A 71440-nucleotide genomic window follows, 5' to 3' on the forward strand; every position below is an offset into this window, starting at 1 on the left:
GAGAGGGAGGGAGAGGGAGGGGGACCCACCCCTCGGCCCTTCTAGTGCAGCATCCTGACTGTGATTGGTGTGACCCCACTATAGACTCTCCTGGGGAGCCTGCTGGAGATGCAGATTCCAGGCCTCCCCTTGACCAGTGGATTAGACTGGGGATGGAGCCGGCACCTGAACTTGGATGTGCTGAGAACCACTGTTAGGACCCTGGACCCAGGACCCCCAGCCAAGTGCGACTTCTTGCTTCTGAAGAAGCTCCTTCCACCAGGAGCCTGACCAGAAGCATCTGCCCGTCTCCCCGACTCCAGTTCCAGCTGCCCCAGCATGCACCCTCTCTGTACCCGTCTCCAGGCATTTCTTTGTCTCTCTGTCTCTCTCCATGTCTGTCTTCCCCTGTCTCTCTGATTCCCTGTGTCTCTCTAGTTCCTCCTTGTCTCTGTCTCTATCCCCTGCCCCCTTCTCCGCCCCACCACCCTCCCCCCAAGTCCCTCCATCACTCTCTTGGTTCCTCTGTTCCTATTGTTCTCTTTCTGTGTCTCTTTGTCTCTCTCTCTGTCCTATTTCTCTTCCCTAGTCTCTGTATCTGTCCTCCATTTCTCTCGTCCTCTGTCTGCCTCTTTCTCTCAGAGTACCTTCCCTCTTAAGTGTCTCTCTGCCTTTCTGTGGCTCCTTCCTCTCTCTGTCGCTTTGTCTCTGAGTGTCTCTTTGTCTCTCTTTGTTTCTGTGTCTCTCAGTGTTTCTCTCTGTCTCTGTCCCTCTGTCTCTGTCTCTTTGTCTCTCTGTATCTGGTCTCTGTCCCTCTCTGTCCTCTGCTTCTCCCTCTGTTTCTTCCCCTGCCCCATCGCTCCCCGGAGGCCTGCAGGCTGGTGGTGGAGCAGATGGCTGTCAGGCTTGGCCCGAGGCCGTCTCATCACACAGGCTCCTCCCTCCTTGGTGGCTTTTCAGCAACCACCTGGGGAGTGCAAACTGTCCTGCCACAAACAGGTCACTGTCACCACCGAGATCCAGGGCCTGGCCCAGCCCAGGGCCCAGTCTGCCTCGGGTAACCCTGTGCAAGGCCAAGCTCCCAGCTCTGCTTGCGCAACAGCTGCTCTAGAGCCAGAGGCCCGGCCTCGAGGAGAGGGCGGGGGGGGGGGGGGGGGGAGGGCGGGGGCTGGGGCTTGAACCCAGGAGAACCCAGCTCTTCCCCAGAGCATCACGCGAAGGTCGCGGTCCTCCATGGAAACTGGCCAGCCCCATCTCTCACTGAGAGGCAAGGTCAAGGCCTCCACTCTGGCCCCCTCCCTTAGCAGGAGACAGGGAGAAGCCAGGCTGGGTGGCATGCCCTAAAGCCCCCTGCCCAATATCTCCCAGACCTGCGGGGGGGGCCAGAAGTGGCCTTGTGCTGCTGCCCTGAGGCCAGTGCTGCCCGCCTCTGTCTGCAGAGAGCGTCAGTGTCTGGTGAAAAGCCAGGGCCCCCCACACCCTTGTTGCCCATGCAGTGTCCCCCCCAGTCCCTCTTTCTTTCCTGGAGCAGACGCTAAGGCAGCTGAGAAAACCTCTGCACTGGATGGGGGGGGTCACTGTGCCACGCAGGGGGCCCGCTGCAGAATCCAGAACAGCTGCGTCAGGCAGGAATCAGCACACCCATTGTCCAGATGAGGAAAGCAAGGCCCAGAGAAGGGACATGACTGCTCCAAGGTCCCACAGCACTAGTGGGGGACCCAAATGGCCTCGTTACACACATGCGTACACACTCAGAACTGCCTGAAAGGAGCACCGGTCATGTGCAGGAAGCAGCTGCTCTAGGAAAACACAAACAAAAGACAGCCCCGGCAGCAGAGCACCCAACGAATGCAGTACTTGCACCCCACCCTGCTGTCCCTGGGGTCCCATGGAGAGGTGCTCCTCCCGTGCAATGTACAGAGACGCCCCTGACAGTGAGGGAAGCAGCCATGTCCCGGTTCAGGGCCAGCCTGCACGGCTTGTGCACAGGCACCACCCCGCGCCAGCGTGTGCTGGGCCACGGCCTGCACTTTGTCTTCCAGCCGGGGCGGCAGGCATGATGGCTGCTGGCTTACAGATGGGGAGACTGAGGCTCTGACTTGCTTGTCCACGCCAGGACTTTGAGCTCCCTGGGTCCCAAGTGGTTTTCTTAAGATGGAAATAAAAGCACCCAGCAGGGCTCCCCACCCCAGACCCAGGGAAGAAGCGAAGGGGAGGCAGGAGAGACTCTCCTGGACTGAACGGGCCCAGCAGGTGTCCAGGTGCCAGAAACCAGAGCAGGCCCTGCGCATGCGCGGGCTCCGGAGGGAAGGCCTGGTTTCCTGGGGTTTGTGCATTCAGGAGGCCGCCGCTGCTGCAGCAGCCGTCCCGTCCCTCCTGGCTAGAAGGAGGACAGGATGGCAGGATGCAGTAGGAGAAGGCCCGGCTCATGTTCCCCCTCTTCCTGGCAGGGATTCCATGGTGCGCAAGGACAGCTGAGCTGGCAGGTGGCCATGCCGTGCGGAGGGGAGAGCTGGGGGGGGAAGGGCAGCCAAGGGAACTGGACCCAGAGTAGCCACTCTCCCCACCCATGCCCCTTCCCAGTCCTGGGTGCTGGGCCCGAGCCACTGGGCCCTGGACTGATACCTGGGCACCTGCATTCCCTTTACCCAAACCTGCTCTCCAGGGCAGGCAGGCAAAGGCCCAGCGAGAAGTCTCTCAACAGACAGACGGACTGACACCAGGGAGAAGACCCACTAGTTTGTAGGAAGCAGCAGGCCGCAACTGAATGAGACCTCTGTAATACTAGAATCTCTGATTAACACTGCCATCCCCACCCAGCCTCCGTGCTGTTCCCTAACCCCACAGCTCTGCACCTGTTGGAAGGCATCCGTCTGGGAAACCACAGGGTCCCTTCGCCTTGAGCTGTCTCCAGAGTCCTCGGCTGCTTGGACCACCTACCTATTTGGGGACACTCCAGCCTGGGGACATATATTGACAATCAGTCGTCCTTAGAGATTCATCACAAAAGTCAGGGAACTATTTGGTGACATCTAACAATGAGAACTGTATGTGGATCCAGAAAGTGCCAGGAATGATGTGTCAGCAGCAGAAAACTACATCCTGGGTGTCAGAGGCGCCTGGGGCTGGGGCTCATGGAGCCCTGGCTGAAGCCCTAACAGGTGGGAAGTAAAGGTGAACTCTCCTCTCTGGGGCTCTATTGGGTCCTCACAAGACCCTACCCCTAGGGGGAGGACTTGAACCAGAAAAGCAAAGCAAAGCTGGACACTGAACTGGCTGAAGTTCAGTAGGTCTAGCCTGAGCCTACATCCTTGCAGAGAGGGTCCAGGGCCAGGAATCTTCCAGGAGGACCCTGAATCTGGAGCAATCACCAAGGGAGGCTCCAATTCCATGTCAAACAGATACGACCTGGCATCCAGCTCCAGCAGGTGTGCGTGCCCCCATGACCTCCTTCTGAGCACCACAGGAGCCGATCAACTTCGTGGTTCCTGTCCACAGGCACAACTTCAGGCACCACAGTCCCGAAGTGAACTGTCAGATAGCACGCTCTTCAATTGTCCTAGACCGATTCGCTTCAAGCTCTCGCTCTGATGCTTTGTGATAGCAAGCATACTCAACCCAGCCCTGCTCTTCAGGTTTTATTCATGTTAAACAGTTGCCCTATCTGAGACCCTGTCCCTCATCTCCAAACTGCATGTTGTTGAGACAATTAAGATGAATGAAAGCACTTAGCACAGGGTCTCGCATGCAGTGGATATTCAACGCATATTTCCTTCCTTCCTCCCTCCCTACCCCCTCCCTCCCTCTTCCTTCCTTCCTTCCTTCCTTCCTTCCTTCCTTCCTTCCTTCCTTCCTTCCTTCCTTCCTTCTTTTCTCCCTCCGTCCCTCCCTCTCCCTCCCTCCCTCCCTCCCTCTCTCTCTCTTTCTTTCTTTCTTTCATCTTCCCCCCAAAGCAGAAGCTAGGGACCTTAATTGATCTCCTTCAGCCCCCTCTCTTCTGTTTGTCCTGCAGCAATATTCTTTCTGTCGCTCCTCTCAGGATCCTCTTAAATTCCACTGTTTCCTTCACACGTGGATCTGCACACTGTTTTCTAGGTCCACTACAAGAGAGAGCCTCATTCATCTCTGTGTGCCCACCACACCAGACTCAAGGCCTGGAACGCAGTGTCTGGTTCTAGATGGAATGAAGGAATTGTTAATGGGATGGGGATGGAGGAGTGGGTGAATGAGGGGGATGGGTCTATGTTACCCTCAACAAGACCAGAGCTCTTGAGAGCAACAACTGTATCCTTGTCACTGATCACTGCCTCATTCCAATGATAGAGTTCCTGACAAAGAGTTGGCATAGAAAAAAAAAGTTTTATGGTTTATAAAACAGATAATGAGTCTTACACACGACTGACTATCATTTGGGGAAAAGTGGAATGTATTGGTAAACAACAGTAAAACTTGATCTAGGACACTGAGTTTCAATCCCAGCTCTACCACTTCCCAACTGTGTGGCCTTATCCAAGTGCCTGCATGTCTCTGAACCTCCATTTCCAAATCCTGTGAAATCACGATAATAGTTGATACCACTCAACTATCCCCTGAGGCTGCGAGGATCCTGTTGGGCATGGGTTCTAATCGGGTCCTTTTGAAGACCCTGCCACCACGAGAGCCTTGATAGCCAAGCCCCAAAGCTGAACATCCATCCCACCTGCTCACCAGGGGGTAGAGTGAGTCCGTGGGGAGGGGACCAGCAGGCTGCAGGATGTGAGCCTGCTCCACTTTCAGGCTTCTGTAACTAGGGATATGCATGATCGCCCTGACCTCAATCTTTCTCTGTGAATTATGGAGAGTTCTCTGAAAATGAGGCATGTGCAAAAAAGTTCCACTGGGCTCCCCACCCTCCCCTCATTTCATCCTTCCCAACTTAATAAGGACCATGGTTTATTAGCTGTTCCCTTCCAGCTCGCCTTGTCCTGTGCCTGCACACGTGAGACTAAAAATATCCATGTCTCCTATTGGAGGCTCTGCCCAGGAACAGGAAGGGCTGGAGCCCACACTGACACTGAAAACCGGCTCCCTTGTGCCCCCTGGGATCTAGGCCACTGGGCCTGTCCCGCTTGGGGCAGATGGGCACCAGCTTCCTCCCGACAGTCCCCAGGGATCCCCAGTAATGATCAAAAGGCTGTTCTGACTTCATGTGTGTGTGTGTGTGTGTGTGTGTGTGTGTGTGTGTGTGTGTGTTTTAAAACTTATTTATTATTTATTTTTGACTGTGTTGGGTCTTCATTTCTGTGCGAGGGCTTTCTCTAGTTGTGGCAAGCGGGGGCCGCTCTTCATCGCGGTGCGCGGGCCCCTCACTATCGCAGCCTCTCTTGTTGCAGAGCACAGGCTCCAGATGCGCAGGCTCTGTAGTTGTGGCTCATGGGCCCAGTTGCTCCGCTGTATGTGGGATCTTCCCAGACCAGGGCTCGAACCCGTGTCCCCTGCATTGGCAGGCAGACTCTCAACCACTGCGCCACCAGGGAAACCCTTCATGTGTGTTTTTGTTCAGATACTCCAAAGTCATTTTCTGGGAGTCTCCTCACCACCCCGTCAGACAGCCTCCCACCATGAGGCACGAGGGCTCTTCCCCAGGGGACACGCGTGACCAGGAGCACAGCTCTGGGCCCCACAAGTGGCCCATCCAAGTCTTAGCCTGCTCCCGGAAAAGACATCTGTGCCCTTTCTATTAAAACACGCAGGACGGCAAGTGTGTGAGCACTGGGCCCATCTAGAAGCCAGAGTTGGTACACTGGTGAAACCGTGTGAACAGATTTCTTGCTCCTTGTTTCTCTGCCAATAAAACAGACAAAAGGCATCAGCCCAGCCTTGGGTTAGAGTGAGGACGACATGAGTTCATGGAAGTAAAAATGCAGAATTCTGCACAGAAGTAGGTGACGGCAGGTGGACGAACTTTGAAGCAGGAAGTAGGTGTGAGGACGCCTTGCTTCCATCAGAGAGAGAAGCAGATCGAGGAACATGTAAGGGACATTTCAATAGCTCGGCAATAAACACTTGGTGAAGCTGAAGGGGTAATCTCTCCATGGGCTTTCATGTGCCACTGGATACCTCTCTTGGCATGGCCTGAGATATTTTGGAAGTGATGATGAAAGACAAATTGATTTTCATCATATCCATCCACAGGAAAAGGCCAAGAACGCCAGCGAGTATAAAGACTCCAAAATTTAAACTACCTGGAACTTGGATGTGGTTCTTCCCACAGGTGCATCTCATTATATGCAAGAAAGGGGGTCGGAATGAGCCATGGACAGAAAAATAGGGACTGGTGATGAGGGTGTCATGGACAGAAATACTGACAGGGAACGGCTGACGGGCTATCGGGGAGGGACATACCAGAAAGGTTGAGAACGGAAACCGTGTTTAACAGAAATGTCACAGCTCTGGCTCCCGGCTGCGGTGAGGTGGGGCGGCTGCGTGGGACTGAACAACACTGTCAGAACCAAACTCTCCCCAGATCCGTGCTCCAGATGGTTCTGCCAGGAGCGGGGGAGGCACTTTTAGAGCTGCTTGTCCTCATTTCACCTTCTTCTCCTCTATCCCCTGAAGGTCCGAGGGAGACATAGAAGAGCAAGTGCTACCAGTCTCTGGACGGCTGGTACCTCTCTCAGCTAAAGGGAGAGGTCTTGCTGGCTGGGAACACTCATTCCACCCCATTTGATTCAAACATTTATCGAGCACCTCTTGTGTGCGAGACACATAGGAGGCACAGGAAGGGGGACTCAGGAATGAGGAAGACCATGAGTTGGTCCTCAAAGACCTTAACGTGATCCCAGCGTGGCCATGACCTCACCATAGACTTTGCTATGAAATAGGAAAGCTCTAGGTAGTTTGGAAGAGTATTCATTTTTCAAACTGATATTTAAATGTTTGTGCCATTCCAGTAGGAAAAAGGAACTAAGGATTCAAACTATTTAAAGTTTAATGATTTAACACACACACACCCACACACGTAAATTTATGTAAAAAATATTGTTCAATCTCAGTGGTAAGTTTAAAATGAAAATTAGAAAGAGTTACCATGTATCAATTATATTATGACAAAGGTTCACACAATGACAGTATTCATTACTTGTGACGGTCTACAGGGAGTCGGACGTACACAGCTAGTGAGATTGTAAACAGGCATCATTTCTCTGGAAAGTGATTGGACATTATATCGATTTCTCTGGAAAGTGATTGGACATTATATCTATCTCAAGCCTTAAAATAGTCATAACCTTTGACTCAAGTAATTCCACTACCTGGAATCTACTTCTAAAGAAATAATCAGAAATGTGGTCAAAGGTATAAGCACACAGATATTTATCAACATATTATTTATAAAAGTGGAAAATGCAAAACAAACTAAAAGTTCAACAACAAGAAAATAGAAAAATGGATTGAGGTACATCGGTATAGTGGGTGATGAAGCAGCCTTTTAAATTAGGTTTTGAATACCTTTCAGTAAACTAGTCAGTACCTGTGTTGAGACTAAAAAATCACGAGACCAAGCTCTATATGATGTGATCCCAGTTTTATTTTTTAAATAAGTATATACACATATATATGTGTGTATATATGTATATACGCACACACATTTATTATATATGTTGTAATAATTATATGTTGTAGTTGAAGGAAATGCTAAACAACAAAATGTTTAAAAGTGATTATCCCTGGATGATGAGATTGGGTGATTTTATTTTCTTCCCTATATAACGCTTGCATTTCAATAATGAGCATGAGTTTGGCAGGACGGCTTGTTTCACAGACCCCTCTAGGGAGCCCTGCTGGGGGTGTTCCCACCCTCACCCTGAACGGTCACCTGTGTCTGAGGGTTGAGCTGGGTCTGCCCTCCAGCTGGAGTGGAGGCCCCTCGTGTCACCTGCCTGCTCCACCAGCGCCTGGCGCCTGCCTGTGCTCCTGCCTCCTCTGAGCCCAGCTCCCCACCTCACCTGGGCAGTTCGCACCACACTCCCAGACGCCCCTTCATCACACAGCCCAAGTGTGGTGTCTGACGATCTTTTCACACCAGCATCCCCTTACCCAGCAGCCTCTCCAGAAGCCCAGCCCACAGTATGTACCCTCAGGCCTCGCCCTCGTGAACATTCCCTGTTCTCCCTTCCCTGCTGACAACATCCATCACGGCTCAGGGTGGCAACAGGAGCCCCACCCACTGCAGGCCTCCCCTCATGCTGACCCCCTGCTGCTCTTGGGCTCCCCTCTGAGCCCTCCTCCCTGTACTGCGGCATCAACCAGACCACCCTGCTTTCACTTCCTGAAACGTGTCATCTTTTCTCTCACCTCCAGCACTCTCCCTGCCCCCACCCTCTCCCCCACAGGCTGTTCCTCAGCCTGGAAAGTCCTCACCCTTCTGGGGCTCTTCCGACTCATTCACCACCAAGGACACTGTCTGGATGTCCGCCCCACCTCATAGCCTTCCTGGACCCTCCTCTTTAGGAGGACAGGTACCGCCTCCCTGAGCGCTTACTGTGTCATTTCATCATGATGGCACTGCCCACAGTAGGGTCTCAAGAACAAGTTGCAGCCGGTGCCAGGAAGCATCCTCAAGACAAACCCAGCAGAAATAGCAAGGCTTCTTTACAGATTAACCATCCTCTCTGCAGCACACCTCCTAATGATTCTGCAAATGGCAGAACTCTGCCTCCCTCTCCATCCCTCACAGCTCCTAAAGGCTGCTGAATGTTCCCGACCACCAATATTTGTCTATTGCCACTGCCACCAGTTCTCACCCACCGAGATGACACAGAGCCTAAGAAATCTGTCCCCAAAGGCCCAACTCAGGGCTTGAGCTCAGAGAATTTTCCCAGGAACCTCAACAGATGTCTTGGGCTCCTGGCTCAAGGTGTGTTCCTTATGACCATTGAAAGCATCTCCCCTGCAGGCTGACGGCTGTTCTTCCCCTCGGCTGGGACGCTAGGCATCTCAAAAGCATGTGATGGTCTCAGGGGGTGGGGGGTGGTTCAGCACATGAGCTTCGGGGTCATACAGGGTATGGTGTCTAGGGTTAGGGCACCAGTGCTATGTATGAGACACTGTGGGACCTTGTATAGGTCTCCTTAGGTCCCTGAGTCTCAGTTTTCTCATCCATAAAATGGAGATAATACAGAGGCACATCCCATTGAATGCACACCGTGTTCACAGAGCATAGGTGGGGGGGGATGGGGGGAGGGAAGAAGAGCTGTGCTGAGCCACACTCCGCTGCACAGATCTGAAGTCAGTTGTGCAAGAAGTGGATTCTGTGGCTCACTGAGTTTCTCTGCAATGGCAGAACAGCGACAGAGGACAGTGACACAGGAGGGAAGGCAACTTCCTGCTCCAGGAGGGGTTCAAGGATGCCTCCAGTTTCTTCTGTCCACCCTCCCCAACTGTGGAACCACATCCATGAGAACCTCCTCAGACCAGGACAGCCAGGGGTCTGACCAGAATACAGGAAACCACCATAGCTTTAACTAAGCTATCGCTAAGCACTTTATCTCAACTCCCTCACCCATTTGACAGATGAGGGAAACTGAAGCTCAGAGAGGTTAATTAAGTACATTGCCCAAGGTCACCCCGCTAGGAGGGAATCTGGAAGCATACATCTTCCTGGCATAACTACTTCAGTGGGAATTGACAGGTTTTGTAAATTTGATGAGTGTGGGACCAGAGTTGGGATAATCTTCCAAGTCCTGTTAACTATCAGGATGGATCCAAAGAGAGGCACCACAGAGAGCTGGCATTCTCTAGGACTTGCAGGAACTAGGGTGCCCAGGAAGGCTTCAGGGTGGAGGTGAGGTCTCATGTCAGGCCTTGAAGGATGGCTAGACCGTGCTTGCCAGGGACATCTAAAAAGTCTTCCAGGAAGAAGTGAAAGCAATAACAAAGACTCAGAAGTAGAAGCCAGCCAAGCCAGGTTGGTCATGACTCCAGGAGAAGCCCACAACAGTTGTGAAATAGGTTTCTGGGAAAGATGTCTGGTCCCCCGTGTAACTGTTTGCCCATCTCAGGGGAAGCGAGAGCATTAAGGGGCAGGGACCCGGTCTGCTGCCCTTCCCCGAGTCGCCCCCCCTCTCTGTGCACCCCTTCCCCACTGCACCAATGGAGAAAAGCACGTTGTGTCTACAGATTGCCGGCTAAGAGCCTTCCGTGGGTTGGCTTGCCTATTAGGTCTCTATAGAAAAGGGGAAAACTTGCCTCTTGGAATCTCTAGAGAAGTAAGAGTTAGGACTGGTGGTCCCTGAGGAACTACTATTTCTGAGGAAAAACAATAATGTGAGTCAGAACACAACCCCTTCTGGCAAGGGCAAGCCTCCTCCCATCAACCACCCCCCACCGCCAAAATAGCAAAGTGGGCTCGGGGCTCAGAACCACTCAATTGACAAATCCCCCCTTCAAGCAAAGGGGCGAAAGCAATGTGGGTGACAGCTGGATGTGTCTGGGTATTAGATGTGGCAGAGGATAAAGGAGACAACACAGCCATATGACTGCTCTTTGTCTCTCGGTGTCCTGAAATTTCCAAGTCATTGTGATTAAAATAATTAAAGTTCTGCCCTAACATGGAGATATCCCCTGGCTTGTCAGATCCTCAGACGAGGGTGTAGATTAATTAGCTGGGTCAGAATACTGAGGTCCTTGAATCCCGTGTTGTTCAGGATGGTGGCAGGATAGAGGGCCTATTAGGGGGTGCCGAGCAAAGCCTGGCAGCAGAAAGGCCAGATGTGCTCGGGGAGCAGTGGGCATGGCTGTGGCTGCAGCGTGTGTGAGTTGGCAGTGAAAGAGGAAGACATGGGTCTGTAGAAGGAGGCTGGACTAGGGTGTGAATCATAGGCTGAGTGTCTGTTCTCTGTCCCGCTGGTTGTAGGAACAACTGGAGAGGGATTTTAAGCAGAGGGATAGATCCTCTGACGGGTACCTCGTAGCCTCGGTCTTCAGTCCTGCTCCCCCTTCCCTTTCCTGATACACCCACATGCCCTCACCCACATCACCTTCCCCGTGGTGTCTCCCTCTCAGCCCGGAACCGATGAGGCTCTAGATGAGGGTATGGGTCACCGGAGGCCGGGGATGGGGGAGGGTGGGGGTGAGGAAAGCATCTCTTCTTTCTGCTCATGCTTCTGGCAGGCCCAAAGACTGAGGGCTGTGGGTGGGAGCCTCCCCAGAGTGGGTCCAGGTTCTGGGCAGCAACAGGATCCAGGAGCGGCAGCATCTCCCAAAGCAGTCAAGGCAACGTGGCCCCTATATTTACGGGTTTTTTCCAAAGCAGTGTTCTGACTGCATTTTTGTCCCCCAAGAAACATACGTCAACAACTGGAGTTGTTCTGGGTTGTCACAACTGGGAAGTGGGTGCTCCTGGCATCTAGTTAGGTAGAAGCCAGGGGTGCTGCTAAATATCCTACAGTGCACAGGACGTCCCCCTACAGCAAAGAGCTCTCTGGCCTCAAATGTCCATAGTGCCGTGGGGGAGAAGCCCTGTCCCAAAAGATCTGTTTTCAAGTACTCTGGAAAGGCAGGGGGTCCCAGACCATCTTCCTGGAGCTCAGGCTAGCACCACCACCCTCCCCCCTGCCCCAGGTCATCATCCCCTTCTCCAAAGTCAGCTATGGAAGGTACGCCATGGTAAGCGAGTTCCTAAAATGACACTCCCAGCAGGGGAGTAAGCATGGGGGATGGAACGCAAATGTCTGCTGAGGGGGCTTCAGCTCCCTGCCCTCCCCACGCAGCCCCATTCAGGTGCTGCACAGGAGCTTCTGTTGGGATCCGCACCCTCAAAGGACTTAGCCCCAGTGGTGAGGTGATGCTAGGAACAGAGAGCTGCCTGGGCAATCTCCAAGACCCCAGCAGCTTCAGATATTGAATAATCCATAGTTCTTACTTCCCTAGTCATCTAGAGAGCAAGGCTTAGCCAGCCTCCCAGCCCTGCGTGTGTGTGTGTGTGTGTGTGTGTGTGTGTGTACATGCCCACATGCAGACAGGACAGGGAAGGACAGGGCTTGCTGCATGAAGAAACTGCCTTGCAAGTCATCATCTTTACTGGTCCTGCACTCAGCTCTCTCAGGACTCCAGTCAACACTGCCGGAAGCCAGTGACCGCTCCTTTCATTGGATGCCCGGTGGGCAATGGGGCGGCGGTGATACAATGGGGTGGCGGTCTTTACATGCGACTAAACTGTGAGCCACAGTCAGCGAGGAAAGATCTTCAGAATCTGAGAGTTCAGCTTTGTGACCCCCAGCTCCATCACTGACTTGTCACTTCACCTGTCCCTTTCCTCGCCCTTAGAATCAGGTAAGAATGACAGGTACCACTTGAAGACCACTTACAATGCACCAGGCACCTCACATGCATGTCACTGTTACAGCAGGACCTGCATTATGCCCATGATACGAGTGACAAAATGAGGGGAAGTGGCTTGTCCAAGGTCACAGGGGTAGCAAGTGTGGAACCCAGGCCTGTGCCATACGGTCTGCCTCCAAGAGGTAGCGGGAGGTCTCAGCGGCCACGCTGCAAGGTAGGGTCACCTAACTCCACAGCAAGGAGGGTCCCAGAGCAAAAGGTCTCCACGCCCACGGTATTTCTTAACAGTGGAAACTCAAGTTAAGGGACTGACCCCAGCCCGGTAGGCCCGCGGTGCCGAGGGCTGCCAAGCAGATGCGCTGTAAACACTCCTGAGTCCCAGAGCCAAAGGCTCTGCTGCCGCTGGCTGGGCAGGCCAGGCCTCACTAAAAATAGACGGGCCCTCAGGTCCAGCTCCCTGGCTGCCAACCGAGGCAGGCTGCTCCCTACACCCAGCCTCCTCCTCTCCCTCTCCCCCTTCCCCAGCGGGCTAGGGCCAGGCTTCTAGAAGGTACAGAGATGTTAAGACTTTCACTTCAGACCAGGCAGGGCTGTTAGGCTGACTCCCGGTGGGCAAGTTCCAAGTTCTGATGGGGCCATAATGGGGGAGGGGTGTCCTGACCCCAACGCCCCACACACCTCCCTCTGAGGAAGGGAGCTGTCAACCTCCAAGCCCACCCGGGGAGGCAGTGGAGCCCAGGCCAAAACTTGGCCAATTTCTCCACATTTTGGAATTGAATCTGGGGCCCCCTTGCCGTTTCTCTTTCCCTGCACTGATTCTCCCTGTTGACAGCACTGTACAATTTCTGTATTTGCCGCGGCTTTCGGAGATCTGCTGCTGGCCATCTCAGGAAGGCCCGGGGGAGCGCGGGATGGGGCAGCGCCCGGCCGGCAGGGGCGGGAGACAGGGGGCGCGGGGAGGGAGGCTCCGGAGAGCGGCCGGACGGGAATTTCCTTTCAAAGGTGACTTAGAACCTCTTCATTAGGGTAGCGCCCTCCCGGGCGGGCCCTAATGGCGAGTTTGGCAGAGTCAGCGAAACGCGGCGCGGCTGCCGGGCGGCGAGGAGCGCCCTCTCCCGCACCCTCGCCGTCTCCCGCGCCGGGCAGCGGCGCGTACGAGCCATTTGCAGCTCAGGCAGCCTCGCGAGCGGCCGCCGCGCACGGGCCGGAGCTGGCTGCACCATGGAGCTGAAGAAGGACAGCAACGCCGTATCCATCGACATGCTGCTGATCGTGCACTCGGAGAAGCGGCACGCCGCACAGGGCGCGCACTCGGACCGCCAGGCGGACCCGGGCGCGCCTCCGCAGCGCAGAGGAGGTAATGCGCCCCCAGGCAGGGCCCCGGCCTCCAGCCCCTGGACCTCCTCACCCCAGGGCCCGCCTGTTGGGGGGGCGCGCTACGCGCCCCCCCGAAAGGGGTCCCCGAGGCCGACCCGCTCCCCAAGGCTGGCTGCGCCTCCGCGCTGCGCCTCTGGCATCCCGTGGCAACGCGCAGCTCCGCGATTGCCCCAGTTGACACCCCGTGCAGGCCTGCCGTGCTTCCGTCACCCCCGGGAGCAGGTTTCCTCCTGGTCACTCTTTGAAGGGTGCAGATCAGGTTGGAAGATGCCCTGGAGGAAAGGGACCTCGGGCCTGACTCCTGCGTGCCCGAGGCCGCATTGCAGGGCACAGGGGACCCAGGGGGATTCGTGTGCTGAGTCAGCTTTGAGGTGGGACCCTCCCTTGGTGTCCTTGCACAGTTCATGGCCTCACTGTCCCCTTTCTTGAGCCCTCTCCCAGCCTCCTACAGCAGAAGGCATGCCAGGTGTAGAAGGCACACAAGCTTGGGTAGGCTTAGACTTGAAATCTGCTCTCCCCACTTAGGCTTCTCTGTTGATTCTACTTGTCCTACAGACTTTCTGGGGAAGAGTAGACTGGTAAAATAAAGCGACTTTTCATAGAGTGATTGTGGAAAGCAGGGCTCTGGCCTCTGTACTCTCCAGAGAACAGGACACAACGTGAAGAGAGTAGAGATGGAGAACAATGGCAGTTAAATCAGCCCCTCATACATCTGGGAACCCCCTGGTCCCGAGTCCCTGAGGAAGCCCTCAGGAGCCCTTGAGGAGGCTGGTGTGAGGGCGCACTAGACGCACTGTGTCCTGGTTTTTTGGGAGCAAAGCTTCACAGCCCTCAAGGTAAAATGACCTGCCTCCTGTCTCCCTTCCAGCTCCAGAGCTCCTTGAAGGTGGTCCCCAGTTCTTCTGTCCCCACAGCCCCTATGCACATTGAACATGCACCTTCCACCTACCCTGCTGAAGCAACGGTGCCGTGGGTGGCTTTGCCCCCCACCAGCCCCACAAGCTGCAGCTGCCCCATAGCTCCTGGTGACCTCCTGGGGAGGCAGACAGGGGAAAGAATGGAGATTCTGGAGAGCTGAGAATGTTGGCAGGTGCCCCAGTCTCCCGAGGGATTTGGGGCCCAGGAGTTATTTGGGTTAGATGGTTCTTTAGTTCTCAGAGCTGCCCCTGGGAGAAGGGGAGATGGCCCGCGCAGGGGTATTTGTAATGAGGAAATTGGCAGAGGCCGTTGGCCTTCCTTGATAGAAATGTGGCTGCCCTTACTGCACGGACTGCGGTCCGGAAGGCCAGAGGCCCCCCACGAGGTGCAGCTCCAGGTTAGCGCATGAGTCCCCTCCTCCCTCTCTCCTGATCACATCTCTCCGAAAGGCTCTGACACTAGAAAGAGAGGGCAGAGAACACAGAGAAGGCTCAGAGATGCCAGAGATCGGGGCTGCTCAGAGAAGTGTCCAGCACCCGGCATAAAGCCTACATGAGGCCAGACCGATGCACTTCACACTCATGACCATGACTCAGGGAAAGAAGACCGCTGTTTGCTGAGCCCTCTCTGCTGAAATTTTTCTCCAAATATTTTCCTGACAGACATTTCTCCCAGGTGCTATGGCAGCGGAGAGACCCGTGTGACTTACTGATGATCAGACAGCTCTGCACCAGAGCAGGGAAGAGGGAGCATGCATGACCTCCAAGGCCCGCTGGGCAGCAGTAATGTCCAGGAGACCGCTGGCTAAGCCAGCCTGCGGGCCCACTCCTTGGGACAAGCTAAGGAGGGGAAATGCTGGACAAGACCAGCTTGTTCCAAGGCCTCCTGTTAGTGCACAGAGATCCAAAACCCACCCCTCCCCCACTTCCAGGCGTCTCCTCCAGTCTCCTCCCTGCTCCAGGCCCCCGGCTGCACAGGGAATCTTCCCCGGCTCTGCAAAGGAGGGCCTGAGCTCTGCTTTGAGAAAAGAGCAAAGCTTGGTTACTCTCACATGCAGAGGACTGAGTAAGGGTGTGACCAGGTGGCTTTCTGTTGTGTCCCTGTGGCAGAAAAGAGTCAGAGGGACAAGGGGGCAGGGAGCGTGTGCACTGGGAATTTGGGCTGCAAGTCAGCAGATACTCCCTCCCCTTTCTTGCAGGGCCCTAGCATTTCCCCAGCAGTTTCCTTAGAGCCGCACTTCTCCAAAACATGCCTAGAAGCCCTCAACTCCTATTGTATATTCCCCTGGCCATGGAGGAGGTAGCCTAAAGCTGCCACACCAGGTCTGAAAAAGCTTCAACGCCTTAGGTTTTATCCCCAAAGTGGATGGGATGTGTGCATTCCACTCCCCAAGTGTCGGTGAAGGTTCTGAGTGGTCAGGCCCAGACACTGACTATGGAGGGCTCTGCGGAAAAGAAGGGTGTCAAGAAAGGCCTGGGGGCGCTCAGAGTGGTGCAAAGGGTTGGAGACCCAGACTGGAGGCTGAGCTTCCAGGAACGCGACCATAAGCTGTGCGGAATGGCTGGTTTGGTGAGGAAGCCTCCGCTGCCACCAAGGAGCCCTAGACGCTCCTTCTGCGCCAGGAACTTGAAATTATTGCAGCAGCTTGCACTGCCAGAACGTTTGCCAGTTCTGTGCCAGGAACTCGACCTTGCAGCCATCACTTCCAGCCACCACCAGAGAGAGAGAGACAGAGAGAGAGAGAGAGAGAGAGAGAGAGAGAGCGGTTCCATTCGCTTCCCTGTTGCCTCACTAGGTCCCAAGACAGAATGGGACACAGGTTCATATCAGTGGATGCCTTGGCCACACAGGTCCATGCTCTAGCTGCAAGGGAGGCTGGGAGAGCAGGCAACCATCACGTTCAGTTCCCATAAGGATCCATCAGTTTCCGTCTTTGCCCACCCGCCACCCACATCAAGACTCTAAAAGTGGGAGATTCACCACGTACAGAAGTAGGCAGGAAAAATGAATGGCAAATGTCTTCACAATAATGCTTCCATATTTATGCAGTGGAAATGTGGGAGTGACAAAGGGGCACCTCTATTGTGAAAATTCTCCCTGAATGATCCTGATAACCAACCCGTCACCCTTGGAAACTACCGTGGTAATATTTTTTTAATGTTTTGAACGTGGAGGTTTGCATTCATTTCTTCAAGTGCACTTCATTCGTGGGCAGCCTCCCTCGGATCCCGGGAGAGCCAAGCTCCACCAGCCCCACTTTAGCCCAGATCAGTTTGCAACTGGTGCATCACACACTTGACCTGAGTCTCCCCACTGCAGAGAGCCTCACGCCAGTCCTTGTTACTTCACAGGGCTTCAAGGTGTTGGAAACGGAATCCGGAGATGGCAGAAATTAGAAAGAAATGACCTACATGGTAAATTCTCTCATTTTCATTTTGTTTTCTTTTCGATCTCTGGAATTCAACATACTGAAAAATGCCTGGAAGCATTGGGTTTCACTTGCTTGAGGACTAGTCTAGACATCTAACCACTCAGACAGTGGCTGCTTGTGATGCAGCCAGGCCTCTGGGGGCACTGTGACCCTGGAAAATTTTCCTTGGCAACAGGTCCACCAATTTCCTGGAGGGTGTGCGGGGAGGCAGGCGGAGCGATGCTATAACCCTGAGCACCCACTTGTTCGCTGACTGAGCTATAAAGAACTTGGCATCATATGGGATGGTGGGTTTGGGTGTGTTCCCATGGGAGGTGGGGCTTCCCAGGTCATGCATCCCATGCATCTTGGGGAACCCATCTTTTGAAAATATTTCTGAACAGAGAAGAGAGCAGCCTGCCTCGGGAGATGCCACTCAAGGGTTCTGTGGCTCCTGGCCTGGGATCCAGAATACAATAAGATCTGAAGAAATCAGCTTCCCAAGCCTCTTTATGGTGCCAGGTGTCTTTCCCCCTGCAGGCCCAGAATTTCTCTGACCAGGCCATGCATGAACCGTTATACTGGGCCTTATTCTGTGCCCTTATTGTGAGGTTTGTAAGCCCGGCCTCCAGGAACAAACACTGTGGAACTGCACTGTGGGCATGTGAGAATTCCAGTAAGAATCAGACCTCCATTCCCTGAGCCCCAGTAGGGGATTCAGTCAGATTCCGACTGTGTGAGCCCCAGGATCGGATGACTGACTCATCAAATGCCAGTAGGAAGGGATCCACGCCCCCATGACCCTCCACAAATGGGGAAACAGGACCCCAATTGAACAAAACAGAGCACCTATGCTCTGCCATCCTTCTGACAGTAACAAAAGGGGAGGATGAAATTCTAAAAGTAAGTTCATGCATTCATTCCCTCAGTAAAGGTCGACAGTGATTACTTTGTGCCGGGAAGGGTTCTAATTGTTGGAGATGGAACAGTGAATGGGACAGTCGGGAGTGCCTGCCTTCCTGGGGCCATGTTAGAATGATTGCATCGTAATGCCATTCACCACAGCCGAGTCTCAGCACCCTGGAGGTGAAGAGCTTGCCTGTGTCCCCTGCACTGTGCATGGAGATAACTTATCCTCAAGACACCCCCCCCACCAGGGACCACCCTCTGAGTCCTGGCTGATGGGCATGCATGGGTGGGATGGCTTCCTAAACCTTGATACGGGGCCATCAGATGGTAGACGCACCAGTTCCAGCTCTACCTAAGCAGACGCCAAGGTTAGCGAAACTGTGCTGTGGGCTTTTGAGAATTACAGTAAGAATCAGACCTCCAGACACCTGACAGCCACAGAAGCACATAGCAGCCCATGCAGGGAGGCGTGCTCGGCCAGTGTGCGGGTGGGTGGAGGGCAGGCGGGCCACGTGGGAGGAAAGAGACACTGCGTCTGTGTTTGTTGCAGCTCTTACTTTGCCTGAGTTGTTGGAAATTCATCTTATGGCTTCTCGGGCATGTTATTAATGTTATCAGTCCTCAGGAGAGGATTGAAATATACTGAATTCATCCTCTTTTTACCATCTTCGGGGTTCCTGGTTTGGGGGAAGTTTAGTGGAAAAATATAACAAAACACAAGGAGACGTGATAACTCTTACAAGACTCTTCCTTAAGACATGAAGTGGGTCTTAGTACAATGTACCAGCCGATAAAGAGAATGATTATAGTTCTTGCAATACCACCCAAGAACTGAGAGTTTCAGGTAAGTGCAGGGCTGGAGAGAGGCCACACAGAGGCCTTGAGCCTGGGAAAGATGATGGTTCCACCACTCCACCAACATAACGCAATTTAAAATTTACTAAGTCAAATTTTATTTATTTTTTCGAGTGGCATGCTTGCATCCGTGCAGAGGTTAAAATTCCAGCTTCTTTCTGTGTTTTCTGATGGTGAGGTCCTGGGTACATGCTTGCCTTGCTGGTGCCCAAGGCACCCAGCCCTGGTAACTGGATGGCTTTCATCTGAGAAGGAAGCAGCTGATGGCTTATGCTTGGTGGAGTGTGCACAAATGTGGCTGAACGTGGGGTTGGTCCAAAAGGGCACATGTCCCCCCTCTTTCTGCACTGTGCACTCCTTGGGCTGGGGCGTTGGCAGGGTGGGGGGAGCCCGAGTACTCCAAACTTTTCCAAGCAGCAGGTGTTTGGGCTGAGCCACCAGCTTGCCCGGCAACGGGCTTCCCCTGCTGTGATTGGCTGCTTTCCTTGGTCCTGGCCGAAGTCTGCCTAGCAGCACAGGGACTAACGCCCCACAGCTACAGGGAAACCAACTGTGCAACCCTGACTATAAATAGCCCACAGCAGCTATGCCAGCCAATCATCCTCCTTGAGGATTCCCTTCCCAGATCCTATTTCTTCCATCAGCCAGCAGAGCAGGGATGCGGCCAGCTGTGCCCGCAGGAGGCAGCTGCCCTGTCCTCGCCTGGGTCTGGCCTGGAGCTCCAACCCAGCATACTGCATCACCCTGGGTTGGCACACACAGCGGTCCTGGCCCTTGGCCAACCAACCGACCTCAGCCCGGTGGGGGCTAAGGGTCCTGGCTGGGCCTGCTTATAGAGAAGGCTGGAGAGGATGTGCTTCCCAGCCAGGAGGATCGCACGTCCAGCCCAGCTCAGTGACCCACCCACCCATCCACCCTGACTGGCTTCTGCCTGAGCCCAGGCATGGGAAACGCTGAGTGACAGATCTGGTTGGGTACACAAGGGATGTCGTATGAATGGAACCAGGTCAGGCCAGTGCCCCTGAGTGCTTGCACCAGGTCCAGGCACAGGTGCCAGTGGTCACTTCCAGTGACAGGCCCAACAGCCTTTCTGCAGCCCAGTGGGAGACCAGGGGAGAAGATGGCAGGCCAGGGTGGTAGTGGCCCTTCCCCCACCCCTCCATGGCCTGTGGCAGCAGCTGAGCATCTCTCCACAGCAGCCTGGCTCCACTAGGCTCTGAGGACAGCTCTGTGTCCTGGGACATGAATATCGCCAGTGCATGGAGAGCATTCACCCTGCAGAACAGGTGCCCTGCAAATGTCTGTGAAACAACAAAACTGCAAGCACCCCAGCTCCTAGGCTACAGTAGGCGGCAGGGTACCCACACACCCCCATTCCTCTCAGAGGGAGGCAGGAGGCTGGAGACTTGGGTTCAAGTCCCGCGTCTCACCTGGCTGTGGGGTCTTTGGCAAAGTTAACCAGTCGAAGCTTCAGGCCTGTAATCAGGATAGGAGCCTCCCTGGCTATTCCAAAGAAAGGTGTGGAGATCAGCGGGGCAACCCTCTGCACCTTGGGAACTGGGCCCGGCTGCAGCAAAGTCAGGAGCTGTGGTCACTTAGCCCACGGGAGGCGTCCCCAGCTTCTCTAGAAAAACCCAGCCTCTGCCGGCACCTGCCGAGAGCGTGAGGCTGTGCGTACACGGGCTCCCGGTCACTTGCCTGTGTTCAGGTGTGTGACTCTGCTGATTCACACGTGTTTAGACCACGCCTGGCAGCTCTCTCCTCTGCCTGGGGAAAAATCCACCCCACCGTGGGCCCAGTGGTCACTGCAGTTCCCTCTGTCTTCCTTAAATAGGAAACCTGGTGGAGAAGCAGCACGCCCAGCAGACCCAGGTCATCACCTCCTACGACAACCAAGGTAAGGTTCCGCCACTGCCTGTGACCTCTCCCCCAGCTCCTGTGTGCCCGGATCCACTGTTCTGGCCAGAGACAGCAGGTGCAGAGCCCAGACCGTGGGGAGCAGGGGCCTCTCTGTCCTGGGGATGCTGGAGCACCCTTCTCCTCTCCCACATGCCATGGAAAACAGTGAGAGGCTGCATGTGTCGTGGAACAGAGAAGTCAAGTCCTCGGGCTCCAGCATGCACTGCTGTCATCATCATCCCCCTGGTTGTCATCACTGTACCTCACATTTGCTGAGTGCCAGCTTCATGGCAGGCACCCTGCCAGACCACGTACATGGTCATTCTCATGTGGGTTATGCCTCACAACAGTCGTATTTGATCGGTGCTCTTACTATCTTCATCTCGCAGATGAGTGAGCTGAGGCTTAGAAAGGTTTTCTTTCGTCCAAGATCACATGGCCAGCAAGAGTCAGAGCGGGAGCCGCCTGACCCCCTCCCTGCCCCACCGGCCCCACCCACCCCCCAACCACCACCAGGCCTCAGCTGTTACACTTCTCACAGCTCTGCTTCTCGTAGAAACTGGCCTCCCCCTACTGGCTCGCTGTGTGCAAGCCTTCCCTCCCACTGAGGCACAGCGGTTCCCTGGCCTCTCCTCCTGAGGCTGAGCCTTCCAGGCCCTTCCACCCAGGGACAAGTTTAACTCAGCAATGGGGAGTGAGAGAGCCCTTCCTCAAGAATCCTCACTTTGCCAGGACGGGTCCTGGGGGCTCAGGGAGGGCAGGCAAGGGCAGCCCCGTGCGGACTCTGCAGGTGACTGGATCTGAGAGCACGGCGGGGTAGAGATGGGATGGCTCCACAGCTACAGCTGGAGGAGAGGCCAGGTTAGAGACCTCCACTCCCCCCGCCACTAACCTCCCCTCCTACTACCCCGGTTTTTCTGCTCAGGGCCTGGTGCCTGAGAGCTCTCGTAGACTCAGCCCCAAGATGTCACCACTGGTGCTCTCAGCACTGATGTCCTAATCTATAAGGGTTACGTCCAGGGTGCAGTGTGGAAGGAGGATGCCCTGGAGGATTCGGAGGTCCTCGGGGAATCGCTGTTTGAGACACCGGCTAACCCACCATCCCCAGGGAAAGGCACTGGCAGGTAGTGAGGAAGGGCCTGTCAGCTCAAGTTCCCAGCAGGAGGTGGCCAGCTGTCCTTGCAATCTAGGTCAGGATCCATTTAGGGCAGAATTCCTGGGACTATGGCTGCAGGACAAACCCAGGCCCCCTGCTTCTCTGAAATGGACCTAGCAGCACAGCTCACCCCAAATAAGAGTAAGTGATACCTCACTAGAGTGAGAGTGGATTAGCAACCACTTCTCTCGCTTAGTTCTGGCCACATCCCTGATGGGGTCATGGTGTTATTCCTGTTTACAGAGGAGGAGTCTGAGACTGGAGATGCTGTAGTCCCCCAGCGGGGTGCTCCTGCCAGACCTGTGGGGTGGGACTAGTGGGATGGGGCCTGCCACTCTCCAGAGCCTCACCTGGCACACCATACCCTGGCTCTCATGGGCCATTCACGTGCCACCTCCCAGTATCTGAGGCTTCCAGAGGGCAGGAAGGAGGGTCGCCTTGGCATCCAACAAACAAGAGAGGGTCCATCGTAGGTTGGGATAGGATGGGCCGCCCCAGGTCTTAAGGGAGCCTGGACCACAGTGAGGGAGAGGCTGCCCTGCTCTGGGGCTGAGCCAGAGTCCACACTGACGCTGATCCGTCCATTCCACAAAAAGCAGCTCTGGATGCCGGCACTGGGGATCCATCAGAGAACACAACAGACAAAGGCTCCTGTCCCCGCGGAGCTGACACCTAGCGAGGGAGACAGATGACCCTAACAAGAAAAATGCAAGGTGTCAGATAAGGCTGGGGGAGAAAATAAAGCAGGAAGGGGGATGGGGGGGTGCACATGGGTGTGTATTAGTTTCCTACGGCTGCTGTAACACATTGTCACAAACTTGGTAGCTTAACACAGATGTATTCTCTTTAACAGTTCTGAGACTACAAGTCCCAAGTCAGCCTCACTGGGCTAATCAGTCTCTCGGTTGGCAGGCAGGTTCCTTTCCTTTTGGAGGCTCTGGGTAAGAACCTTTTCCTTGACTCTGCCGGCTTCTAGAGGCGGCTGGCACTCGCCAACTTGTAGCTGCATCACTCCAATCTCCACTTCCACTATCACGTTGCCTTCTCTCCGTAAAGTAGATACATTCCCCTCTGTTTTATAAGAATCCTGGTGATGACATTGGGCCCACCCGGATAATCCAGGATTGCCTTCCTATCCCGAGATCCTTAAGCGAATCACATCTGCAGAGTCCCCTTTGCCATATAAGGTAACTTTCACAGGTTCCAGAATTAGGACATGGATAGCTTTAAGGGCCATCATGCAGCTACTACAGGGAATGATTTAAAATAGAGTGATTGAGAAAGGCCTCCCTGGGAAGGTGACATCTGAGTAAGGGGGGGCGGTGGAGCAGCGGGTCATGCGGCCTCCGGGTAAGAGCTCCCAGCAGAGGGACACCGGGTGTGGTAACTTCATGCGACAGGTGACGGAAAGATCACTGGAATCTTGGATCTTCGTGCGGAAGAGGGCTTCGGAGGATTCATCTGCAATGGGTGTGTGCGTTGAATGAGAGGGGAACGATCACAGGAGCCCCAGTGACCTCAGGCCCCGAAAGTTATTCGTGACGAATCAGATTTGGGTTGAGGCCTCATCCTTCCAGGTCACCCACCCTCATCCCCACGCAGACACTCTGTGCCTTCTTGGATCACGCATGCACTAGGCTCCAACTGCCGTGTTTCCAGACTTGTGACATCCCTGTCGAGCTCCATTCTGCAGAAAGAATCATGAATGGCCCTGGGTTTTCAAGAGCCCAGTGGAAGCCAGGGTCAGTCAGGGCTGCAGGAGATGCCCTTCATCACCCCCTGACGGGTGCCCCTGAGGTCTTGGCCCTGAGCTCTGCACACTCTCTGTCATCCCACGACTAGAGCCACTGCAGTACCCAGTGCGGGATCTACAGAGATGGACCGTCCCGGCTCATCATGCAGCTCACTGTTCCTGGGATGTCAGAGCTTACGCTTCCGGCACTAAAGCTGACTGCCATACCCTGGGTAGAAACCTCTGTTGAACACCCAGCCAGGGGCTGTTTAAGGGTCATTTTTTTAATAATTACAAATGCTTTAGCTGAGGGTTTCTGACTCTCAGCTACTGCAGGAAAAAATTCCAAGGCAGAGGAGCCAGGTTGTAAAGGTGGCAGGCAGCCGGTTACGGAGAGCATTAAGGACCACCTTAAGTCAATGATGGCAAACATCTGATGTGAATCCTGCAGCCTCCACACACTGATATGCACCCACGTGTGTGTGTGTGTGCACTCACACACACACATTCACATACACACGCACATACCTGACAATCTTTGCTAATTGATAAGCGCTCCAGGCAGCTACTTCCAATCAGTCAGAGTTAATGAACAACACGAAATCTGTTTGCCATCTCTGCATTAGGAATTCTGAGCAAATTAGGCCTTTAGACAAAGCCTGATTCAAAGCCGCAGAGACCTGGAGATAAGCTCTCGCGTGGGAGGACTCTCCTGACAGGGTAGAAGGCAGGCCCAGGGCAGCAGGCCAGTGGACGGGCTTGGGCTTGCCTGCTGCATCTCCGCGTCTGCGAGGGTGGGGAGACGGAAGCAGAGCCCGTAGCATCTGGGAAAAGGGCCTGGGAACCACTTCTCAGATGTAGCAGAAAATAATCGCTAATACACTTTTACTAAGACAGCCAAAGTTTCAGCTTCAGAAAATGCTGTTTGGGTGACAACTGGTAGAAGTGGGGAGGGGTGCCATGAGAGAGCCAGCCAGGTGACCCGAAATCCCTGGAAGGGGCTGCTTTGGGTTTAGATGTGACTAAGATTAGTGTCATGGTATCTGGCTGCACTTAGGGTTTAGATCTCACTTTAAATGGTGCTCCAATAATGCTCCACTCTTTATCATTGGCCAAATTAATTTTTTTCCATAAATTAAGAGTCTTATTTGATACAGGAATGTTGTAGTCAGCAAACTCTTAGCACTTCACACCTTTAGGAAGCACGGGTACTGTGACCCTGCTCACCTGGGGACAGCATGCCCAGACCCAGGCCTGTGTAGAGCAGAGGAGCCTCCCGGAAGGGCTCTTACACAGCGGTGAATGAGAGTGGGAATCACACTCCCACACCCATCAGGGAGGCGGGGAGGGGAGCGATAATCAGCAGCGCCACTTTGGGACAGGGCCAGGAGTGGGCCTCAGGAGGATGCTGGGCGTCAGAGGGGAGAGAGAAGAGGCAGTGCAGGAAGCAGGAAGGGATGAGAAACAGTGATGGGTGGAGCTTCCGGCCAGGGCGAGTTCTCAGCGTGAGACCACCCCGGAAGGGCTTAAAGAGTATTTTGTTTTTCGGCTTGCTCATTCTCTGACAGAGCGACGTGGCTGGATTGGAGTGGTTGGAAGTACCCAGACGTTAGGAGAAGTTTGGGGAAGAGGTTTGTTGTTGAGCCCTAAACCAACAGGTGGGTCAGTTTTGCAGCTTCCCTCCACTTCTGGAGATCGTTGCAGCTCAGCATTTCCCAGATTTTGTTTGATAAAATAGTACTGGGTCCAGTAGACTTCTGCAGGACTTCTCAGAGCATTGTGTGTTGCGAACTACAAAAGGGGAGAAAGTGGGCATTTTTCTCACAAGGAATCTGGCAGCCAAGTACAGCTTGGCACCCACTTTGAAAACTGACTCTGAGTGTCTCTGGGGGAGAAAGTGCAAAGGCAGAGGTGAGCAGGCTGTGCCTCGTGCCTCGTGGGAAGACACACAGGCAGAGTTGGCTGCCCATGGCGATGGTACCCGATCCTGTGACCAGACCTGAATGATGCTTTGAACTCTGAAATGCTTAACGTCTTGTCAAATCGCAGGCTGATGTTCTTTGACAGTGAATGTGCTAGAAACTACACTCAAAATGAATATTAACCCCTTTAAAGTAATCCCTCGGGAGGCCACATTGTATCTTTTAAAATTGTTTGAGAATTACCCTCTTTGGCAGGCAGAGCAAGTTCATGAGCTACACAGGAAAGTCAGTATTGTTATTCTGTGAAAACACATTTAACAGGCAAAGGGTTAGTAAAAAGAGCTCTTACAAAATCAACAGGGAAAAATTAACGCATCAATAGGCAAATAGGTGATTCATTAAATAAGATTTAATATGGCAAATAAGTATATGAAAAATACTACACTGAAAATTAAAGAAATACACAAAAACAATGAGATGTCATTGTTCATTGATAAAAATGTAAAGGATTAATAACAATCAAATGTCAGTGAGTGTATTGGTACTCTATTTTTACATTACCAACCACCCCAAGACTCAGTGGCTTAAAACAATGACCAGCTTACAAGTGTACAGGTTGGCTGGATATTCTCGTCTGAGCCACACCTGGCTGATTGCAGGTCCTGGCTGGGCTCGTTCATGTGTGTGGTCAGTTGGAGGGTTGGCTGGAGAGCAGCTGGTCTAGGGTGGCCTCACCTGAGATGGCTCTGCTCTGTCCATGTGGTCTGTCATCCTCCAGGAGGCTAGCCTGGGTGCAGTCACCTGGCAGTTGTGGCTGGAATCCCAAGAATGGAAGTGGCAGCGGCAAAGGCTCTAGGCCTAGGCTCGGAGCTTGCACAGCGTCACTTCTACCACATGCTAACTGGCCAGATCACATCATTAGGCTGGGCCAAATGTGATGGAAGGAATAAAAGACCTCTTCTTAGGAAGAAGTACAAAGTAGTGTGGCCAATTTTGCCATCAAACACGGCAAGGATGAGCAAAGTAGGCATTCTCTTGCACTGTTGAGAGGATCGTAAACTTAAAATCATTCATGTGAAAAGTTTGCCAGTATCTAACAAAAGCCTTAAAAATCTCCATACCTTTTGATCCATGTTTAAGAATGTATTTGAAGGAATTGATGTGAAGAGTGTGTAAAGCAGTGTGTATCAGAACGTTCATCACATCACTGTTTAAATAGCAGAACATACGGGAAATGTTAACTATCCAACGAAAAGGGATTGCTTATAATGATTATAAACCATTTGTAGAACAGAGTATTATGCAGCCATTTAAAATGATGACTTGTGAAGATGACTTTATATTCACTGACATGTAAAGACTTAAGTGAGGAAAGCAGGATACAAAAAGCATGTTTATTGTAATCCTGCTTTTCAGGGTCACCTTCTATTTTTACATCTTTCTGTATCATACAAGTTTTTGTTTTGTTTTCATTCTGCTTTGACTTTGGGGTTGGTTGGTATTTTAAAATTTTTATCTTCATTTAAACTAGCATACAGTAAAATTGGATTTTTCTGGTGTGGAGTTCTATGAGTTTTAACACATGCACAGATTCACATCACCACCACCACAATCAGAATACAGGGAAGTTCTGTCACCCCAAAAAGTCTCTTGTGCAGACTCTTTGTAGTCACATCCTCCCATCATTCATTCCTGAGAGAATTGTTGAGAAGTACAGCTTGATATAGATGTACCACAAAGTGTTTATCCATTCACCCATCGAAGGACATTTAGGTTGTTTCCAGTTTGGGGTGATTATGAATAGAACTTCTATAAACATTTGTGTATATGTCTTTGTGTGAACATGAGTTTTCATTTCTCTGGGATAAAAGCCCAAAAGTGTAATTGTTGAGTCATATGTTAAGTACATGTTTTGTTTTATAAGGAACTGCCAAACTGCGGTATCATTTTACAATCCCACCTGCATATACTTGTCAGCATATAGTATTGCCACTATTTTTTTTTATTATTGGTCTTCTAATAGGTGTGATATCTCATTCTGCTTTCAATTTGCATTTTCCTAATGGCTAATCATGTTGAACAACAACAAGATGTTGAACATCTTATTTGGTGATATATCTATTCTTTTACCCATTTTCTAATCGGATTGTCCTTGCACTTTTGTAAAAAATCAATTTGCCATATTTGCATGGGTCTATTTCTTAACGCTGTTATGTTCCATTGAGCTATATATCTATCCCTTTGCCAATATCACACTGTTGTGATTACTCTAGCTTTTTTTTTTTTTTTTTTTTTTGCGGTACGCGGGCCTCTCACTGTTGTGGTCTCTCCCATTGCGGAGCACAGGCTCCGGACGCGCAGGCTCAGCGGCCATGGCTCACGGGCCCAGCCGCTCTGCGGCATGTGGGATCTTCCCGGACCAGGGCACGAACCCGTGTCCCCTGCATCAGCAGGCGGACTCTCAACCACTGCGCCACCAGGGAAGCCCTGCTCTAGCTTTATAGTACATCTTTTATTCTTTTTAAGTGATTTTAATTAATTTATTTATTTTTGGCTGCATTGGGTCTTCATTGCTGCGCACCGGCTTTCGCTAGTTGCGGCGAGCAGGGGCTACTCTTCGTTGTGGCGCGCAGGCTTCTCATTGCAGTGGCTTCTCTTGTTGCAGAGCACGGGCTCTAGGCGCGCAGGCTTCAGTAGTTGTGGCACATGGGCTCAGTAGTTGTGGCTCACGGGCTCCAGAGAACAGGCTCAGCAGTTGTGGCGCACGGGCTTAGTTGCTCCGTGGCGTGTGGAATCTTCCCAGACCAGGGATCAAACCCATGTCCCCTGCATCGGCAGGCGGATTCTCATCCACTTTGCCACCAGAGAAGTCCTATAGTACATTTTAAAATCAGCTGGAGTTCTGTTAATTTTTTTTCAAAATTAGTTTGGTTATTCTAGTTGCTGTACCTTTCCATCTAAATTTTAGAATCATCTTGCCTATATGTACCATCTATAAAATTCCTGCAAGGAGTTTGATTGAAATTGCATTAAATCTATAGATAAATTTAGGGAGAATTGCCAACTTGACAATATTGAGACTTCCAGTTCAGAACATGATGTTTCCCCACTTATTTAAGTCTTCTTTAATTTGTGTGATCATATTCTTTAGCTTTCAGCCTAGAGTTCCTGCACTTTTTTTTAGATTTATACTTAAGTATTTCATTTTTAGAGATATGAGAAATAGTAATTTTAAATTCAATTTCTAATCACTTATTGCCAATACAAATATAATTGATTTTGGGGTGCTGACCTTGTATCCTGTGACCATGCTAAACTTACTTTTTAGTTCTAGAAAATTCTTTTGTAGATTATTTGGGATTTTTCTTTGTAGACAGACATGTCATCTGTGAATAGAAGACTTTTTTTTCTTCCTTTCTGATCTATATGACTTTTATTTCTTTCTCTTGTCCTATTTCACTGAGTAGGACTTTCAGTACAATGTTTATTAGGAACAGTAAGAGTGGCCATCCATGCCTTATTCCCAATCCTAGGGGGAGAGCATTCCAGTTTTCACTAGTAAATATTCTCTTAGCTCTGAGTTTTTGGTAGATGCCCTTTTTTCAGATTAAGAAGTTCCCTTCTATTCCTAGCTTCTTGGGAGGTTTTGTTGAATGGATGTTAAATTTTGTCAAATGCTTTTTCTGCATCAGTTTATATGATCATGTGGGTTTTCTTCTTTAGCCTGCTAATATGGTAAATTACATTCATTGATTTTCAAATATTGAATTGGCCTTGCATTCCCAAAGTAAACCACACTTGGTTGTGGTATGTTATTCTTTTACTATGTTGCTGGATTTTATTTTTCTAATATTTTGTTGAGGATTTTTATGTTTATGTCCATAAGGGATATTGGTCTGTAATATTCTTTTCTTATACTGTCTTTGTCTGGTTTTGGTATCATAAAAGGATATAAATTATTCGATACTCTTCTGTTTTCTGAAGGATCTTGTGAAAAATTGTCATTGGTGTTATTTCTTTTTAAATTTTGTTAGAACTTGCCAGTGAAACCATCTGGGTCTGGTTTTTGTTTGCTTGTTTGTTTTTGGAAAATTTTGAACTAAAAATTTCGTTTTAAAAATACATATAGGAAAATTCAGGTTATCTACTCATTGGGTGAGTTTTGGTAGTTTGTAACTTTCAAGGAATTGGTTCACTTCATTTTAGTTGCAGAATTTCTCTTCATAGAGTTATGTGTACTATTTCCTTATTATTATTTTAATATATACGGGGTCTGTAGTGATATCACTCATTTCATTTCTGATATTGGTGTCTTGATTCCTGATTTGTGTCTTACCTCTTTTTTATTTGGTCACTCTGGTTAGAGTTTTATCTATTTTACTGATCTTTTCAAAGAACCAGCTCTTGGTTTTGTTGATTATTCTATAATTATTTCTTCAAATATTTTTTTTTTTTCTGCACCACACTATTTCTTCTCTCTTTCTGGGATCTCAGTGACATGAACATTAGATCTTCAGGCATTGTCACACAAGTTCCTGAGGCTCTGTTCACTGTTTCTCTCTGTTTTTCCTTAATAATTCCTATTGATCTATGTTCAAGTTCACTGACTCTTTCCTCTGTCATCTCTATTTTGCTATTGAGCATATCCAGATAATTTTTTAAACAACTATAGTTTTCAGTTCTAAAATTTTTATTTCTTTCTTCTTTATGTCTTCTACATTTTTCTGATACTTTGTATCTTTCCATTTATTTTAAACTATTTGCCCTCACTTTTCAGAGCATGGTTATCATGGCTCTTTCAAAGTCTTTGTCTGATAATTCCAAAATCTGTGTCATCATGGGGTTAGCATCTGTTGATTTTCTTTTCCTTTTTAAGTTGATATTTTCTAGGGTTTCTCTATACTGAGTAATTTGGAATTGTAGCCTTTGCAATGCTATACAGATCTGCCCTGCACATGCACCACCCAGCAGCCAGTCTGGGCATTGGTCTACCCCCTAGTTTAGTTCTCAAAGACTGTGATATGATGCTTAGGATGCGATCAAAGCTTGCACAACATGAATGAGGTCCATCCATGAAGAGGTGACCACAGGAGTTCATCCATAACTTTATGGAATTGCTTTCTTGAGCTCCCTCCTCTTTATGACCCACTTCCCAGTCCTCTGGCCCCAAAACTGCGGTTTTAGTTTCCCCACTCTTCTGGGTAGTTCTCACAATTCTGCCTGCATCTGGAACCAATCAGCAGAGAACAAAGAGAGAAAAAAAATCAATGAGTATTTTCTCCCACACTCTTGGGAATCATAGCTTCACTGGTACCTCCCCTCAAAGTCTTAGGTGCCTGCCGGGCCACCAAACTCACTGCTGCACTGATACCAGCAGAACTTCCCTGGGGGCTGAGTCAGGAGATAATGGAAAAAAGGGGTAAAAAAACAACAGGGGATTTCCCACACTCTGACTCTTGGAGTTTCCCTTTCTCACTCCACAGGCCAAAAGAAAGGGCTTCTCTTAGAGCACTTTTTCTCTGCATCCATTGTGTACTGCTGGGTTAAGGGCTGCCTTTGAGTCCAGTCTAGGTAATACAATTGGGGGTGGGGAATGGTCAACTCTGCCAATTTGATGATGCTTTAAATTCTAATCTTCTTTCCCAATTTGCCTATCATTTACTTTGCGGAGTCCTCAAAGAGTTAGCCCATGCATTCTTTCCAATGCCTACAGTTGCATTCGGTGGGAGAGACAAGGTAGAATTTGTTTACTCCATCTTGCCCAGATCTGGAAACTGTCTGCTTATTTCTTGTTTTTTGGTTTTGTAAACAAAAATTATTTGCATATTCAAAAGAAAACTCTAAAACCAATTGTGTTTTATTGATCAAACATCTGTCATGAGACATTGCACCCTTTCCTGGCAGCGTCTGGCTGAGAATATCACCCCCTATTCCTCTACAGGGACACAGCTGACTGTGGAGGTCCACCCTCAGGATGCCATGCCCCAGCTGCTCAAGAAGTTCTCCTTGGCTAAACGTACGTACGTACAGGGCTACTCATGTGTGAAGGGCTGGCAGGGAGGATTGAGGGTAGCTGGAAGGGCCAGAGCCCAGCCTGGACACCTTCTTGGGGGAGGAGAGGAGTGACCTGGGCCTACACACTGGGAAGAGGCAGAGACACGACAGCTTCATCCTGGGCACTCTCTTCTCCACACTCAACAACCCCTGTTCTTAAGTCTCTGCCATTAGGTGTGGGTAACACAAGGCATTTAGCTAAAGATGAATTTCATCACAAGAGTGCCGTTGTTTTTAGACACCGTTTATTGACTGCCTAAAAAGTGGCATGCGCAGTGCTAAGCACTGTACACTCAATGAGTTTTTAACTCTTTGGTATGCACCAGTATTATCCCCACCTTGTAGATCAGCAAAGGCTCAGAGAGGTGAAATAGCTGCCAGTCACCCAGTTAGGAAGCAGATCAGAACCCAGGTCCTAATGAAGCCTGTACCCTTCACCACCGCACCCGGCTGCCTTCTGTGCTGTGCGCACAGGCCCAGACCCACGCCCACGATGTCTCCTCTGCTCCCTTCTTGGTCTTCTCCCTGCATCTTTCCATCCTGTGGGTAAACAGGGGCCTGGGGAAATGCCGGCCAAGGAACGGAGGCTGCAGGACAGCCAAGGCTGAGGTTCATGAAGTGAACCTTCATGTCTGCTCGTGGCGGGGGCCGAGGCAACTCCTCCAAGGCTGCCTGGTCCTGCAGCCCTCAGCAGCCAGGGCCTCGGGAGGGCAGGCAGGTGTAGAGAGGTCAGGCACTGCGAGTTGACTGGCTGGGTTCAGATCCCAGCTATGTGACCTCAGGCAAGTGGCTTAACCTCTCTTTTGGACTCAATTTCCTCATGTATAAAAGGAGGAAAATAATTCAACATCCCTCATAGGACTGTCATGAGCTAAAATGAGATCGTCAATAATGCACAAGCCAGGTGTAGTAAGTACACAAAAAATCTGGCTACTCTTTTGAACCCCCATCACTCTACCAAAGAATGTAGGTGGAAACAAAATGTGGCTGTAAGAAAGACAAGGTCCACTGTTTCTCAGAGTGGCCTATGTACATTTGCAACCTTCTGTACATTTGAAGGCCTACAGTGGCCTTCAAGGGCAGAGAAAAACTTGCCTTGGCTTCCCCACCTCTGGCTCCTTCTGGTTCCAACAGGGACCCACATCTTCCTGACCTGGCTTCAGATCAGCAGGAAATGCTCTCCTGTTGCCTGTGGAGTCTAATAACAATTGCTGACCACTCTGCCTTAACAGTCCTGGATTTATAGGATTTGGTTGTCCTTGAACCTTACCGAGGAATAATTCCCCTCTCCCCCCTTTCATGAGCTGCCCATGGTCAGTTCTTGTCCTGGGGTCATCTGGTAGTGAATTTACTGGTGCTCTGAGGATCCCCAGCTGTGGTCCGAGATGGCAGGAGCGTCCAGAGGAGGGAGGAACACGGAGCTCCAGGCAGGCCCACTGAATAATCGCAAGGCTTGATGCCCAAGCAAATTCTCCCTCTGCTCACAGACTGCACTTCTCTTTCTTGTCATCCAGTCCCTGGCTGTCAGTCCTCCCTATTCCTCAGCAGGAAGCCCGGGGCAATCCCAGCAGCAATTCCATGGTGGGTGGGAATGGGACCAAGAAGGCTGTGAGAGGGAGAGTGAAGAGGAGGCGTCAGAAACAAGGACACCCACACAGAGAATCGTCTGTGCTTGCATTTCTATTTCTTCTGAAATGTCTCTACTTCTGACCTTTGGGATATTGTAGGTTTACAAGGCGATAAAAATGGAAACACAAGAGCCCGGCAGCCTGGAGGGAAAGACGCCCACGGTAAGTTGTGGTACCTTCCTTGGAGCCATTCTCTGAGACGGTAAGTTGGTTTAGCCTCATGAGCCAATCTGTGCTCAATTGGAAATGGCTCCCTGGAGCACTGTGCTGGGAGTCTGGGCCACCTCTGGGCTCAGGGGACAGGAGTATCATGATTGATTGGCAGCGTCTGCCACGGACACAGGTAGAGAAGTAAAAAGCTCACACACTAGATGTGATCCCAGAGTTAAAGCATAAACCCCACCAATAACAGGGCAGCCCATTATGGGAAACATTAAAAACAGAATTCAGAATTGTATTAACTTTAAATGGAATGCCAAGCATCTGTAAGGAGGGAGGCAGGAGAATAAGCAGAGTGGGGCAGAGGAAGAAATCCCGAATGGGTAATAGACGGCCTGGGTTCAAATCCTGCTTTTGGCGCTCACTCACCTTCCCTGGGCCTCAGTTTCCCCCTCGGCTCAGACCAGATGACATCTAAGGTTTAGTACAGTTTGGTACTTCTTCCCATTGTTTTGCTTTAAAATTAGAATAACTTAGTTAATGCCACTGGTGTTTAAAATGTATTTATGCAAAATCATATTCAAATATATAATCTGCTCAGAAAGTAAATTTAATGAGGCATAAATCATTATGGATATTCTTAATGTTCAGATATTGTAGAATGGAACCAAGAAAGGGTAAAACTTTCTTAATAATAGGGTTTTTCAGTCCCATTTTAGAAACAGCATCCTTCTTTGAAATGGGGGTGGGGAGACCTCATTTGCAGAGCTGACGCTTGTTAAATGTGTAAGTCCACTTCATATCCACTTAGGTCACTGTGACGGCCCTTGTCAGGGGATGGCAGGATCCAGAGTCCGTGGGGGGAAGAGGGCACCAAGAAGGGGGGGAAGCTCAGCAGGGTCTCCTGCTGTGTCCCCCCTCCCTTCTGTGGGTCTGGCAGGACAAGGGCCGCATGGTAGACCACCCGAGATAGGCCCTGAAGTGATCTGAGTGATGGGAGGCGAGAAATCCCAGCTCTGGCACCAGGCAGTCACTGAGCCGCTATGGCGCTGGGCTTCTAGGGAGCTCCAGGGTAAGACTGTACAGGACAGAGGGCTGGGGGCAGGGGACGTCCAGGGAGTCTTGGTGCTTATTAGAGGAGCAGAAAATGAAGAAAGAAAATGCTAGGTTGCTGGGCGAGGCCACAGCCTCACCATAGAGTTTGCACAGCCTGCCTGCCCACCACGCACCCTGTCCCCTCTTAGGAGAGGAACAGCCTCGGATCCTGGATGTGTCAGAGGTCACAGGGACCAGCACCTCGCCCCGCCCCACACCCTCCTTCCCCCCCCCCGCATCCCCCCCCATGAGGACTCCTGCAGGGCGTCAGCAGGGACTGAGGGAGCAGGGAGAGGGGGCCAAATCCAGTCTGAGGCTGAGAAGGGAGAAGGTGTGGGTCCTAACAGGAAGGGACCCACAGCAATGGGGAAGTGCAGAAGGACCCGTGTGGCCTGCTCCTGATGGCTGAACTTGACTGGAGGCTGGGAGCTCCTCTGTGGCCAGACGTTGACCAGCTCCCTGACCCGCTGGCACTGCCTGCCATGCAATGCTGGCCCAGGGAGGGTCGTGGAGCAGCTCCAGCCAGCGCTGGTGGCGTCCCCACCCTCTTACCACACCTCTCAAGTCTATAGCACCAAGGAAACAACTGTATGCATCCCGGTGGGAATGGCAACACTCTCCAGCATCCTGTCCCCCGCAGTTCCACAGTCTGACCTACAGCCCTGGTTCTGGCTATGCAGCCTCTACACTTGCTGCTCTGGTCTTCCTGTAGCTCACGCAGTTACTTGAAGACATTTAATAAATTACTTTTCTTTTTAAACTGAAAAAAAAAAGGACTCTCACAGTCCACGAGGGTTGTGTGGGTACATGCAGGCGCAGCCCCGCACCGGGCACAGCGGCTTCGCACCCCTGCTCTGCGCTTGCCTGCAGAGGACCCTCACCCTGCACCCTCCCAGGGAGAAGAGTGCTGCTGACCTTACCACGTGATCCACCGTCTCTTTCACTCTCCCAGGTGCCCCATAGATTGTGCCGGAGGCTGGGCTGCTGGCTTTAGCACTGCCCAGTGAGGGGGAGGTCACCAGACTAGATCCCAGGCCTTGTGCAGCCCCACCAGGCACTTTCCCATGTTACTCTGCTCTTCCCAGGCTTGCTGTCATGTCCTGGGGTCCCACCAGCACCCCTGACTCACCCAGCACCCAGAGGTTCCTGACATAGCAGGCTGAGAGTTGATTCACTGGAGTCAGGGGATCAGTGCCCCTTTGGCCCCATCCGCCTCTCACCCCCGCCCTGTCCTCCCATCCAGCTTGCCTGATTTTGGTCAGCCTGGCTCAGAGGGCCTTGAATAAGAAAGACCCAGCCAGAGCCCAGGCTCTTCTCTGGGCTGGGACAGGGGTTTGCTGCCCATCCATCCATGGGTTGGTCTGACCACTGGTCAGTCAACCCTGCAGCAGCTGCCTGGGGCTGTCCTGTGTCCTGGCTTCCTCTGAGAAAGGCTGTGCATAGAAGAGTGATTCTGAGGCCCAGCTTCCCTCAGGGCCCCCCCACACTGTACTTTGGGCACCTGTTGCCAGAACTCTTAACTTTCTTGGGGTGCAAGTGGTCAGTCTCCAGATGACCATGGGCAAGGGAAGAAGCCTGTCTGGGTGCCAAACGCACCTCACCCTACAGAGGTCCAGGTGGCCCAGGACCATCTTGCCCTCTCCCACACCCGGGTGCCCTTCAGACCACCCTGGGCACCATGGCCAGGACATCAGTGGCAAGCAGCGCTGCCTGGGTGCTTCCCACAGAGCATTCATTCCTGGCAAAGCTAGCAGGGAATCTGCAGGAAACTGTGGGGTGGGGAGGAGGGATTCTGTCATCAGTCCGTCTGGGGCTGCTGAATTCACTGAGGTGCGATCCATCACTTCTTTTACTGCTGGCTTCTGGGGTCTGCTTACTATCCCTGTGGGTCTCCCAGAGGACTAGAGGAGTTGCCATGGTTCCCAAACCAGTTGGACCGAGGAACCCTTCTAAGAGATCTAGCTCTTGAGAGCAGTGTTTCAGTCCCGGAATCATGTTGAAGGTCAGGCCGTCACAGCTCCTCAAAAAGACAGGGAGCCCTGGGCCAGGCAGTCCCGTTGGCCAGTCTCAGACCCTGACCAACCTCCTTGTGTTTCCAGCCTACCCCTGGGATCGCTCCAGCCTGAAATCCATGCCCCTGGACCTGCGGCAGTTTGAGAAACTGGACACCTATGCCTCACAGGTAGGAGAGCCGGGCCCTCTGCCTGCGATGGTCACCCCCACAAGGCGGCTTGGAGTTTCCCAAACCAGGGCGGCAAAGGCTCTCCCCAGACCCCTCCTGAGTGTATCCTGAGTCCCTTGGGTGGATAGTACGGAGCGCCTTTCCACAGTATGTGGGAGGGGGACAGAAGGGCCCCGGACAGAGGCCATTTCACCCTCCCACCCCACCCACGGTCCTGATGCTTTCGCCCCAGGCTACACACCCCGCGCCGCCCTGTTGGCAGGCGCCTCCGGCCAGCCCTGTCCCGTCCTCCCCTGCCCACTGGGGCACTGCTGCTGCTGAGCCCTGCCAGCCCCAGCCCATGAAGGAAGGGACGTGAGGATGGGGGGAGGACCACAGATGCAAATGGCCAGCACCCACATGACCACAGCAGTCCTCACCCCTGAACACGTGGGCGGCTGAGCTCCCACACCTCTGGGCCTGGGCACATCTGGGGCAGGTGTGGGGAGGGGCAGCTACAAGAGCTGATGCCCGAGAGACCCACGGGGGTCCTGGGAGCCAGGCAGGAGCCATACCACAGAGAGTCTGATTGGAGCAGCTAAGGAGCTGGACCCGTCGCTAAGGTCAGAGTGAGCAATCCTAGGCCGATAAGCCGGGAGATCGTCTGCAGTCCTAGAAAAACCACCCTGGGGTTGGCACGTAGTGGATACTCAGGAAGCTTGTTTGCTGAACTGATGAGTGATGATAGGAGCTTGGATCAGAGAGTTTGATTCAAGGCAGGGGCATCAGTAGGGGGTGTCCAGCTGTCCTGGCAGGAGGAGGCATCCCTGGATGAAGCGGGGACACTGAGAACGGAGAGGAGCTGGAAGCAGAGGGGAAGGACCCCTCCCCAGTGTGTGTGCAGTGAGGTAAAGGTGGGGCAGGGCTTGCCCAGTCACTGCGCTGAGCGGTGGAGGGCAGGCAGGGTAGCTTCTCGGCGCGCAGAGTGAGGGAGCTGGAGCACGTGTCGGGGGTGATGGTTTGTGTGGGGTGCGGTGGGCTCTAGCACCTGTGGAGGTGACCCCTGGGCAGCTGGGTAGCCGAGCCCGGAGCTATATCTAGCCTGGAGAGGTCTGGGCCGGAAACCCTGCTTTGGGAGCCGTCAGATTCAGCTAAGAGCTAAAGCCATAGGGAGGGTGCCATCTTGGGGAAGGCAGGGCCAGGAGCCACCTGAGGCCGGGCGAGACCAGGAAGGGTCAGTGTTCTAGAAGGTGCGGTCATGGTTCACTCTGGCCAGGCGAGGCTAGACAGGCTCCCTTCCACTGCTCAGCACTGAGGCCCTTCGTACTTCCAGGGGGGCCGCTCAGAGGAGGTTGAAGGCCTCGGCCAGGCTCCGGCAGGCTGAAGGGCAAATGGGGGTTGAAGGGGGAGGGAGTGGAGGGAAGACCCCACAGGAGCCTGGCAAGGAAGGGAGACTAGATGTGGGCAGTCCTGAGAGAGAGACTGGGGAGTGTTTTGAAGAGACACGGCAGACAGGAGAGGCTGGGGCCGCCAGGGCCGGGAGGAGGAGGTGAGGACGCAGCGGAGCGAGGGCAGCGCCTGAGGAAGGAAGGGCAGCTTTGCCAAGGCAGGCGGCCTGGCTCCGAGGCCAGCAGAGAGCCCAGCGGAGGAGGAGGGCTCGTTGGTAAGGAAGTCTTCACTGGGCTTTGTTGAGTCTGAGGCCTGGTCATCTGCGAGAGTGAGGGAAGGGAAGGGGGACGTCCAGAGTCTGTGCAAGGTGGGATATGTTGTCATGGCTGCCGGAAGGGATGGACAGGCTGCTGGACAGCCTCAGAGAGCAGTGAGTGGGGACCAAAGGGCCAGAAACCATAGAACCGAAGCTGGGGATTAAGTCAGGAGTCAGCCAGGCTGTAATGCGGGCCTGCAACGTGTGCTTCTAGGCCCTGGGAGAGGGACAAAGACAGGACTGTGGTGTTGGAGCAGCTGGGCAAGGGGACACGCGGAGGGGCCTGGCGGTCTCCCTGTGCTCAGAGGGTGGGTCCTGGAGCTCCCGTGTGAGCGGCGGAACCTCCTAGGTCAGGAGGACCTAGGGTGGGAGCTGACGGAGGCGCGGGCAACCATTGCAGAGGTAAGTGCACAGGTGCCCCTACTTCTCTAGAAAGAGTGAGCATGGCCAGGGCTGCCTTTCCAGCAACCCCAGCCCTGTTTTCTCCTGAGGATCCATGCAGAAAACCTAACTTGCTCTTTTTTTATATATTATGGTAAAACATATGCCATATAATTTGCCATTGGAATCGTTTTTAAGTGTACGATTCAGTGACATCAATTACATTCCCAGTGTTGTACAACCGTCACCACTGTCTACTTCCAAAATCACCCCAAGCAGAAACCTTGTACCCGTTAAGCAATAACTCCCCATTCTCCCTCCTCCCAGCCCCTGGTAACCTCTAATTTATTTACTGTCTCTCTGAATTTGTCTAGTCTAGGTATTTCATATAAGTAAGAATCATACACTGTGTCTTTTGTGTCTGACTTGTTTCACTTAGCACTGTGTTTTCAAGGTTCATCCATGTTGTAACATGTCTGAGAACTTCATTACTTTTAATGGATGAGTAATATTTCATTGCACGGATATACCACATTTTGTTTATCCATTCATCTGTGATGGGCACTTGCATTGTTTCTACCTTTTGGCTATTGTGAATATTGCCCCATGAACATTGGTGAACAGGTATCTGAGTATCTGTCTGCAGTTCTTTTTGTATATACACCTAGGAGTGGAATTGCTGGGTCATATGGTAATTCCACGTTGAAATTTTTGAGGAACTGACAAATTGTTTCCCACAGCAGCTGCACCGTTTTACATTCCCATCAGCAATGTACAAGGGTTCTAATTTCTTCAAATTTTTGCCAATTTTTTTATGATTGCCTTTTTTTTTTTTTTTTTTACTATAGCCATCCTAGTGGGTATTGAGTAGTATTTCATTGTGGTTTTGATTTGCATTTCCCTAGTGACTAATGACATTGAGCATCTTTTCATGTGTCTATTGGCCATTTATATATTTTTGGAGAAATGTATATTCAAGCCCATTTTAAAATTAGGTTGTCATTTTGTTGTTGAATTATAAGGGTTCTTTATATATTCTGGATATTAAACCCTTATCAGGTATATGATTTGCAAATATTTTCTTCCATTCTATAAATTATCTTTTCACTTTCTTAATATTGTCCTTTGATGCACAGAAGATTTTTATTGTTATGAAGCCAAATTAATCTATTTTTTCTTTTATATCCTGTGCTTTTGGTATCATATCTAAGAATCCATTGCCAACTCCAAGGTCACCGCGATTTACCCCTGTGTTTTCTTCTAAGAGTTTTATGGTTTAAGTTCTTATATTTAGGTCATTGATTATTTTTGAGTTAATTTTTATATATGGTATGATGTAGGGGTCCAACTTCCTTCTTTTGCATATGGATATCCAGTTGTCAGGTACCATCTATTAAAGAGACTATTCTTTCCCCATTGAATGGACCTGGCACCCTGGTCAAAAGTCAATTAGCCATAGACGTACGAGTTTATTTCTAGACTCAATTCTGTTTCATTAGTCTATATAACCCTTATGTCGATATCACACTGTTGTGATTACTGTAACTTTAAGTAAGTTTGAAATCCAGAAATCTGTGTCCTCCAACTTTGTTCATCTTTTTTCAAAATGGTTTTGGCTATTCCAGGCCCCTTAGAATTCCATATGAATTTGAGGACTGGTTTTCTCGTTTTTGCAAAAAAGGCTGTTGGACTTTTATAGGGATTGTGCTAAATCTGTCGATTGCTTTGGGTAGTGTTGACCATGACTAGGGGCTGCTACAGCGCCCGGATGGCCACTTGACTGGCCCCAGGAGCTGCTGCAGGGAGATGTGATGGCTCTAGGGCCAGTGGTTCAGCTGGTCAGCACTTCCCACTGCGTCCAGACCGCATCAAGGTTGCCCTAAGCCCAGTCTTTGAGCCTCTGGGCCTCTCCTCCTTCTCTGCCCAGAGGAAGGGCAGTGCTGGCTGCAGGTGGCAAGGCACCGGGCTCCTCACAGCCCTTGTCTGGGCCCTGACGTAGCACACTCCTCCCACTTCCCAGGTGACAGTCAAGAGCGGCCTGGACGCGCTGGTGAGCGACCTGCTCCAGGAGGCCCACAGTGACCTGGAGAGGGTCCGCGCCATCTGGATCTGGATCTGCCACCACATAGGTAGGCCTGCCAGTAGGGCCACTGGCTCTGGGACCCTGTTCCCAGAGGAACATCTCTGGGCTTGACTCCATCACCCATGTGTGTGGAGGAAGAGGGAAGGTGGAGGAGAGGGGCTCTTAGATGGCTGGGTTCAATAACCAAGGTTAACTCACTGTGTGCTAGCAGTCTCCATGAAGGGTGCATGGGCAAGGATCCCACGTGGCCCTCTGCCCACAGCCAGAGCTGAGACCCCTCACCCAGCGGCAGCCTCCCCTCAGTCCTGCCTTCCTGGGCGACCTGCTCCACAGAGATGAGAACCCAGGGCAGAAGGTCATCTCCAAGAAGGAGGAGGCTGGGGATGAGCCATAGCTATTTGAAAAGTTGCTATAACACCAGAGGTTTCTCAAAACACCCGGGAGTGGTGGGTGAGTGGGCACCCCTCTCCCGGCTGCCTGCTCCCACAGTGGGGGCCTCAGCTTCTGCTCTCAGCCCAGTCTCCAGGTTCTCAGAGCCACCCCAGGGGACCTGGGCCTGCGCAGCTGCCCACAGCTCTGCATGGGACACCCTTGAGAGTCTGACCAGCTCAAGCCAATCCCACAGGCGGTTGCTAAGGGGAAGCTGGATGCTGCACCCTGCAGTCCATGGAGGAGCTGGCTGGTGGGATGGACTTCTAGTGACTTCCCTGTGACATAGAGACCAGCAGGGCTTCCCTGACCTGCTGCCACTGGGCTTTCTCTTTGTCCTCCCAGAGCAGCAGTTAGGGATGCAGCTTAGAGGATGAACTCACCTGACACAGGTAGGGCATCTGCCATAGGACCTGAGGAGCCACTCCTCCAACTCCAGCCCTGGCACTCAGCCTGGGCTTTAAGGGGGCAGGATGGGAAACAGGACATCCGTCAGGACTTTGCTGCACCGCCCACACACACCCACACACACACACACACATGCACACACACACACACATCCACACACATGCACACACACAAACCCCACACATGCACATCCCAAACACACGCACACACACCCACACACACGCACACCCACGTGCACACACCACACATACAAAACACCCCACCCCACATGCACACATGCACGCACACACACACACATACATCCCCCCACACACCCCACCCCCACACACATGCACGCACACAAACCCCACACATGCATACTCCAAACACGCGTGCACACACACACCACACACACCCCTGCACACACACACATGCACACACACAGACAAACCACCCCACCCCACACACACACATGCACACGCACACACACCCACACACACACACATACAACCCCACACACACCACACACACACATCCCCACACACACCACACACAAACACACACCACACACATGCACCACACACACCACACACACTCACACACAGCCCACCCCACCCCCAACATGCACGCACACAAACACACACACACACACACACAAAACACCCACACCGCCCCACAACCACACACACACACACGTGCACACATACACCCCACACACATGCACACACACACAAACACACACACACAAACCACCCCACCCCACACGCACACAAACCACCCCACCCCACACGCACACATGCACGCACACACACACACACCCCACACACACACAGCCCACCCCACTCCACAGATGCACACACACAACACACACACACCAAACACACACACACACCCACAACTACACACACACCCCACACACACACAAACCACCCCACCCCACATGCACACATGCACGCACACACACACACCCCACACACACACAGCCCACCTCACCCCACAGATGCACACGCACAAACACACACACACCAAAAACACACACGACCACACACACACACAAGCATACACACACAAACCACCCCACCCCACATGCACACACCCAAAACACGCACACCCACCAACACCCACACACACACACCCCACACACAAGCACACACACCCCACCCCACCCCCTACACACACACACACACACACCCTACGCACACACGCAAACCCACACACAGCCCACCCCACCCCACAGATGCACACGCACACACACACACCAAAAACATGCACACCCACCCACAACACCCCCCCACACACACACCCCACATGCACACACCAAATACACGCACCCACACACATACACACACGCACACACCCCACCCCACCCCACACACACCCACACACAGCCCACCCCACCCCACAGACGCACGTGCACAAACACACACACACCAAAAACACGCACATCCACCCACAAACACCAAACACACACGCACACACACACACACAAACCACCCCACTCCACACGCACACACCAAAAACACGCACACCCACCCACAACCCCCACACACACGCACACACCCCACCCCACCCCGCACACACATGCACACACACACACCACACATGCACTCGCACAAACACACATCAAAAACACGCACACCCACACACACACATACACAGACACACACACACACACACACACCCCACACACAACCCAACCCACCCCCACACACGCGCACACACACACACCGCAATCACACACACACCCACACAGGCATACACACACCCCACACATGCACACACGGACACACACCCGCACACACCCCACCCGCGCCACACACACATGTGCACACACGTGCACACACACGCACAACCCACCCCAGCACACACACACACGCACAACCCACCCCAGCACACGCACACACGCACACACACACCACACACACACGCGCACACACAGCCCACACACACACCACACCACCAGCCCCACACACACATGCACACAGACACGTGCGCATGCACACACACACGCACACACATACACATACCACCACCACACACACACACACCACCCCCCAGCTCCCCCCAACACACACACACCTCCTTTGTGCCCTCAAAGGCCACAGGCTCAGGTCCTCCCCCATGCCTTAAGCTCTACTGTTACTGAAGTGACAGTCTGTCTTCTCTGTTTGGGACAAGTTTTAATAGTAACTCAGTTCGCCCCCTGCAGGTCAGTGTGAGGCTTTGGCCTTGGGGGCTGCCGCAGGGATGGGTGAGCTGCCTCACTGGCCCCGCCTGCAGAGCTGTGTTGTGGTGGGGACACGCAGGCAAACCCCAGCCCAGTGCTGTCTTTGTCCCTCCCCTCCCAGCCGCTCCTACGAGGCCTAAGGAGCCAGTGGCCCCTCAGCCAATGCCTTGCTCTTCCTGCCCTCACCCACACAGAGGGGACATTTGCCAGATAGCACCTGGACTGGGGCCCTGTTCCCTTCAGTCCATAGCAGTTTCTCCCCGGCCTGAGGGAGGCCAGCCCAAGTGATGCTGGAAGTACAGTGGAGGGCAGGGGCAGCGCCACAGATTGTGGACCCCTCTCTCCTCTGCACCAGCCGGGTCGTCTCCAGGGACCTGGTTCCTCACGGCCTCCTCCTTTGCCCTCCAGAGTATGACATCGAGGCCGCCCAGGAGAAGGACCGCCAGGCCTTCAAACCCACCACCATCCTGCAGACCCAGAAGACCAACTGTGATGGCTACGCTGGGCTCTTTGAGAGAATGTGCAGGTACAGAGGTATCCCGGGCTGACCACCCTGACCCTCCCCCTGCCAAGTGCCCTGCGCCTTCACCCACGTGCCAGGCCTGAAACCCGAGTTTGCAAACTCTGCTCTGAATCCAAGTGAGTCCTGAAAAGGTCAATTTCTCCCTTTTTAACACCAGCGTAATTGACTTTGTACCATCTGTCGGGCTTTGGGATACATTAACATAATGGCAGATGAATGCACAGAGATAATTTGGTTATAAAAGGCCCTTTTTCCACCTTCTCCCATCTCTGTGCAGCTGAAGGTTAGAAGAATGGCAGATCTGGGAACGCAAGGACAGTGACTGCGGGCGCCAAGAGGACTGTGAAAGGCTGTCCTCAGGGCTGGCACAGGGGCCCTCTTGGGGCAAACAAAAGCTCCACCCTCGAAAAGATTTGTCAGTTGGAAAAGCTGAATAACTAGGAAGCAGCTTGTCTCTTGGAGCCTTTGGGCTCCGTTTCCATTGCTCCGGGAGCGAGCACCTGGCCAGGTTGCCCAGGTGGGTGAGAGCAGGCGAGTGGCTGCTCTCATTTGTGTTTGGAGACCTCACTGCGGGTTCTAGGTGACCTGGAGACAGACTCAAGGCTGGGGGAGCCCCGCCGACCTGCACAGCTTCCTGTGCCTGCTCTCTGAGGTCTGCCGTGTTCCCCGGGAAGCAGTCAGCCAGCCCTGGGGACCACTGAAAAGCCCATCCCCAGGGGTGTAGACAGACTGTGCCCACTGCCCCTGCAGCCCTCTGGGAGCCGGGGTTCTCAGGCACCCAGACATCAGCCAGCCAGGACTGCAGGGGGCAATTCATCAAACCAAGAGTAGCAACAGACACTTAAGAGTCCACGGGCGGGCGGGCGTGGTGTGTAGGTGCTGTACAGCGGCCACAGGATGTCCTGCTCCTGGGGGACACGCATCCCAGTCCCTGCCTGACCCCCAGTGGTCCAGCCTCCCGCACCCAGCAAGCGCAGACATGCTTCTCCACCCCTCCTGCTCACCGTTTGCTCTTAGAGGGGCCCACGGCGGGTCAGGGTGCAGAGGTGCAACCCATCGCCCAACCCCCACATTCCCACCCCACCCTAGACCCAGGCACCCCACATGCCTTTGGGCCTCTCCAGAAACCGGGGTCCTCACCGGCTCCCTGCCCAGGCTCCGAGGCCCTGGGTTCCTGAACCAGACTAAAGGCTTACGCTGCCCCGTGATGTCCTCCCAACTGCAGCCTCATCTCCCTCCTGGCCTTGCCGCCTCCGCCGCTCCCCCCACTTCCAGCTCCTCAGGCCCTTTCTGCTCTCCTCTCCCTAATGCTCTTTGGGCCCCGCTGCAGGATGGCCCCCCTCCCCCTCCCGGGGTGCCGTCAGCACACCTGTACACCAGCTCAGGTCTTGCTTAGGCTTTTCTTTAACTCACTTCTGTAAATTAAAATAAAACTTAACTATAGATTTATAAAGTGCATAGAAGCAAAAAGAAGAAAATTAAGTTACCCGAATCCTACCACTTAGAGATGACACTTGACATTTTGTCATATTCCTTTCTGGACTTTGTTCTATCATGTAGGCTTTGCCTGTGCTCATTTCTTCTTATAGGTCTTATAGGTCTTCTGTGTCTTCATATGTCTCCCCGGACCCTTTCTGCTTTCCCTGTGAATATACATCTCAGAATCCTACACATAGTAGGTCCTCAATGACAGGAAATGACAGGATATTCCTAGCAGACTTGTATGAAATGGACCTTCTTCTCTTTTTAAATAATGGAATAGCCCTCCCTCTGTGTTCAGCTCTATTTGTGCCTAGCACCTTTCAGCATTTTCATCTCAATTTGCAAATTTGAAAACACTCAGGGTTTTAAGTCATAGAACATATCCTTATTTATCCAGTAGAAGCCTTCTTAGCATGGTATGGAAGGAGTATCAGATTTATAGCAGAAAGACTTCCAGGCCTCAGTTAGTTTACCAGTCCTTGATTTCCAGTCCTTAATGTACCACTTATTAGTTTTGTTCCTTTTGGAAGGCACTAAGCCTCTGGGAGCCTCAGTTTTCTTACCTGTATACTGCGGACTTTATTGCCTACTGGCAGGACTGCAGGACTAAATGAGAACATGCAGTTTGCAGTTTGCTAACCTGACTTGGGGCTTGTTGTTTTTTTTAATCCTCCCTGTCTTCCCACAGTACTGGAGTATCTTTGCTCTGTAGAACTTTCCTACAGACACACATAGACTCACATAGGCTCAGAAAATTGACATTGGCCTTGAGTGGAACTGTCAGCTCTTTTGGCCTGGTCCAGATGCTTAACAACGGCCGTATTCTGGCCTGAAGCTGATCATTAAAACACATCCCAACGTTTTGCATCATTTAAAGCTAGGTTCCAACCTGGCAGTTACCATGTGAAATACTCTCTGCATTGCCTGGGACATTTAACAATAGCTCACAGTTCGCTGAATTCCTTTAACTTTGGCTTTAAAGTTCGGTAACCTTGTCCATGCATCCTTCCTAAGTCCCCTTACCTTTAAAATAACTGCTGAAGGTTTGGTAAATTCATTACCGGACTCCTTAATAACTGAAGACGTGTAATCCACACTTGCTGGTTTACCCCTGCTTAGTTGTCAAAGTGGCCTCTTAGCAAGAGTTGTATCCACACGGCTGTCATTACTTCTGCCAGTCCATTTCACCTCCCTGCGGTGGCCTCATTAAAGACTGATATAATAAAGTAATTTGGTGGGGAATTCAGATATTTTTGCAATGTCATTCATTTCTTCATCGTCTTTCCCAAGTAACCAATATACCTTTTTTGTTAGCACTGTTGCTTGTAACTGCTGGACCAGTTTCTTTCTGACCTTCTCTCGTCCAGCATTGATGTCTCTCCTTTTGCCTCAGTTCCCCGACAGCCTTCGTGAATTTTGCTTCATTTCCTTGCAAGGGTCAAGCTTAATTCCCCAGAATTCTGCCGCTAAGTCAGCCTCCAGTGCAATGTCTCCCCGTTATCACTGCGCTGGCACCACCAGCTAGCAGATTTTCCGGGGACTTCTGATAAGGCCGGGAGCTTATTGCCAGTTTGAGACTTTGGTGGTGAGGAGGCTCGTTGTCACCAATCAGATGTCGGTGCGTTTTCCATGCATCCTTCAGCTGTCACAGTGGCGTGCTGCTGCGTGCCCCAGACCATCCCAGAACATCACATGGTTCCAAAGGCCCAGAAGCCTGGATACATTAAATAACCTTAAATGATCCTCACCATATACGGCCTCTGAAAGGGGCATCTAAACTCTCCCATCCTTATAGACACACCAAAGGAGAGTGCTCACGAAGATGAAATACATCACTATAGCAAACCAGCCTTTAATTTCACTCTGTATACCACCCAGAAGTTTATAGATTAAAACAAATCTCGGTGTACAAAAGGGCTGGTGCAATTACAGAGCCTACTGAACTGTGCATCAGGAAAAACGAGTCCTGGCGCTGCTTTGGCCCCTGGACTACTGAGTGTCCCCAGGCAAGTCAGCCTCCCTCTCTGAACTGCCAACTCCTCACTTGTCAGAGAGGAGCCACTGAAGTCAACCTCAAAAGGCTCTAAACAGGGCTTTGGAGTGAAAATTATTACCATGATTACAGTTACTGACCTTGCTGTAAGGGTGGTGGTATAAGAAAAGGGTAAGGGGACCGACCATATAGCAGAAATATGAAGACACTGTCAAATTTACAAGAAATCAACTACATAAATTGTGAAACATAAATCATGGTTATTCATGTCCTGCTGTAGTATAGAAATCACAATTTTTTTGCCAGTTTAGAATTTACCTTTTTTTGGATTTATATAATATACCTTTTTTAGTTTTTATTGAAAAACATTGATTTGAAATGTTGGGTTAGTTTCAGGTGTACAGCAAAGTGATTCAGTTATACATACATATATATATCCTTTTACATTCTCTTCCATTATTGGTTATTTCAAGATATTGAGTATAGTTCCCTGTGCTATACAGTAGGACCTTGTTGGTTATCTGTTTTATATATAGTAGAGTGTATATTTTAATCCCAAACTCCCAATTTATCCCTCCCCCACCTTCCCTTTGGTAACCATAAATTTGTTTTCTACGACCTTCTTGAGGACCATTTCAGAAACAGCAAGGCCCTAAAAATTCTAATTCACACATTTGCCCAGTTAAACTGGCCCTTGGGCTTAACATTAACGAAACCATGTTTCCTAATTTTACTATTAGAAATCACAATGTTTTCATCAAGATGGGAAAAAAGAGCATGGCTCACTGCCTCTCCTATAGCCTTCCCACCCTCCCTGTTTTTTCTGTGTGGCTCAGACATCCTGGGAGAAGTGGTCCGAGGTGAGGAGGCCCACTATGGTCAGGGGCTGATACGTGCAGGGTACAGCGCCCACCCCAGGCCGCTTAGCCACCCTGCTGCCGAGGCCCGGATCGGCTCTGTTTAAAATGAGTCACAGTCTGGATCCATAGCCTCCTCAGTAAAACCACTGGTGTTGGGATTTTCAAAACTGTCAAAAGTAAAAACCAAGATTCTGCAGCCTGAGGTTATTAGATATGTCTCCCTGGCTGATATCTGGGGCTCTAGGATGGCTGGTTGGGGTTCTTTGAGAGGCGGAAACGTTTCTCGTCCTCCGCTTATTCAGTGCTCTCCCCGAGCTTTCCAGCAAATTCCTGCTCCTTTGGGTTCCCTGAAAGGGCCGTGCTTATCACTAGCATTTTCGTGACGGTTCACATATCTGCCCCCTTCCGACGATGAGCACATCTAGGGTGGCCAGTGACCTTTATGTTTAGAATATTACAACTTATTATGTTATGCTATTTATTACATTTTGAAATGATATATGTGATATTATCCCCTGGTGCCTGCGCCTTGTACAGTGCTTTGCAGTGTATACCGTTGGTGATCTTTTGATGACCTGAGATGGTGGTGGGTCATCTGTCTAGCAACCAGCAGCTAGAATTACTAGGTCCACACCCTCGCATGAGAGTTATGGATTATTAACAATAATGCTTTACATTATGACTTCTTTGTCCAATTCATCTAGCACATGGCTGCCAGGTAATAAAACGTCCTCATGTCATAGTCAAGCATGGCAGAAGCTTACAGCTGAGGGGGTTTTTTCATCTTTACTCTGCCCTAGGCATTCCCCACGGCCCTCCCAGCTTCTCCTCAGCCTGTCAGAAGAGAATCAACCCCTAGAGATCATTTAATGCCAACCTTCTGTGTTGCCCACAGTGAGCCTGGCAAGGTCACACTGGGGTGAGCCCCGCCCTCCCGGCTCAGCCAAGTCACCGCCGCCTCCAGCCCGCCCCCGCCCCCAGCCCTCTGGGAGGACAGCTGGCCACTCGCTTCTCCCCCCTCCGGCCCTTTCCAGGCTTGGGGCGGGGTGTTCACTCTTATTCCCCTAGTTGGTGCTCAACTCTGACCTCTACTTCACACCCGTGGTGGGAGGATACCTCTGCCCGGGGACACGGCTTCTCCCAGGAGGACACTCCGGCAGAGCTCGAGTCAGCCATCTGCCCACATCAGCCCCAGCCCCATCTTTCTCACAGCATCTGGAGGCCGCAAGGGCGCTCAGCACCTCTCCTTCCCCCCTTGACTTCACTCAGAGCTGAGCAGCCACCCTCCCAAGGCCCGCAGCTCCCCTCCCTTCCTGCAAAGCAGCCCCTTGTGTAAATACTGGTGTCCCAGTACTCCACACTCCTCCACGTCATCCTAGAAATTCATATGCACCGACGTTCTGGGCAAGAAAGGAAAATAACTCACTAAAAGTGTCGTTTTCAAGTAGTATTTATGGATTCTTTTCCAATTCGAAAAGTAACGCATAATCGTTATTGAAAATTTTAAAATTAAAGAGAAGCTTAAAGAAGAAAATTAAAATCACCCATAATCCCATCACTAAGAGACCAGATGACTGTTGGACTGTCTCTCTCACTCTGCCCTCCCCCATCTCTTGTTTTCCATGCATGCGCGCACGCACGCGTGCACACACACACACACCCCCCCCTTGTGCTGATGGCAGGGGTTTATAGGCTCTTGTCAGTTAACAGCGTGTCAGGAACATCTCCTACCTCGTTAAATGTTTTTCACAACATTCCTTCTCCTCGTCCACTCTCTGAGTATAGGGAGCCCTACCTCCTATGGAAGGCGCCCCCATGCCTCCCACGTACCTCAGTCCCAGCCCTCTGGCCTGGCATGGGACCCTTGCCTCTCCCCTCTGCTGGCTGTTTCTTCTAAGACTATAAACTCACTCAGATCACACAGGCTGAGAACCCCCTGGGCCTCATCCCATTGCAGCTAAGTGAGGAGGGGGCTCTCCAGGCATGCTGCTGCACTTCCCTCCCCTGGGGTCCTGGGCCCACCCCTCCCAGGCCTCGAGGCTCTGGGCGGCCCTTCTGCTCCAGGGAGTCCGTGTTGGCTTTTACCAGCAGAATCCTGACATCCACGGGAATCTGGTTTCTCTCGTTCTCTGCTCCCGCCCCCCAAGGGGTCCCGAAATCCTCCCCACGGGCCCGGCTGGTCTGTTCCCATGGGATTTCTTAGGCAGCCTGGGAGGCCTGGACGTCCTTTTGGCAGGCAGAAGGGTGGGGGGCTGCAAAACTTCCCAGCCCATAAGGAGCCTCAGCAGAGCAGGCTTGCCCCCCGGCAGGAGAGGGGAGCTCAGGCCGCGTGGGCACGTGAGCGGCCCCCATGGCAAGGTGGAATCTGGTAATTTGCAGGCTCCATATTTTGCCTCACTAGGTCTTTCAACAAATGATATGTAAATAGAGATAAGTCGTATTTAATCCAATATTCTACTAATTGTTAATTAAATGGTCGTTTTTATACGGAAAATTTCCCCATTCCTATCCTGTGTGCATGGCCATTTCACCCCATTAGCCTGAGGCTCCATGGCCTCTTGTTCAGAGCAACTGAGACTGCAGACCTGCTCCCGGAGGGACCCCAGCTGCCCGAGGCCGCTTCCCTGATTCAGGCCGGGCCTACACCCGGAGCACAGCCCCGGTTCGTGCAAGGGGAGGGCAGAGTCAGCGGGCAGCTCGTGCTGAGCCCCATCTGATGGGCCATCACGAACATCCTGGATATCACGGGTTTGGGCGTTGATTACACCAACCTTCCACAGTGAAAGGAAAGTGTCCTGAAGAAGGAGCACCTTGTTCTAGCTCACACAGAGGCCCCAGAAGGGCTGGCACTAGGGGTCCCCTGCACCAGAAGAGCTGCCATGTGGGGGCAGGGCTGCTGAAGGAGAGGACCAGCTGGCCATGGCAAGACTCTCAGGGTGCTTGCCGTGGCCGTGCGGTGCTGCCCACAGCCCAGGTCTGGGCCTCAGTGTTCCAGCTGCAAGTGCCCAGATTAGAGCTTGCCATTTGGTCCCCAGAGGTGACCAGCGCCCATCGCCCCACCGTCCAGGCCAGCTTGGTTGTGAGCAGTGAGGGAACACACTGTCAAGGGGGTCTTGATAAAAGCTCGAGCTGACCGCTCAGCATTTCCACTCCCGAAGTAACAGCTACAGGGGACTCTGAAACCGTGGCCAGGGCGATCAGTCGGCAAATGGCCTTAATGCACCGTGGTGGCCCTGGCAGTGGGCCAGTCCTCCCCAGGTCAAGATGGGGACCCCAGCTGGCCTGCCCCAGGGGTCCCCGCACAGGTGTCCGCGGGCAGGACGTGGCGGTGGAGGTGAGCTCAGCTTTCTCCCTAACCCTCGCGTGCAGCACCCTGCCTGACGCCCCACCCGTGGCACCTCAACCCAACTCCCCAGCCACGTGAATCGAGTCGAGAGCATTGGCATGCCCCTGGTTTCCGTGTCCGCCAGGCGCCCCTCACCATTGCACCACTGTCCTCCTGCAGCTGCCGGCGGAGCCCTCAGGCAGGCTCTGGGGAGAGACATTCCCAAGTGCTCTGTAGAGGCTGGAGGGGGAGCAGACAGCGGGGACCGCAGCCAGGCTGTGCCAGAGGGACCAGCCAGCCCTGTGTCCCCCTGTCCTCCGGCTCTGCAGACAAAAGTCTGTGTGTGTGTGACTGGGCGAGAGTCAGGGAAGAGGAGAGGCCCGGAGGGACTTCCGGACAGCAAATGCACCTAAGGCTTGGGGCCACAGACAGACAGACTTGTGCTGGACGCAGCCCCAGCAGGAGCCGCCTCTCAGAGCCCTGTCCCGCCCCAGGATCGCTGGCGTGCAGTGCATGACGGTGCCTGGCTACTCCAAGGGCTTTGGCTACCAGCCGGGGCAGAGCTTCTCCGGGGAGTTTGACCACGCCTGGAACGCCGTGTTCCTGGAGGGGAGATGGCACCTGGTGGACAGCACCTGGGGCAGCGGCCTGGTGGATTCCACCACCTCCAAATTCACCTTCCTGTAAGTACCTCGGTTCTGCGGGGTGCCTGGTGGGTGGAGATGGAGGAGGCAGCAGGTGGAGAAGGCTGGATGGAAGGGGAAGGAGGGCTGGGGGGCCTCCTCCGTGTGCTGCTGGCCGCTCCCACCCTTCCTCTGGTGGAGGGAGTGAGCTAGCTCCAGGCCAAGATAAGGGCCCAGGCCTTCCTGTCACCTCACTCTCCACTGTCTAAATCCCCCCTCTGTCTCCCCAGCGCTCCCTCCACCCAAGTACCAAAAGCACAGTGTTTGCCCACAGGCCAAGTGCAAGGCAAGGCCGGGCTGAGAAGCTTCTCTAAGTGTCTGTAGGTTCCCCTCAGGCCTTTGGCCACTGACCGTGTTACAGTTGCCGGAGTTGTCTCCTACTGCTTCTCGCAGACACCGGGCTTCCTCCTCCTGCTCTCTGGGCTGAATGCAGCTGAATCCCACCTCTGAGAAGGGGGGTCTGGTGTGCGGGACGGGGTGCTGGGGTGTGCAGGTTCCCGATGGCCACAGCGGGGGCTGGAGCACACCTGTCTGCTGAGGCTCCAGCCTTAAGCTAAGGCCCTGACATTCGTGCTGGATCTTGATGGCCGTCAGCAGCTCAGATGCCTTTTCATCCAGAGAAATGAGAGCACGGCCCCATTTGTGCAGCTAAAATCCTGGTGGTCCTGCACGCGGGGCCGCTACAAGTGCGTGCACGGAGCCCGTACATGCAGGACGTGTTCACTCACACCCCTGCTTTGCTGCCTCAGCTCTGGGCGCTGCTCACTGAAGGCTCGCCCATGTCGGATGAGTCCCCCGTTCTTCTCCTGATCTGCATCACTGACCAGAGAGCCGTGTCTAGGCAGCCCCAGGGACCACATCAGGGCCTCCCACCTGCACAGCTACTCCCATCAGGTCACCATGTGGACGGAGCCGGTGCACCAGGCTTTCCCTCCCTGCCCTCCCTCCACTCCACTGGCACCTGTTCTGCGGGTCACGGCTTTGCTCCCTTCAAATCTCTTTGGCTTTGAGAGCAGGGGCAGCCCATTCCCTGCCTGGTCACAGCCCCTCCTGGGTGGTGGCCTTCTCTTAAAAGGGGCCTCAGATCCTGTCTCACCTCCTATTCATGGAAGCGGCCACTGAGGGGGCATCTGCAGCGCCCACGTTAGGGTCGGAAATGGTGCCTCTTCCCACTGGGTAGTGGCTTGGACCCCCCCTAGGATACGTTAGCCCAAAGAAGGCCCCAAAGTCCCCCTGTGGGCCCCCCTGCGCCTCTGCACAGCCGGGGCCTGCTCCCCCCACATGACTACTGACCTGCTTTCCTCCTCCAGCTACAATGAATTCTACTTCCTCACCCACCCTGCACTGTTCATCGAGGACCATTTCCCGGACAACAAGAACTGGCAGCTGCTCAAGCCTCCTCAATCTCTGAGGCAGTTTGAGAATAACATGTATCACAAGAGTGAGTTCTACAACAAGGGGATGCTGAGCGCCCACCCGCAGACCTCCGTCATCAAAACAGGTAACCCGGGCCCGTGGGGCTGCCCTGCCAGGGCCCAGCTCACTGGACGCTGTATATGGGGGCTGTGCAGGGGAGACAGAGGCAGCCCGGGCCGTCAGGCCATCAGGGCATGACGCAGCCTCAGGTCACATTTGCGGGGACAGAAGCCCCTCCCACCAGCATAAACCAAGACAGGGATGCGTAGGGGGTCCGAGGTTTCCCTGGCCTGAGGGCCGCGTTCTCAGCCCGGGGTCGGGGCACCAGGGCTGGTGGGCCCGAGCTGGGGGAGTCTCTCTCAGCTCACACAGCAGGGAAAGGACTGCCTCAGACCTGGCTACACCTGCCTCCCAGCTCAGGTGCCCGACAGATGCTCCTAAACTCCTGGCAGAGAACGTGTGTTGACCCGGCTGAGCCAGGGTCTGTGTGTCAGTGGCTTAAGCAGCTAGTGGGCGAGCGGCGGGCGTGTCCCAGGACAGAGCGCTGGGGGCTGTAGTAGGGAGGTAGCCACCGAGCTGGGTGCTGGGAGCTGGAGGAGAGCAAGCATCACGGGACATGGAAGGACGTGCTCCAGGAAGGACACAGCAAGGCCTCCAAGGTCTGAGTTCAAGCACCCCAGACGACGGCCGGGCTCCAGGGGCGCTGCCTGGCCTCTCAGAGCTCCCCTCGCCGCCTGGATGCCGGCCGGCTCTGCCCGCTGCCCTGTTTCCTTCCCTCCTAAAGGCAGGACCAGCCTCTTCAGCCGACTTCCCCAGGGCTGGGCGTGCAGGACCCCCGGCCGAGCTGTCCCCAAGGCTGGCCTGGAGTGACCTTTGTTCCCCACCTCCCCACAGGGGCCACGGGCAGCCAGCTGTGTGTGTTTGGGAACTACAAGGCCTATGGGGGGGCTGGGCCCAGGGGTGCCCGAGCCACAGTCAGGGCTCAGCCCAGCAGGATCAGTGCACCCCCACACTTCCTCCAAGGACTGCCTACGGGCCCCATCTCTGCCCCCAGGGCCCTGTGTGCTCCCAGGAGAGAAGGCCTGAGCTCACCTGGTATGAGCACAGCGGGCTCTGTGGGAGGGTCTTCGGGGGACCCCCACCCCACACTCAGGAATATAGGGGCACCCACATTAGTCCCAGCTGACTTGTCCCTTCTACCTCACAACAGTCTCCTTAACTAGGCTGCTGAGCTTGGGAATACTTTTTCTAACACTACAAATACCTGGCAGCTCCCGCTGCTAAGATAACGTCGTGAAGCTGCCGTCTCAGGAGTGCGGCTCCTACACGTATGTCAGATGGGGCCCTGCTCCAGCTGTCATGGGCCACGGGGCCACAGGGAGGAATGGGCCAGGTCACACCAGCGTCAAAACAGTGCCCCCAAGGGGTTTGCCTTTTCAAGAGACAGAGAAATGTAAACACTGGGTTTCTTAATATATAGTAAACCTAAAATGTGATTGCATATTCATGAAGCATATTTATAGAACATTTCTTTGCTGGAGCTAGTTTTCTTAAGATTGGGGATGGGAAGAAAGCTGAGAGGAAAACTGAGGTGGGCAAAAGGCAGGGAGGAGAGAGTGAGAGGAGGCAAAGGAGGGGTGAGAGGAAGAGGTGGTCACAGGCTCCAGCTTGGTCCCCAGGTGTCTCCAATCCTTGATTTCAAGTCTTCCCAGCCAGTCAACTTACCTTTGCCAAGAACGCCCTGGGCCAGGCGCCCCGGCCAGGCCTGGGACATGGCAGGAAAGGAGGCAGGTGGACCCTTCCCTGTGGCACCCTCAGGGAGGACAGACGGACGTTACCCATAACCAATTCATTAGTACAGTGCTAAGTTCCCTGGAGGAGATGCAGAGCCAGGAGAGAGGCTTCCAGACAGCTCAGCCTCACCCCAGGACATCAGGAAAGCTTTCTTTGCAGTCAGAACGTTACACTGAGGTCTTATCCAGGTTTGGGGGACAACGGTATGGGGAAGAGCATGTGTGAGGGCCCTGGGACGTGAAGGGGTGTCCCCCGGGAGGATGTGAGGGAATACCGTGCGGGCCCGAAGACGGTCCTGACTCAGGCAAGGCAGGCGGGGACAGGCCTCTCCACTGGCCTCTGGTTTGATGGTGAAGTGAGCCCCAGAGTGACCGGGTGGATATTTTCAGGAGCCCTCGGGCTGCCATGTGGAGATGCTGGGAGTACTCCATGCATCAAAGGTGAATTGCACGGGGACCACACAACCAACTGTGGTGCAGGATGGAGCAGGACAGGGTCCATGAGCAGCTGAGGGCTGAGACAGCTTCTCCCCTCTGAGCTGGCTTAGATTAGGAAGTGAGGGGAGAGAAGGGATTCAACCGAGAGAGGTTGATAACAAGTTTGCTGTTCTTGGTCACTTTCCTTTGGAGGTCACCAGGTCCCATGGTGGCTGGTGGCAGTGGAGAAAGAGTGTAGACAAAGAAAATAGCACATAAGCACAAAGAATGCCACAATTAGTGTATGGGAAAGGGAAGGGATCAGGTGGTGGTCAGAGGGTGGAGAGAGGGCCAGGCTGGAGAAGGTGGTGAATGCAAGGCGAGGAGAGGACTTCCAGGAGGGCATGGCCAGTGGCGCAGCTCATCCAAGAACACTTGAACACTTGGAGAATGGGAACGGAGGCCAGACTTCAGAGAGCTGACTGGGTGGAGGGGGACTGCCGTGGGCAGGTGTTTGGGAGAGTAAGGTAGGTGAGGAGTTGGCAGTACCTGGGAAGGCAGGGCAAGTCTTCCAGATGGAGGAGGTAGCACTGAATGCAGTCGCTGAGCACCCTGGAGTCGGGGACCTTGTGGCTGATTAGACAGGAAGTCTCAGGGACACTTGTCCTAGAGCCTGGGCATGGCTTTCTGCCTACCCAGCAAGAGCACTGGACCCCCGATTGGGGAAAGGCTACTAGGGAGCATGGATCAGACGTTAGTCTGTCTCCTTCCTTTGTGCTCATCCACGCACGGGACCGGGGAGGTAGCTGGGAGGAGCAGGAGATCAGCTTCTGAGAGGAAGGCAAGGCTCTCAGAGAAGCCCTCCCCCTCCCTGTGGCCCTGCGAAGCAGGGAGGGCCAGGTAGGGGTGTGCTGGTGGGCTGCAATAACCGGAGAACTCGGCCCCTCTCCCCGACAGCAATGACCAGGACAGAGGAAGACAGCACTGGAGGGCAAGGGGAGAGGCAAGGAGCGGGGAAGGTGGGTGCAGAAGACCCTCCCTTGCACTCACTGACCCCATTAGAGACATGTGGCCTGGGGTGGCAGGGGGGGCTCAGGGAGAGTGGGGGACACGCAAGGAAGCAGCCCTGCCCCTTGAGCACAGCCTCCAGGAGGGAAGCCATTCCAACCCGTTTTTAAGGTGATGTGTTGACATGACAGCTGTGATAAGGTAACGCCCAGATGCTGGAGGGAGCAGTGTGAAAGCAAGACTTGAGAGTTGGAGGCTCTCCAACCAGGGTCTTGGGCCCTCCTTGTCCCTCGGCCCTCTCCCCTGCCCTAGAATCAGGTTAAGGCTCTGTGTAACACTCATCTGATACGAATCAAATGGGCAAGGCGAGCACATACAGCTGGGGGCAGATTTTTTTCTTGAGACACCCTCCCACCCAGCTTGCAGCTCTCAAAGAGAGCCACCTAGAGGGGGTAGGGGAGCCCTTCCAGAGGTGTGCTGCTTCTGGCTTATATCATGTTCAGTGAGATCACACTGGTTACTTAAAACTATCGTGGTTGGGCTTCCCTGGTGGCACAGTGGTTGAGAGTCCGCCTGCCGTTGCAGGGGACATGGGTTCCTGCCCCGGTCCGGGAAGATCCCACATGCCGCGGAGCGACTGGGCCCGCGAGCCATGGCCGCTGAGCCTGGGCGTCCGGAGCCTGTGCTCTGCAACGGGAGAGGCCACAACAGTGAGAGGCCCGCGTACTGCAAAAAAAAAAAAAAAAAACACTATCGTGGTGAAGGTATTTACACCATGGAAATGGGCAGACGCTATATGTCAGCGCTTTCCCCCCAGAGATCCCGTTGTTAAACATTTACCAGCACATCCGCACAGGCCAGACCCCTCTCACCTGACCCCGGCTCTCTCCCCACAGTGAACGGGAAGGTCACAGTCACCATCGAGAGCTGCGCCCCGACGCTGTTCATGTTCATGCTCAACGGCAAGCAGGAGCATGGACTGCTGAGCCTCAGGAAGAACGGGATGAAGCTGGACGTGTACCCTCCGACCGTGGGCACCCACAAGCTGCAGATCTTCGCCAAGGGCAACTCGGAGATCTACAGCTCGGTGCTGGAGTACACACTCAAGTGCCACTACGCAGACATCGACGTCCGGCTGCCCGCGGAGCTGCACCAGCCCGTGGGGCCCAGCTGGTTCTCGGAGCAGATGGGCATCACGAAGCCGTCCCACCCCGAGCCCGTCATCTACACCAGCGACGGGCGCTGCTCCATCAGCTTCGGCGTGGAGGAGGGCATCAGCGTCCTGGCATCACTGCACGGGGACGATGGCCCCGTCACCGAGGAGACACAGCGGCGCTACATCTTCCAGCTGCAGTGGGAGAAGCGGACGGAGCTGAAAGTCCAGTTGCCCCACGCCGGCAAGTTCGCGCTCAAGATCTTCGTCAAGAAGAGGCAGGAACCGGGCAACTACGTCTTCGTCTTCAATTACCTCCTGTGCTGCACCAACAGCAAGGTGAAGTGGCCCGTGTTCCCCGAGAGCTTCGGCAACTGGGGGCAGGACAATGAGCTATTGGAGCCCCTGTCGGGCGTGCTGCCCGCCAACCACAACGTCCCATTCAAACTGAAGCTGCACGGTGTCGCCAAAGCCCTGGTGAAGGGGCAGGACACGTGGCCCCTGACCCTGAACCGCGAGGGCTACTGGGAGGGCAGCTGCAACACAGCCGGCTGCCAGGAGGTCTACGTCATGGTGCTGGAGAATGCCAACCACAACTTCTACTCCTACATCCTGAAATACAAGGTGAACGCCCAGTGAGGGCTGGGGCCCCGCCACCCCTGCTCTGGGCAGTGCAGAGAGCCCCAGACACCCCTGAGTCTGCATGGAATCCCTTCTAGGCCTCTGCCTCAGTCTCGCTGCTCTGCCGCGGGAGCTGTGACGTTTGTGTTCTGGTGGCCGAGGGGACAGAGGCAAAGGCCCTTTAGAAGACAAAGGTGCTATGTAAATCTAAAGTATTGTAAACTGTACACCACTGCCCAGACGCCCCTTCTCGTGCTGATGCTGTCGTTGTTATCTGGCTGGTGTGGGAAAGCAGGGATGCTGCCCGGGCCGAAAGCTTTTCCCATGATGGGGAGAGAGAAGAGGGCGTACTCTACGAGGCTGAGTCATCCTGAATCCTAGAGCCCCTTTCAAGGAGCATCACAGTGTTTCTCACCAACTCCTGGACCCCAGGGGAGGCTGGACTGTCATCTTTTTCCCAGACCTGACCACCTTCCGCATTCCCGATGCCACTTGTTGTTCCAGGGTCCGAGAAGGAAGGTGTGGAGAGGAAACTAACTGCCCCCCAGCTGACTAGGGGCTGAGGGCCTCCACAATCCCTGTGTGTGCTGGGAATGTGGCAACAGAAAAGTTATGGGAGACTCCAAGGCCAAGAGCAGCCGGTGCCCGCTCTTGGTGTCCTGGGTAGGGGCCAGGAGGTGCAGGGATACATGGCAGCCCTGCCACCTGAGTCTAAGGATGTAAGACCTCCGACTCTGCTCTCACAGGGAGTAATTCAGTCCACTCTGTCTAGGAGCAATTCACTCGGCCCCTCCAGGCCCTCTCAGCCCCCCCCCCCCGCACCCTTCACAGGAGGCCCCAGGAGGCTGCTGGGCCCTTGGGGAGCCCTGGAGATAACCCTAAATAAAGACTTTGGGTGAAGTAGTGAGAATGCCGCAGTGCCAAGGGGCCCCCACGATAACAGGGCCCTGCCAGCCCCAAGATCCCTACCACCAAAGCCACACCTGGGGGGACCTCGACCTGTCTTGGGAGCAGTTTCTGTGCTGAACGCTATCCTATGCTCCCTCCTCCCTTTCTCAGACAAGAGAGACCCCCCCAGGGCCCGCCTTCCGTAGGGACAGTCCAGAGCCCCTTACTTGCTCAGGCCTGAGAAGCATCGCTGCCCAGCCGGCCCTTAGCAACACCTCGGGCCAACGTTGCCATGGCAACAGCAGAAAGGCTGGCTCCAGCAAGGGCAGCAGGAAGGGAAGGATGGAGAGGCCCCAAGAGGCCCTGTGTGGCCACTGCAGCACCATCCCAGCACATGGAGACACTGGAGGTGGTTCCGCCTGCCCTCCTGGCTTCTCCAGCTCTGCAGCCCCTGCCTATCAGTGCCTCAGCCCCTGAGAGCCAGCACTGCCCAGCACTCTCCTCCCCACACTGTCGCTCCACATGCCCGGACTCAGCTACAGCCAGGGCCCCCGGGGATCCTCACAGCCTCCTGAGCCTTCATCCTCACATTTGTATATTCAACAAATGTTCGTGGAGCACTTAGTAAGCACCAGGTACGGCGTCGGTTGACCTTTCATGCTGGGGTTACAGAGGAAACCAAGGGGCCCTGCCCTTGCCATCCCAGAGCTCAGGGTGGGTGGCAGCAGCCTCTCTTGCCCAGGCCTGTTTCAAGTTCCAGGCTCCTAACACTTCAGTCCATTATCCCCCTAGGATCTCTGCCCCGAAAACCCCCACTGTCACCCAGTATGGACCCGGTCCAGAGACATGTCACTACGGGGTGCCCATCCTCCACCAGGCGGGGGGCCCTGGAACTCAAGGGCAGTACACCGTGGAGGGCCAAGCTGCCCTGGCCTGTGTCCAGCCATCCTCTGATAGGCTCTGCCACCCAGGCATTCAGCACCGTGTCACTCATGTCTGGAAAATGCACAAAGGCCGCAGACGCAGAACCGTTGTGCACCACAACAGGGAAACAAGGGGAGTTCCTACACCCTGAAAACAGCCTTTTCTCACCCCTTTGATTTTATGGGCTGAAAGAAATGTGCTGTGTTTCATCAAAATAATAAGTGCCTTCTATGACTCATGTCACTCCCTGGACCCAGAGCTGGCTGCTAGTCCTGCCGGGAACAGCATGCATCCTTTACAAAACAATACAATTAATCTATACATTCTAGAGCACACAAAGGATGCCACCCAGAAAAATAAGAGCTGTCCCTAGACGGAGACGGAGGCCCAGCCTCTCAAAGCGCTGGGGAGCATCAGCGGCCCTCCCTGCTCATTTCAACAGGCGCCCCCGCCCCTTGTAAAGACAGCTGTAGGCACAGTCAGACGACACGTGCATTTCTTCCCACTAAAGTAAAAATACATGAAATGAAATCCAATCTTCATGAATTTTTACACGCACGCTGCTCAGGGTAGAATTCGGGGTTGCATTTCGAAGTCTTTTATTCAAATCCCTATCTTTGTTTCCCGGTCGAGGCGTTCCAGCGGCCAGCGGAATGGCACGGGCGCCCCCTGGTGCCCGATGTGCGGAGCTGCGGGCGCTGCAAATCCCCTTGAGGCTGAAATCTATCACCGGGGTTTTTACACAGAATTTGAAAAATGCAGCTGAGATGTTTATGTTAAATTCACTGAGTGCTTTCTCGTGGCTTCTCAGCGCTTCCTCGTGTACACATGGAGCACGTCGTTGCCACGCACAAGTAGTGAGGCGAGACTGGGGCCCTTCCTGGCATGGTGAGACGACGTGAATGTAATAGGATTGGGGAGTATTTTGCCCGGAAATCCCTTCCCGTAGGAGTGGATGGAACAGTTTGACCACACTCATTCCTGCGCCAGTGAAGGATTGGAACTGATCGAACTCAGAGAGCTTTTGCTGCAAGTCCCCAGAAGGGCATGGAGGATCGTGGAGGGTGGGGGGAGTAGGATGGGGCAAATGGGCTACAAACACAACCGCAATTAACTTCTTTTCAGCTTGTTTCGGAAGCGCCACCAGCACAGCTGGACTCCGTTTTCAATCTGATTGTGATCATTGTGTGTTCCCCATATGTTACATTGTCCCACCAGGGCGAACCCCTCACAGCCTGCTGAGATTAAAAGGAAATAAATAGATTAACTGAAGCATGAAAGATTTAGGCTAGACATAAAGTATTTCCTGTTGTTAAGCAGGAGGGACAAGTTGCCAAGAAAGTTTGTGAAATCCTCTTCTTAAAGGACGGGAAAAATAGAAAAGTTTTCCCAGTGGTCTGGGGTCTTTGATGCCACACTAACCGGAAGGACTAGGTTCTTTCCAAACCAGTTTAATTCTTGAAATACGCTCGATCACCCACAGCAAACAGGGGACCAGAATGGTATGGTCGCGTCCTTTGCTGTCGGCTAAGCATTCAGAGGTTGTCGGCATCTGTGTCCCCGTCAGTTTATCTGAGGTCGATCATTTCTTTTCATTTGGATGAGTAGTTGGAGCTCTGAAGAGGTGATTAGTTTTCATAACGTGTGCATTGAGTTGTGTGGGCCACTGGCTGTTGAGTATGCTTTCCCCCACATTGTTGCTCGTGTTGTTTTTCAATAAAATTTATATTCATTTTTATCCAACAATGTAATTATCGATCCATGCTTATCACTGTTCTCACAAGGGGGGTAAAGAACAGGAAAAAACACTTTGATGTTCAAAGGGAACGCTAGGAAAAAAAATCAATGTCCCAGATATTTGAATGTGATGGTGAGATGCAAATAGAATGTCAGGCAAATAGCTATTTCACATTAAAGCAAACATAATTAGGTTAGCTCCAGCCCCTCTCCAGCACACGTGCCTTTGAAGAACATAAAGGCAGTGTTCGTTTCATTGAATCTTGTTTAACTTGAAATTTTTTAATTCGATCCTAATTTCTGTTTTTAGTGGGAGAAAAAAAAATGTTCCAAAAATGCCTATCAGCCTACTTTTTGTTGTCGTTGTGAATATATATAAATATATATTCCTTGATGTACGTATACTTGCAGAAACTTTCCAGCAGGTTATCGAAACAGATTATTCATAAATTAGACATTTAGGGAAATATAGAAAATGAAAATCTAGACACCTCTAAGAAGCTGCCGTAACCATGGAGACCATTCTCATAGCTGTCGTGTGAAGGACAAAAAGAATTTGTGTTCCCAAATCTGGCCTTGTCACGCCCCTCACTGCTAGACCCACAAGCACAAGCCCCAGCACTCTTCTCCTTACGAAGGAGGCCCACGGGTGATCTTTAACAGCATGATAAGGGAAAGTCAGAAGACACACTTTCCGCATAATAGAAAGGGGGACTCTCAAATTCTTAGACCAGTTTGAAAATGTCAGCCCCGAGGCTGCAGTGGATGACCTCTAAAATCCCTTCCAGTCCAGAGAGTTTGTGATGCTGTGTCTCCGTGAACAGATGCTGGCAGGCGGTAGGCCTGGGATTGTCAGTGACGGAACATCTGAAGGGCCCTGCTGGGTTAAGAGCCTGCCCTGCGGCCCCCAGCAGACTGCGCTGCTGGCTCCTCTCTTGCCTGAGGGACCAAAGGGGAAGCAACAGCCCCTGACAGGATCTCTGATTTTGTGAGCAGAACTAAAGAAAACTAAAAGTCAGGCGGCAACTGGGATGCCGTCTCTTGGAATGTCCCACCGGCATCCCTGAGTCAAAAGATACTGAACCAAAGTCACTTCTCTCCCCCAGATTACCTCCACCTCCTCCTGGGCCCCCAACAAATGCATCCCCATCCCCTAAGTCAAACTCATGGTGGCCACTAGTAACCCCAGCATCCCCTTCAGTGAGGAAATCTGGTCCATTCTGCCGTGTTCCCTATTGGGAACCGTCCAACGCCGTGAGCGTTCCTTTGAGCAGCCTTTGCCGTAATTCAGGCCCTCCTCGTCTCCCGGTGACACTGTGTGCTGCTTCCTCTGACGACATGAACCTCCACCTGCCCTGTGACTCTCCATGCTTCCTCTTGAGTACCAGGACTAGTGTGTTGGTTAAGACAAGGTGTCCATGAAAAGCTTCCAGAAGTTCGCCACCTCTGGAGAAGGCATAATTTGGTCAGGTATTGGTGGAAAATGTAGGTCTTCAAACAAAACCTGGTTTTAATAGGGAGGCAGGTAAAATCCCAGAGTCTCCTCCTTTTCCTGGACTCTGAAGAGGCAAGGTGCTGAGGACGTCTCTAGGAGACAGTGTGGAGGATAGCTCTTAGCACCACAGCCAGGGGAGACCTCCGACAGGTGCAGCGGTGCTGGCTGCAGGTGGTCACCCTGCTGGTAAGGGGGATGGCAGAGGATGGTCAGGGACCCTCTGGCCATGAAGAGTCTTATGGAGTTGCCTTTCCTTCATCTAACGATGTTTCCTGCCCCAGCTTCTCCCCCAGGGCCCAGTCTGAAGGAGGCTCTATAACCTAAGCTTGGTGCTTCTGTTCAGGAACACAAATACCCTTGGAGGCACCTGCCGGTCCCACCCAAACAAGCCCAGCGAATAAACCTTCCTACAGGAAAGCTTCTAAGACCCCAGGAAAACCTGTTACCTTAGGAAAGAGCTGCAAAAAGGGCACATTTTTGTTATTTAAGACCAAAAAGCATAAACATTTTTTACTGACAAAGTCTGAGTATTTTCAGGCCTATCTTCAGGAGGGAAGGTTGATGTCTCAGAAAACAATGGTCCAGTGAACACTCAGAGCTCCTGGTTCTTTGAGCATTACTGTCCCCAAGGCCGATCCTCTAAAGAGAAGCGCCTACAGGATGAGACATAAAAGAGACAAAATGCCTCAAGATCCTTGTGTATCCAGTGGCAAAGCTGAGTCACAAGGGTTTGAGAATGAGAAGGAAACCTGGACTTAAACCGGCTCTCCACATGTTTGGCCATTGCTGCCTGGAGCATTGGGTTAAGAAGGATTCTGAGGTCACATCGGGCTCAGTAGGAAAGAGTATTGTGATTAGCTAGTGATCCATAGACACTGGACTGAAGGGTGAGGTACACCACGCATTTGCCAATTCTGACCGAAAGGCAGCCAAACTCAAGCCAAGACCAAATGATACAGGAGATTATTCAGACCAGTGGGTGAGCGCTGGCTTCCCAGCAACTTTGCCCACAGACGGACAATCAGTCACCTCCCACCATAGACCCGAGGTTGTTGCTCTGGAGGCGTCCTGACCACCTCTGGGCTCCAGGAGGTCACCACCCAACCCACCCGCGTGGAGCACACACACGCACACAGACATGATGCTCCAGGAAGGAGGAAGCACCCCGAACTTGTGTGTTATTTCATCTCATGATGAAACAGTACCTTGCATTTAGAATAAGCAATCAGTACGTGTTTGAAGTGAACATCAATTTGTCCTTTCAAAAACGAAATTATAAATCACTGGATTTATTTACATGGCTGTTGACCCAAAAGACTGTTGAGTCATCTTCTTTTTCCCAACTAACTGAAAGCTATATGCTGGGCGACGAGCTCCTTTGCCCCTGTGGGAAATGTGGATTTAAGGGACACAAAGGTTGCCACCTGGCTGGGCGTACTCCTGGTGTTCACCTCCAAAAAGCAACTGGGGCAACTGGTTGATTGGAGGAGTGCCCTTCTTCCCAGGGGAACTGCCGCCCTAGGCTTGTGCTGAGATTGCTCTGTTTCCACTGGGGGGACGGCTGAATGCCTCCGTGACACGAGGAATCAGACATAATTCCACCCCAGCTGTGCGGGGACCGGACGAGGACGCCCCCTCTAGAGTGGCAGGGAGGACGGTGGGGAGGATCGTGCCATGAGGGCAGAGGAGCAGCCACACCGAGAATGGCCGGGAGGAATTGGGCCACACGATTAATGGAGAACAGATGTTAGGAGTGAGGGGCCCCTGGCAGCTCCCATATGGACAAGGAGTGGTGATGAGGGAGGACGGGGAACATTTATGTAAAAGAAATGACTGTGGGATGACAAATTGTCTGGTGAGCGCTCTGCCGGTCTGCATATGTATTCGTGTGTGAACACCAAGGGGATCTGAAAGTTAACATTGGTCATTTCATTATACGACAAAAAATTAAATGTAGCCAGGACACCGTAGGCATCTGGAGGCTGTTCCCCACCTTGCCCTCAGGACTGGATGATGAGCGTGGGCACTGTGAACCCTCTCGTGTCTGTTTCATCAGCCTCAGATCCCCTTCCCCACCTCCCAGGAGAAATGCAGTGGAGAGAACCTGATCTTGGGAGGAAATCGACTTTGTCTGTGAAAGCTTCACTTGACATTTTTAAAGCTCAACAAGAGTGTTCAAAGGAAAGATGGCCTCTTAGCCGCTGGTCACTGTTTGAGCAAAAGTTGCCTTGTGCGGTCAGGAGCCATTAATGCACGACTGAAACCTCAGTTTCGCTCTGTAAACATTGGCTTGACTCAGGGTAGAGGGGGGCAGGGCCTGAGGATCCCCAGGGACCCCTCCTCGCAGAGCTCCTGAGGCCGGATCCGTGGATGACACGAGGATGGTACCAACCGTGCAGTCAGCCACCCGGATTCCAGCCCAGCGCGGCCACCTGCCGCTGCTGTTGGCAAGTTACCAAGCCTCCTGTCTCAGTTTTGTCATCACTAAAATGGGGATAATCATAGCACCCACCATGTAAGCTTCTTATAGGGTTTGAATGAGTGAAAAAGAACACAGTGAACAAAGCCCCTGGCACATAGGAAGGGCTCAGTGAGACTCAGCTGTCATTATCACCACGCCACAGTTGTCACCAGCATCACAAGGATGATACTGATGTGTTGTGTGTTGTTCCCTGAAGAATCCGAAGGTCGCAGGCCCCTCATAAAATCATGCCAGTCACTGATTCCAGCCTAATAAGAAGAAATCCTGTCTCCAACACTTGCCCACCCTTCCTGTCCTAGAATTTTCCAGAGACCAGGAGCTCTGCACTCCACAAGGCAGCTATTACATTACTGGGCACTTCTGCTGAAAGGGGCATTAAGTGAGAGCAGTTGACCAATCCACCCACTGGCTGGTGGATATATCTGTTATATTCCAGGACCACGATGTGGCAGGAGCCCTGAGCCACCAGTACAAGACCCATCTGATGCATCCCAACCCCACTCTCCCTTCACCGTCTCCCTCTTCAGAGGATGAGGGTGGAAATTCTTGCTTTATCTCAGTAATGTTTAGTAAACTTTTTTAGAGCCTTGCATATCTTTTATTAGATATATTTCTAAGTAAGCACAGATGTATTTTTCATGATGCAGTAAATGGTATCAATTTTTTTTAATGGTATCAATTTTTAAGTTCATTTTCTACTTGTTTTTTTCTAGTGTACAGAAATAACAATTATAGTACCTGAAATCATGCAGTGTGTTCTTTGTGGATGTGTACAAATATAAAAATATGGTTGTGAAATGTTAACACTATCACCAGGATAGCACTTGCTTCTGGGGATAGAAGAAAGGGCAAGAAATTAGAAAGGATCACAGAAAAGTTTTCGGTAATCTTTGATGCTAGGTAAGTTTTGAAGCACATATGATGAAATGCCGGCATTTGTTAAATCCAGGGGAAAACAAATCACCCAATGCCACCATCTAAGAAAAAGAATCTTTGCCTAACCCAGGATCACGAAGATCTTCTCCTGTTTTCTTCTAGAGGTTTTATAGTTTTAGCTCTAAATGGAAGTCACTCTCTTCTATGAGCTCCGTTCTCCCTGGAGGATGGAAGGAGCACGTGGCAGACAGCCAGCTGCTGTGGCCTCAGTGTCCCTCGGAGCTCTGCAGACAAGGGAAGGTGGCCTGTCCTCCTGCGGCCCTCCCCAACCCCTGTCCTAGAGGCCTTGGTTGTGGTGATGCAGCCTGGCCCCAGGTCATCCTTATCACCTCCACACTGGTGTGGGTAGAGGTTACAAACCTTACTGTTCAGACTGCACAGTGTTAACCGCGGCCACCATTTAAAAATCAGGAAAATCACATTAAAATCTGACTGGCAACTTTTCCCAAGAAGCCTGTGAACAGCTCCACAGGGAACAGAGTTGCAGCGCTCGCTTTGGACGGGCTGGCTGCCCAGGTCCTCCTACCCCTCTCCCACTGACCATCTCCCAGACCCTGAAGCCAGGGTCAGCTACCCGCCCCTGAGTGGATGCTTTCCTACAGCTGCCCCCTTCAGTGACGGATATTACCTGTGAGGCCCCATCAACAGCTTTTTGATTCTCTTCCCTATTCAGCATCTCACCTGGCCTCAGGACAACCTCACTGAGCGAGTATCAGAGTCCACATTCTGCATATGAAGAAACTGCCCAAGGGCGTACAGCTGGTAAGTGGAGACCCAGCTTTGAGGTTTCCCTCTCTGCTCTCAGACTCATTTCACTCGGCCCATCCCGCTGGGCACTAGGGCCTTCTTTAAGCATTGGTGATGCAAATTGCTAAGGGCGCAGGTGTGTTACTAGACCCGTCACGCACACTTGTCAGAGGTTCCGGGAGCTGGGGTCTGTGTCGCCGGCATCTTCAGGGAATCACAGGAGCTCAGGCTTCTAAGATGAGGAGTTTGCTTGGTTAAATATTTGATGAATGAATTAATAAATGGATGAACTGTCATCTGAGTAGCCCACATAGGTTTAACTATTAATCACAACACATTTTAACTGCAGAAATATTTTAGCTCAGGCATAAAAGAAGAGGAAGAAGGGTAGCCTACAATGCACCCATGCCAAACCCTCCCTCGCCACCGAGGCCCCCTTCTCATTTAAGGGAAGACTTCCCATGAAAAGCATAGACAATAATATTTGCACAACCCTCTGGGGTAAACTGGAGAGGATTTAAGGGTGTCTATATGAGACAAAATTCATTACATTTTCTCTGCAATATGTAATTTTGATGATAAAAATAAAATGCAAGTATTAGGAAAGACATTGAATTTATATAAAACTTCCAATATGATCTTTTCAAAATTTTTAATGAAAACCCTGAGCTTTCTTTCATGACCTTAACTTTTTTTTATTGCAATATAGTTGATTCATGATATTGTGTTAGTTTCAGGTGTACAGCAAAGTGATTCAGTTACATATATTTTTTTCAGAATTTTTTCATTATAGGTTAATACAAAATATTGAATATTGTTCCCTGTGTTACACAATAAATTCTTGTTTCTTATCTATTTTATATGTAGTAGTTTGTTTCTGTTAATCCCATACTCCTAATTTATCCCTCCCCCCTCCCCTTTCCCTTTTGGTAACCATAAGTTTGTTTTATATCTGTGAGTTTGTTTCTGTTTTGTAAATAAATTCATTTGTATTATTTTTTAGATTTCACATATAAGTGATATCATATGATATTTTTCTTTCTCTGTCTTACTTAGTAGGATAATCTCTAGGTCCATCCATGTTACTGCAAATGGCATTATTTCATTCTTTTTTATGGCTGAGTAGTATTCCATTGTATATATGTACCACATCTTCTTTATCCATTCCCCTATTGATGGGCACTTAGGTTGCTTCCATGTCTTGGCTATTGTAGATAGTGCTGGCAATGAACATTGAGGTTCATGTATCTTTTGAAATTAGAGTTTTTGTCTTTTCCAGGTATATGCCCAGGGGTAGGATTGCTGGATCATATGGTAGCTCTATTTTTACTTTTTTAAGAAACCTCCACACTGTTCTCCACAGTGGATGCACCAACTTACATTCCCAGCAACAGTGTATAAGGGATCCCTTTTCTGCACACCCTCTCCAGCATTTATTTGTATTCTTTTTGATGATGGCCATTCTGACCAATGTGAGGTGATACCTCATTGTGGTTTTGATTTGCATTTCTCTAATAATTAGCAATGTTGAGTATCTTTTCATGTGCCTGTTGGCCATCTGTATGTCTTTGGAGAAATGCCTGTTTAGGTCTTCTGCCCATTTTTTGACTGGGTTGTTTGTTTTTTTTGATATTGAGTTGTATGAGCTATTTGTATATTTTGGAAGTTAACCCCTTGTTGGTCATATCATTTGCAAGTATTTTCTCCCTTTCTGTAGGTTGTCTATTCATTTATTTGGTTGATGGTTTCCTTTGCTGTGCAAAAGCTTTTAAGTATGATTAATGACCTTAACTTTTTATATCAGGATTTATACTGGAAATTGTTACAAACAATTCTTAATTAAGATATTTTTAGCTAACAGTGTCTTTAAATTCCTTCTAGTCCACCTTGATGAGAAACTTTACAAAGTAGTGATAATTTTCTTTACAACATTAATTTGAAAACTACCGCACTACAAAATGTATTTAAAGACTCATTGCAATTCCTCTTCTTTAACTGACAAATTTATTGTTGAAGTTTCTAGTAATTTATGGAGAGATTTTGAATCCAATGAAGCATTTTTAAGTCAACTGTTAAGTTATGAGAAACACTAGTTTAGGGAACTTCTGTTTCTCATTGGAGTAGAGTCATCTTGTACCTGGCTCGGGGTGAGAGGCGAGGGTACACAACAGAGAGCTATGATTATCTGACCATTGCTGGATAAAACATTTGCTTTGTTTGTAGGATTTAATTTTAGGCCAAGGGTCCAAAATGCATGTCCTGAGATTCAGAGACTACTGGATTGTTTTGTGAAGACAGAGATTCAGGACTGCCATCTAGAGTTGTACCTACAGGAACTCCGACTGGCCTCCCTGTGTTCCCAACCAGGGTTCCTGGCCTCCATAATCAATAGAAATTGATCAGAGGCCAGACAAGAAATTCAGGCAAGGCTTTACTGGGGCCCCTGCTGCAGCAGGAGGGAGCGAGAACAAACAACAGGTTCCCTTCCTCGATCCCCAAGGGGCGGGGGTTCAGTTAGCTGGTTAATTATATGGGGTGAGCGTAGGGTTTGGTCCAATGGTTGGGCCGGAGGGGTGGCTTAGGTAGTCTGCCCACTCCCTTGGGGGTGCTGTGTGGGTTTTTGGTGTTTTTGTGTTTTGTTGTTCATAATTTGCCCCGACTGCACATGCATGCAGTTATTTTTAGTCCCTTATCGTTCTTTGTATTGCGTTGCTCGAGGATAGGCGTGTCCAGGTGCAAGCACTGCAGCAAAGGCTCCCAGGTCCCAGCCTGTCTCACCTGCACCAGCTACCCTCCTCCGGTCCCTTGCCCCACAGTCCCCGGGTGGCTGCCCTTGGGCTACAGAATTCTGCTTGGGTGCACAGAGCCCTAGCTACCCCCGTGTTTCATAGCTCCTTGTCCACAGTGGATGGTGGCACCCTCTGCAGCTCTGTTGGAGGAGACATCCGAGTGGTCCAGCTTCTCCCTGATCACGTGCAGCAAGCCCAAGATGCCACTTGTCACCCACTGGGTTTGTCACCTACAGGGATCCCCAGGCCAGGAGCTCTGACCATCCCAGGCTTGACCTGGTTGCCCTAAATGCTGAGAACATCCACAGCCCAGGGTCCCCTATAACTCAGGGGAACGCTCTGAGCTGTCGAGTGCATAACACTAGTTCTCCAAGATGCCCA

The 71440-nt window shown here is 52.2% G+C and overlaps 1 protein-coding gene across 3 annotated transcripts; it reads left to right on the forward strand.

Annotated features, from left to right (window-relative positions):
- Positions 1–13521: 13521 nt before the first annotated feature.
- Positions 13522–59336, forward strand: KY (kyphoscoliosis peptidase; the record flags this gene model as incomplete). Of its 3 annotated transcripts, XM_079923309.1 has the most annotated exons (11): positions 13522–13657; positions 16947–17009; positions 20604–20666; positions 31420–31494; positions 33260–33322; positions 36514–36596; positions 40682–40790; positions 44196–44313; positions 52465–52653; positions 53964–54154; positions 58184–59336. In XM_079923309.1, the coding sequence occupies 11 exons, from the start codon at positions 13522–13524 to the stop codon at positions 59077–59079; spliced, it is 1986 nt and encodes a 661-aa protein (XP_079779435.1). In that variant the 3' UTR covers positions 59080–59336. The 3 variants fall into 3 exon arrangements, with proteins under 3 accessions (XP_079779435.1, XP_079779436.1, XP_079779437.1); XM_079923310.1 differs by lacking the exon at positions 20604–20666 and having other exon boundaries at positions 31420–31518; XM_079923311.1 differs by lacking the exon at positions 20604–20666.
- Positions 59337–71440: the final 12104 nt, after the last annotated feature.

The sequence above is a fragment of the Stenella coeruleoalba genome (assembly GCF_951394435.1).
Source record: "Stenella coeruleoalba genome assembly, chromosome: 5".
Classification (NCBI taxonomy): domain Eukaryota; kingdom Metazoa; phylum Chordata; class Mammalia; order Artiodactyla; family Delphinidae; genus Stenella; species Stenella coeruleoalba.